Source organism: Poecilia mexicana, unplaced genomic scaffold (genome assembly GCF_051168715.1).
Source record: "Poecilia mexicana isolate PSO_F unplaced genomic scaffold, ASM5116871v1 scaffold_22, whole genome shotgun sequence".
Lineage (NCBI taxonomy): Eukaryota > Metazoa > Chordata > Actinopteri > Cyprinodontiformes > Poeciliidae > Poecilia > Poecilia mexicana.
Genome location: NW_028263391.1, coordinates 12423338 through 12492812, shown reverse-complemented (window position 1 = coordinate 12492812; position 69475 = coordinate 12423338). Strand labels below are relative to the sequence as shown.

General features: G+C 39.3%; 6 protein-coding genes across 7 annotated transcripts; 2 read left to right on the top strand and 4 right to left on the bottom strand.

Annotated features, from left to right (window-relative positions):
• Positions 1–22836: 22836 nt before the first annotated feature.
• On the bottom strand, positions 22837–27528 carry pcare1 (photoreceptor cilium actin regulator 1). The gene is made up of 2 exons (XM_088002700.1): positions 24007–27528; positions 22837–23182 (listed from the first exon to the last, which is right to left on the bottom strand). Exons 1-2 carry the CDS (start codon positions 27303–27305, stop codon positions 23059–23061), a joined length of 3423 nt encoding a protein of 1140 aa, XP_087858826.1. The 5' UTR covers positions 27306–27528; the 3' UTR covers positions 22837–23058.
• A 2259-nt stretch (positions 27529–29787) lies between these two features.
• Positions 29788–31363, bottom strand: LOC106927852 (photoreceptor cilium actin regulator 1). Its single transcript, XM_015003690.2, has 4 exons — positions 31231–31363; positions 31094–31143; positions 29940–30773; positions 29788–29865 (listed from the first exon to the last, which is right to left on the bottom strand). Exons 1-3 carry the CDS (start codon positions 31251–31253, stop codon positions 29959–29961), a joined length of 888 nt encoding a protein of 295 aa, XP_014859176.2. The 5' UTR covers positions 31254–31363; the 3' UTR covers positions 29788–29865; positions 29940–29958.
• A 1077-nt stretch (positions 31364–32440) lies between these two features.
• Positions 32441–36720, top strand: spdya (speedy/RINGO cell cycle regulator family member A). Of its 2 annotated transcripts, XM_015003694.2 has the most exons (7): positions 32441–32576; positions 33814–34063; positions 34225–34283; positions 34368–34453; positions 34540–34711; positions 35418–35748; positions 36260–36720. In XM_015003694.2, the coding sequence occupies exons 2-7, from the start codon at positions 33853–33855 to the stop codon at positions 36319–36321; spliced, it is 921 nt and encodes a 306-aa protein (XP_014859180.2). In that variant the 5' UTR covers positions 32441–32576; positions 33814–33852; the 3' UTR covers positions 36322–36720. The 2 variants fall into 2 exon arrangements, with proteins under 2 accessions (XP_014859180.2, XP_087858746.1); XM_088002620.1 differs by lacking the exon at positions 32441–32576 and having other exon boundaries at positions 33229–34063.
• Positions 36721–37314: 594 nt separating this feature from the next.
• trmt61b (tRNA methyltransferase 61B) lies at positions 37315–42672 on the bottom strand. Its single transcript, XM_015003693.2, has 7 exons — positions 41369–42672; positions 41176–41278; positions 39156–39346; positions 38987–39078; positions 37873–38069; positions 37716–37790; positions 37315–37641 (listed from the first exon to the last, which is right to left on the bottom strand). Exons 1-7 carry the CDS (start codon positions 42098–42100, stop codon positions 37607–37609), a joined length of 1425 nt encoding a protein of 474 aa, XP_014859179.2. The 5' UTR covers positions 42101–42672; the 3' UTR covers positions 37315–37606.
• Positions 42673–43797: 1125 nt separating this feature from the next.
• wdr43 (WD repeat domain 43) lies at positions 43798–56988 on the top strand. The gene is made up of 18 exons (XM_015003692.2): positions 43798–44042; positions 45497–45631; positions 45910–46031; positions 47617–47737; positions 47855–47973; positions 49255–49357; positions 49445–49509; positions 49836–49995; positions 50517–50603; positions 50716–50841; positions 50922–51071; positions 51184–51270; positions 51358–51389; positions 51485–51548; positions 51636–51749; positions 52673–52742; positions 56083–56141; positions 56241–56988. The coding sequence occupies exons 1-18, from the start codon at positions 43836–43838 to the stop codon at positions 56370–56372; spliced, it is 1953 nt and encodes a 650-aa protein (XP_014859178.2). The 5' UTR covers positions 43798–43835; the 3' UTR covers positions 56373–56988.
• Positions 56989–62346: 5358 nt separating this feature from the next.
• LOC106927849 (excitatory amino acid transporter 3-like) lies at positions 62347–68836 on the bottom strand. The gene is made up of 13 exons (XM_088002755.1): positions 68731–68836; positions 68497–68637; positions 67550–67642; positions 66919–67015; positions 66789–66831; positions 66647–66709; positions 66371–66549; positions 66163–66270; positions 64894–65016; positions 64575–64766; positions 64330–64464; positions 63927–64040; positions 62347–63097 (listed from the first exon to the last, which is right to left on the bottom strand). Exons 1-13 carry the CDS (start codon positions 68834–68836, stop codon positions 63019–63021), a joined length of 1473 nt encoding a protein of 490 aa, XP_087858881.1. The 3' UTR covers positions 62347–63018.
• Positions 68837–69475: the final 639 nt, after the last annotated feature.

The following is a 69475-nucleotide window of genomic DNA, read 5'->3' as shown; positions in this document are numbered from 1 at the left end:
ATGATGCATGGTAAATTTGTTTAAACAAGTTAAAAAAAAAAACTTTTATCCTCATAGCTTTCTCCCAGTGTTGCCAAACTGGACTTTCTTTGTGTTGTTTTCAAGCAAAGTGTCCCATTTTTCCAGCAAAGTGTCAAGTCTACTCAGCACTGCAGCTGCTCATGAGAAATTTGTTGCATAGAAAATCTTGCCCCAAGTCATGCATCTTTGTGCAGTCTAGTCACCCATTAGCCCGCTAAAAAAAAAAAGAAAAGAAAAAGGGGGGAACAGCAGATGTTCTTCTTCAGTGGAACCTCTGGGTCATTAAGCTGCTGTTGTTGATGGGGTGGAAGAGTCCACTTGAGCTTCTTCCTCAGTCTGATTGGCCAAATCTGTCTTGCATGGAATAATTGTAATTACCAACCTTTTCATTATTTCCAGACTCAAACCGGAACCTGAAAAAGTAAGAACAATCTTAATGGCTTTCGAACTTTTATTGAGCTGCTCCTCTTTAATCTGGTCTCCAAAAGCTGTTTTTCAGCCTAATTGAGGATTTATTTGCAGTAAAGGACATATGTAGAAAAAATAGCACGAACATATGCTCTTCTTGGCAATACCATAGACTGCATCCAACAATTTACTGCATAAAATAGCTGAAACTTATTTGCAAAGATATTTGCATAAACTATTTTATGCAGAACTAATGTTTTGTTAATTAACTATATGTTATGCTATTAATGTTAACTTCTTCTTTGCCTTCAAAATATTATTTAAGCTGTGTTTTAGAGAAACTGTGGACATGTGATGTGCTGTCACCTCTGTGCTGAATATGAACGACTTTTAACAATAAGATAAAATATTTAACAAAATTCCCAGTGGAGGACAGCTTAAAAAGTTTCACAACATTTGTTTGAACACCAAATAACATAAAAAAGTAAATGTAGAGGAAATGCTGAGTTTTATACATTAGTTGTAGTCAGCACACGCATACAGCCATTTGAAACAAATTCCTCATTGGCCTAAAGTTCATATTTTGTGGGGGTTTTTTTTAAATAGTCATATGAAGAAATTTGAGTACCTGGATAAAAATGCAATAATGCATCGACTGGGAGAGTTTGCAAACTTAACACAGGAAGCTATCCCACAGCCTTGTGGGGATTTCTACTAAAAACCTTCTTGCATGTGGCAATCATATTTATCACTACACTGGGAATCAGATAACAGGTTTACAGGTTTGTTTTTTTTTTTTTTGTTTTTGTTTTTTTGCACTGTCTGATATGAACATATTGAATTTTTGTGAGATGACAGACAACAGAAATGCTTTCAGGGCATCCTATGCTTCTGCTTTAATGTTTTATTAGGCCATCTAATGGAAGCAGTGATGGTTGTGGAGACTGTTATTTTTCTAGTGTTAATGTGACATTGCCAGAATATATTTTCAAACTTCTTAGTCATGGTCACATTTGTCTTATTTATTTATTTATTTATTTATTTATTTATTTATTTATTTATTTATTTATTTATTTATGCTAAATTAGATTGTGCTTCCTCTTGATTTCTTATCAAAGACCAGATGCTGCTTTAGATGCTGTTTCACTTGTTTGCGGAGCAGCAGAGGTCAATGCTAATGCATCCATTGTTGAGTAAGATAACAGGTTACGGGGCTGCAGGTATTTATTTAGAAAGAAAAAAAATGCTGTTGCTGAGGAATGATAAGAGAAACGGCATAATTTAAAAAATTACAGTGACTGAATGATGAGGAGGATTTTCAAATAAAAGATCTGCCTCCCAATACCCATGGATGATGTGAAATGATGTCTACATGACAGAATCTTGGAATAGTGAAAACAGTCAAATGCTTCAAAAGCAAGGAGAAAAGCACAACACCATTAAACAAACAAAAAAGTGAGAACTACTCATTTGCTGTCCTATTATTTCCAAAATGCAAATGAAACACAGATGAAAATTTGTGACGTTCTTTGAAGAGGTACTATGACAAACTAGCATAAGGTGATAATATTTCCGGACCAGAACAATTAGCCATGAGTTCTGTTTTCTGCTCAGTTCACCAAACTGATCTTTCTGTAGGTTTGGGGCCTGGAGACAGAAAATATACATTGATATCCGTTGATGTCTTGTCGAGTGATTTTTGTGGATTGTAGGTTATTCGGCTCATTATCCATCATCTTATTGAGAGGCTTAGTGATAATCCATTCTTTTAAGTTTCTCATAGAATAGAAATTTAAAAATTCAAACTATCAATACTTTCACAGTTTTGTAAAATGTTGCGTGGTCTAAAAAAAAGTCAGCTCAGGAGTGAGTGATTGTTGATTTTGTATCATACAGACCATGTTCTGACAGACCACACACAAAGGTTTAAAAGAAAACATTTTTCTACCTGATGAACTTTCCAACACCAGCCGTGTTTGCCTCATTGTCTCGCCGTTTACACCCTGCTTGGCTTATCTGATGTAGTCCTCGGCCTCCTGATGGGTTCTTTCCCTTAAATCCAATTCATTTTCCAAGAACAGAAAGCGAGGAGCAACCCATTGCTTCAAATGTGTGTTTCCACGTACCTCAGCTGTGTTTCCTTCATAACAAACTCTGTAGCAAAAGTGCTTATTTCATCTTTTTTTTTTCATTTTACAATCTGTGGCCACACATCCATCTGTTCCTTTTTGAATAGAAAGTAGCCTTTGTCCTGCATACATCTGTTGTACATTAGATAGTGAGGATTCAGATTCCATAAGGGGGAAGAAGAAGAAGAAGAAGGCAGCTATCAAGCTGACTGGGTTTATTTTTGGCAGGCCAAAGAAAACAGAGGTAGAGCAAACTTCTTTCCACTTTCAATGTATTAGCCACCCTGGAAGCAGCTTCTCTTCTATTTTCTTCCAACATCTTGATGCAGTCGTCCCCCAGTCCGAGGTTTTCAGTGTAGTTTTATGAGAAAGGTTGGTGTTCCTCAAAGTTACATGTCGTGGTTTGGTTGAAGTGCATTTCTTCTTCTGTCCTCTCCATGGACTCTCCTCAAGTCTCTGTCTGGGTTTGCAACTCATCAGCCTAACCAATCCATTGTGCTCCTTTCAAATGGTGCATTTGCTGCTTCAGGACATTTCAGAAACACCACCCAAATCATGATCTGGTGATTACTTGCTCAACTGTAACCTTGCTTATTAAACAACTGAAAATGCAGTTAATGATTTTTATTTATTTATTTTATCATTTTTGAGTTTTAGCTGCTCAAAAATGTAAAATTTTATCTTTAATTTTGATGTTGCACCTATTAGTCAGTTAATTTTATTGTCAGGAATTATGTTATTCAGTATGAGCAACACATTTTTGTTTTCAAAATATATCTGGAGTGATGTGTTTGAGGTCTCAGTTTGGACCAAGTCTTGGATCAAGAGCTTGAACAGCAAAATCCTTTGGAGTTTGAAATTTTTCCCAACAGGTATAGTTTAATTAGTTTCTTCTTCCCTGGTTTCATGTATTCCTAGGGTTGGTTTATGAAAATATAGATAGATGCAGCTTTATTTCATGTTCATGTTATTTTCAAAACCAAATTACATTTAGAGAGAAGATTAGAACTCCAAAGTTTAATATCAAGAACTGTTCATTTTGTTTCACCGTCCTGCACAGAGTCTTATTTTATTTTTTTACCATTTTGTACATGTTTTCTCTTAAATTAAATCAGCTTAAATTTTAAAAGTAAAATAAACCAGAAAATAAAAGTTGTTTAATTTTACACGTTCTCTTTTTACCATACTTTGTCAGTTTCTTTCTCTATGGTCTCTGTGGATTTACTCAGATTTTTCAGTCAATGACAGAAGGTGGGGTAAAAAAAAATGAAATAAATAAAATCAGCCTGTTCCCACTTGAGCTAACAGATGTCTGTCTGGCACCTGCGCCTGCATCGGTTTCTGCAGCCTCCAGTGACTCCCAACCACCTGCAACAGACACGCCACAAAACAGTTCACCAACCCTCCGGTATTTTATTTTCCTCTTGTCACCTGGCTAACACAGATTTGTGGAGATTTGTCCATGCTCGAGTTTGCACAAGAGAGTGGAGGGGGAATGAGCTGGAACAAACGAGGGGAATGGGAACAGGAGAGTTAATTTTGGCTTTCCTCGAGAGCATCCCCGTTCGTTTACTTCACGCAGCATGTGCCAGCTGTGGAAACGTAGCAGAGGAAAGTGAGGAATGGGCTCACGGTTTCTTTGGATAGCGAAACCCGGGGCAGAGGAGGTTTTATTCAGTCTTAGTTTGTGTTTGGACGGGGAAGCGTCGGAGCTGTTCAGGGGCGAGGAAGGCAGCATGGGAGCACAGCTGTGTTGTGTTGAGACCATCTGTGTGTTTACATGTGGTGTGTGGTTGGTGGAAATGCACACAGGGGTGTCAGAAATCCCCCATAAACACTCCGACACACACACACTTCCACCGACACCGGCTCCCAACAAGGCCGAGGGCAACATCACGATGTACACTTCCTGCTCTTTAACCCAGCAGGTTGGAAAGAAGGTCAAACACCTTGTCATCCCCTCACTCATCATCTCATATCACCCACGAGCCCCCGCCTCCTCAACTGTCTCTCTGCTAAGTAGTTGACATTGGTCCATTTGCTGTAGCTCATGACTCACTGGTTTCTGTAAACCGAAAACATTTCCTCCAGCTGTCCTGCCACCTGAGGGGTTTTGCCGCATCCTGTTTCAGTCTGCCGCGGATGCTCAGCATTGACAAGAAGCATTTAAGATAAGATTGGGTACATGATTATTAGCCCTTCAGAGAGAAAAGACAATCTAATCAATGTGCTGATACAGTTTTTGAAGCCATCAGAGAACCTCTGCTGTTATTTGCTCCTTGTACAAAACTGAATAAGCAGATGCTATGTCACAGATAATTTATGTTCAAAACTTCAAATCCTATAGAGTTGTTTTGGGGGGTTTTCTATGTGTAGTGTTTAAAAAATGGCACAGAACCCTTTTTACACTGTCTCACATCAAATCAGACTGAAATGTTCTCGTTTTAGGTCAGTTAGGCTCACCAAACATATTTCTTTTTTGTTAAATGCATAAAAAAAATGAGACAAATAAATTGCTATCACATACACTAAGATAACACTAAGATGTATTTTAAGACAACAACTTTAAGACTTCTTTAAAATACAAAATAAATCAGTCAAGATGTCAGGAAAAGAATTGTGGACCTCTACATGTCTCGTTCACCCATAGGTATAATTTTCAGATGCTTGAAGGTCCCATCTGATGAAACGATATGCAACTAATAACACCATGGAAATTTCTAGTCAACATGCTGTTCATTTGCCAGCTAATAACCTGCTGTTTATTAGCTAGGACAACAAAGTCAGTATTTTGGAGCAGCCATCAAACTGTCACGTAAAATTTGCGATCAGACCTGAAAAGGTGGCTAAGAAACCCTGATATGGTTACATCACTTATGTTAGGAAGTTACAAAAAATGTTGAGAAAATGTATATAAAAGTTGTGAATTTCAATCCATCCATTGTATGTAACCACCTGTTATTTCAGGACCTTTACTGCTGATGACCAGCAATCGCTGCATACAAGATTTTTGATTTCAAGGGGAAAGTCAGTTGAATTTTAATAACTATGATAAAAATGTTAAATAGTTGGAGTTCAGATTCATGCAAAACAAGGCAAATAGCACCTTATTTATCAAACACATAGCATTAAGTTGAATTAACTTTTTAACTGTTAAAATCAAAGTTCTCTTGTTATTCTCTTGTGGCAAATTCAACCAAATCAGTCATTTCTTCTAAATATTTACCCAGATCAGTGACATATTTAATGATTATGTATTTATTTTTAAACATTTTTTTTATTATAGCACGCACTCTAAAATTCACAACATCCAAAGAAAACGGAGGGAGAAAATTGTTCCAGCAAATTGCTTAGATTGCTTGTGCAAATGAAGCAATTCCCTGAACAATTACAAGGCAACCCACTAAAGAGATGCGATTTTTCATTTCAAGGGGGAAAGCCATCTGAAGCAAATAATGACTACATTACATCGTTTCTGAGCAAATCTAATTTATGTTATGTCTGAGTGAAAACAAAGCTATTACAAATCACCCAACAAAAAAATAAAAAAGAAAAAAAGAAAAAAATCTAGTGAGTGTTCTCAGCACTGAAGGGGGAACTGATGGAGCAGGTCGGAGTGTGAAAGTGTGTTTTCTGCTGTGACAGTTTAAATTAGTGCTGCAACTTTTTTGGTCGTCTTTACAGCTGTTAACCTGCAAAGGTCTCTGCTCACGGTCAGCCTTTCTGCCTCCGGACCGTCATTAATAACCCCTTTTCACTGTCTGCTTTCATGTCATCACCGCGGTGCATAACATTTGGTCTCTGTCTTTGCACCTCTCATCCCTCGGTTCATCAATGCCTTTCCATCTGTCGCCACACCTGCCCAGAGAGTCTGGAGCGCACAGCTGAGGACGTCTTGAAGAAAGTGACACTCTCTGGTATACCCGCCGCCGCTTTGTATTTATGAATAGGTCTTTTATTCGGAAAGAAACAAGAAAAATGTGGCATCAACGCCTTTTTTTAAAAATTATGTCCAGCAGTTTCTGGAATGGCTGACAAGGCTCCATCTCAGGGTGCCGAGGTGAAAAGGGGCGGCTCACTCAGATTGATCTATGGTTTTCACTACCAACATGTTTGGCATGTCTATTCAGTAAAAGAGGAGCAGAAAAAATGGCTTTACCCAAGATTAGTAATGGATTTATGTTTCTGAATCAGTGATGACTTTGGTGTGCAACTGAGTGGCATATACTTTATAATGAAGATTTGTATTTTTGAGCATAGAGATGTGATAAACGACTATATAGTGAGACAAGCGTGAAAGCTCGAGACAGATGGAGAGGAGGCTGTGTGTAAATTTTTGAGTGTTAACTATGGGGGAATAAGGCTATGTGTCTTTTTTATGTAACATATAAAAATATGTGGCTTTAACTAGCTTAAGGTCCATATGTGGATCTTAATTAAAACCCCGAAGTGTAAGTTAGTCCTGAGAACCAGCTGTGCAAAAAACAAAACAAAACAAAACAAATTATTATAATGAAATTGCATCCCAACTTCTCTTAAATCCAATACACTGACAATTTTCATTTGCATATTGTTATATTTTTTTATAGCCAAAAAAATTATGTGTTCACAAATCCCAAAAGTAATGAGCACCAAAGAACTGAGAGCAGCAAAACATTGCTATCGGATTTCACCAAATGTATTGCCTTTTTTTATTATTTTTTTGAGGATCAAATCTCTCTTAGTGGCAAAGCTTTAATTTCTGGTGTAGAAATTAAAGAGAATGGTGCAAGAACTGACGTCCTTTTCCTGGAATAGCTCTCAATCAGCCTTCAGCTCAGACTCAGCATCCGGTCTTTAAGTCAGGACTCAAGCTACTGGCAAACAGAAGTGAGATGAGTCTATAAGCTTGTCTCTCTCTAAAAATATTCCAAAAATAATGAAGCACCTGTAGGTGTTGGGAGATGTGCCTGTCCTTTTTATTTCTTCCCCTTAGATATTACAAAGTCAGACTCTTCTGAAAGTTTCTGGTGAACGTCGGTTTTTATTCGAATTCTTCAGCCTGGGGGTTTGACTTTAGCTGTAGTTAGCTGCTGCCACGACTTGTCTAATAGTGTACAATGGGTATCCGAGAAAGGCTGCCAAGATTTTTAAGGATTTTACAGGGCTGAAAGAATTTTTTTTTTCCCAAAGTTTTTACTGAAAGCTTTTTTTATATCTTTTTTATGGTGTGACATATAGCAAGTGTTTAAGACCAAAAGTTACTAATCACTTGTGCAAATTATTTACAACTAAATATTCCTTTTTATACCAACTAAAAATAGTTGGTATGACTCTCATTCAATAGTCATAGCAAACCTTAGTTTTACTGCTCTTGATGCTGCTGGACAATTAGAAACTCTATTGACTTCTCTTGACATTCTTTTTTTATTATTATTTATGCTTTTATTCAGTGTGTACGTTCAAAGGAGAAATGAAACATGACAGAGAAACAACATGGGCTGAAGCAGGTGGCAAGGTGGGAGCAGACAAGCCACCATCAAGTGAAAAAGTTTATGCTATTCTCCAATAACTTTTCAGCACTCTGCCATTTAATTGTTTTGGTGAACTGAAACATAATTACAAAGAGTAACACCAAAAAAAAAAACAACAAAAAAAAAGCTTCATTTTTATACAGTGCATGTAAGTAACTAGTCCCAGATGTATTTATTCAACTGCTTGTGATTAATTTAGCCAGGAATAGAGGAGTAGAGATGGCCTTCAATTGAACTCAGTAGTAAATGTATGTTGTCTTTGCACATTAATCAACCTTTCTGACACCTTCAAGTAAAGTAATCTACACTTGTGACCTCCTATGTCAGATGGACCAAAAGAGAAATCAAGTGGCCGGCTATGATTCATTTTCTTCAGAACATTTCATTTGATTAATTGGAATGGAGCTGGAGGCTTAATGTGACTCTGTACTTCGTAGAAAGAATCAGAGCTGATACCTGATAATTTAGCACAGCCAATTACTCATCTCACTACTCTGACTAATCCTTTGACACTGCGCTGGTGTTAATCCCAAATGTGTCTGATAATCCTTCCAGTTTGTAAATTGCAAATCCTGACGGGGTTTGGTTTTAATACGACTCGAGTTTCGTTTAGTGACCATTTGTCGGAAGGTGCTCCGGTAATTTATTGCAACAATTTTCACTTAAATCAACGCTCATGCAATGTCCTCTATAAAACACTTAAGTGTTTTTTTAATACACAGTCATATATCTGATGATTTGGGTTACTCTCAAACTCTCACCAGACATTACTGTCGCTGCATTTAGGAAACAATTAATTAAACCTGGTACTTGAAAATGAAAAAAGATGATTTACAGACGAAGAACTAGAGGTTCAAGGTGTTAAGAGATATTTAAACTGACTGGAGGGAGAGATTGTAAGCAGTGGTTTTGTGAAGTTTTTACAGAAGAACTGTAGAGTTTACATCCACTTATTAGGGATATGAGTGAAATAATTTTTTAATCTTCCCTTTATAAAAAAAATCTATAATTTTAAGACTGCAAGAATTTTTAGAAACACAAATTTGGTTTAATGTGGATTTTGTGAAATCTGCACAAGGTTGACATTTTAAACAAAGGCTGAAATTCCACCAGATTCACTTAAATCTCATAAGAAGTCAACAGGTCACTTTTGAAATCCAGACTGTGTTTCACAAAAGATGGTTTCTCAAAGAAAGGCATTTTTTTCTTTTGTTTAGATATCTTAAAAGGTTTTAGCAGAAATCACATATAACACAGTCTAAATGCATGAAAGTTTCAAACTAACTAGAGAAAACTAGTTGTTTGGCTATTGGTGGTATAAATCACAAAAAACTAAATTTAGATCGTGTTTATATTTATTTATTTTGAACATACTAGCAGTATAAAATAACAGACATGAACAAGGAATGCAAATGACATATTTTTGGAATCCTATTAATCTTAATATGCTCGAAAAGAAGTTCATAAGTTTCATAAGTAAGAAACTTATGAACTCCTACCTCACAAACTCTTACCATGTTTTCAGATGGACCCTCATTATTAATAATAAAAAAGTATAAAAACATAGGTTCATCAATTTTTCATTTTGCATGTTTTTTTGTTTTTTTTTGTCATGGACTCACCAAACACACATATGTCTACATCAATATATCCATACCCACACACACTCATATGCATTGGCCTCAGTTTACACATTAGCACTATCTCTCACCCATCTTATGAAAATGGCTTGTTGTATTAAATTTTGACTTTGTTTTAACTTCTCATTTAACTTGTTCCATAATTTTACACCATGAATTGAAATACAAAAGCTCTTTCTTGTTGTGCTTTTTAAAAGAGTGTTGATCGACAGATCCAGTACTTGAACGTGGCTGTGCCCAGCAACGGTTGTGCTGAAGAGGAATTTTCAACTTGTGTATCACTTTTTTCTCACCCTGTAAGATATATGCAGCTTTGCAGAAAACAATGTGCAACTGTGTTGTAAGAAAAATATAGCAATTTCCTTATCAAGCTGTGCAGAAAAATAAACTCCATTTTGTTTCTCTGATTTCCTGCTGCTTCTTATGCAGGAACTCATATTCCTGTGTCAAAAATGTAAATTGATTATTTTCCGCAATACTTTCTTTGTCATTTCCACTTTTCAGCAATTATGCCACCACATCCAGGAAGGATGAAAAGAGGGATCTTTATGATGCGAAATAAATTGCATTCTAAGTGGATCTATCAAATATTAAAGACATGCAAAGTTTGTTTTGAATCGGATATCTTTTTTTCAGACCAGCACAAAACTTTTCTCAATTTACTTTGCTTTGACTTTTGAATGGGGCCCTACATGAATATTGAATTTAGCTCAAATTCAATATTGAAGTTGGGAAAAATATTTGCACCACTTTTCAGGCCGGCTAGTTTAACTGTCTTAGATCAGATGAGAAGTTGAGAAAGCCAGAAAAGCAGAATATCTGCTGCTTCACACTGACACAAGACTTGCTTGAGGCACTTTCAGGGCAAATGCCTCCAACAGGTTCCCCAAAGGTAAGAGGGACCGAGAAGTTCAAATTTACAAAATGCTGAAGTGCTCTCAATCCTCGCTGCAGATAGTACCGAGATGATGTAATGACCAAGCTGCAGCAAAAGCAAAAATCAGATCAGATTTAAGCTTTGAAGGGTATGAGTCATGTTGTGATGTTTGTAGGACGGCGCAAACACAGAGACTGACGGACAGAGATATATTACTCATGATAAAACAGGAGAAACTTACAGATATCATGGGGCAGAACATGATATCTGTAAGCATACTGAGGATGATAGCTGAGGGAATGAGACTAATTAACACCCAGAGAGCAGAACCAAAACACACCGCTTACAAGATCAAAACCAACGTAGGGGATTAACCCCCAGGATTTCCTTCTATGAAGATGCACAAAGATTCACAAAGGTAAACTAATGAGAATTAATTCTAGAGATCAGTTACCATAAAAGGGATGATTAGAAGAGTCACACCTGGCTGACACAGAGATATTACAGACAGATACAATCATGGACAATTTTTGTCACGCAGCATTCGCCCTTAATATGACCCCAATAAAACAGCAGGGTCATGCACATTTAGGAGTGGTCAAACATTTGCAAAAATGTAACACGAGAAGCAGTAAATGACAAATATCTCCTCTTGTTTCTCAGAAGGAAATTAGAATTATTATGGTTGATATATGAACTGACACCTGAGCAGGTTGAAGTTTGTAACAGTGTTAAAGTCCATGATGTGAAGGTCAAACAGAGTTCCAGAGGTTCAGACCAGGAGTTTCCAAAGTTGAAGCTGGGATGAATGAGAAGACCAAAGGTAGTGTGGCACATATATGGAGGCTATTTGGGTTTTGTTCTTGACCGATTTCATTCAGTTTATGAAGAGGAATGTGATGAAGATGAGACAAACCGAGACTTTCAGATGCAACCAGTTGAAGTTGGTCTGCTTCTGCCAACTTCTGTTGCTTTCCAATCTGAGAAGGATGAATCAATGGTAAAGCCAACAATAAAAGTGAGGTGGGAAAGGATTGTCTTTCGAACTTCAATTGGCTCTGACAGATGCTCACTGCTTGTAAATCATAGATTCTGCTTGTAACTTATGTGACAGGCTTGGCAGTGCATGCAGCTTTTTCTTCCTGCTGGTGTTGACTGGTGTGATGACAGAGTGACATGGGTTGTTCACCATGTGAGGGCATGGTGGAGATAACCGGTAGGCATGGTAGTGATGAGGATGTCTTCCTTGCTGTCATTCTTGCTGGTAGTGATAGGATGATGCAGCAACCCTTTGGGATAGATTGTTGGGACTTGAAAGTCACCTTTCAGTTCCAACATTGTCACAAAACAAGTATTAAATGGCTTTTAATGCTACTTCACAGTGAGAACTCCCTCAGTTCAGTCTGATTGTGCAGCGGTGACATCTATTGTATTGGCTTTCATGCATTTTCTAGGAAGCTTTACATCTGCATGTTCTTTTTCTTGCTATTGTTGGTTGTCTTTAAGCCCAACCTGCCAGTAGGACTAGAGATGGAAATTAGTCACTCAGCTATAATCTCATTGATTTACATGCTTATGTTTGTCAGACTTTTTTTAAGATAAGCTGAACTCAACCTTTTATTTGGAAAAAAAAAGTGCCCAGAACGAGCTTTGAACCATGTAGGAATCCATATCCGTATGAAGGTCAGCACTGTGGAGCTTTCCTGTAGTTATATTTAGCTTTTATTTAAACCCAAACACTTCTGCCTTGGACCTCTGTCACTGTGACAGGAGCTCCAAGACTTTTATAATGCTGCTGCACAGTTGTCACCACTTGTCAATCTGCTAAGGAGAATTTTTGTGCTCCTGTCCTCCTTGCTGTTCATTAGTCTGCTGCTGGCCATGCAGTGTGGGCAGGTACTTTGGATGACAGCTTTGACAGCTGTGGCAGTGCAGAGGGGGGGAAAGTGGCTGGAGCTCAGTATCTGCATCCTCATCATGCACTTTACTTGGCATAAAAGTGACCAAAGTTTCTAGTCCTAATGATAGATTGCTTCCTCAGATACACTTGGGATTCCCACCTCGGTCCCTGTGGAAAATACACCCAGAAATCATTTCATGTAACACACATTTTTTTTAATTTAGTCTTATGTCTTTTCACATATGGCTGCAGAGATGAGCCCGAGGCAACTAACTCCGAGGTACAGTATATCGGGCTGGCTTTTTAGTAAGATTTAACGTTTCATTTAAAAACTGAAGTGTTTCAGAACCTTACCACTTATTGTTGGGTATTTTACTTTTAACAACAGGTAAATATCTGCAGAAAACCACGAGAATCGACACAAAGGATCATAAAGTGTTGACCTTTTGGAACACAACACATCATTTCAAAAACTAAATAAATGCTAACGTTTAACACGGCTCCAGAGGATTTTAATTTATTTTGTTGTTGTTGTCTGATGTCTTCATGTTTCCTCTTTCTGAGGAAGCTGTTGTCCGTCTCACATGGTGAGGTCACACGGGGAGACATTTTGGCAGCATCGGCCACAACAGCTTGCCAGTGCTTCTCTCTCGGCCATTGCTGCTCAATGCCAAACCGAGGGATGAAGCATGTTATCTGTAACTAATGCAGTCCATCTCTGCTCTGAGATTATCTGACATCTCATACCAAACTCTCCATCGCGCTCTGTCCCACAGTCAGGGAGGAATGAACGACGAGCGCCGTGCCAGGGCGGCCAGAAAACCCCTTTGATATTTTAATCAGCATGTTGGGTCATTGCTTTGCAAAACATTAAAATTCGTCCAACGGACAAAGAGGTGCTACAGCCAGCAGATTTACCTTTGTGTATAAGCTTCAATTTGATCACGAGCACCACATGGTTTTGAAGCATGAATTTACAAAGTTGAATGAATCTGAAGTGGACTTCTTTTTACGATAATAAAAGTGCAGGTAGGTTTATGAAGCATGGATTTCTACTACAGGAAACTTAATCCAAGACTGATTCTGAAGTATTTCTAATTAGTCTGTTGAAATTTATTTATAGTGTTTGAGGGGTTTTTTTTTTTTTTTTTTTCTTATTTTCTTACACGTTCAATATTTGTAAATCCAGTATTCTGCTAAGCTAATTATAGGAAATGCCACTACCTTGGCAGCTCTCAAAGACACACACCATTGGCATAATTATTAGGCATGGAATCAAGATGACATTATCATTTTCAAAGCATATTTTACCATTTCTACCTTTTACAACCTGGTAAATAGACTGGCATCTTTTAGAGTGCATGGAGAACTCCTCAGGACTTTTGTTGACTTTTGTGAAATCAGACATTTTCTATGGTGTTTTTTGTTTTTGTTTTTGTTTTGTTTTTTGAAGGAGGAGATAATTCAGACATGTGGTTTTCTACTTCCATGCTCAATATTAATGGAGTTGATTAAAAAGACAAAATGGATGAGCTCAAAAGAGATGCCTTTTGTGGCAAAACAGCTGGAATATGGTTTTAATTGTTAAATGTTGCTATGTTTAAATTATAAATTGTAACCCAATAGGGGTTTATAGTTTATAGTGGCAAACTACATATAAGGTTAGATTAATCATACTATGGGTTCACCCACTGCATGATAGCAGCTCTATGCGGTATATCATAGAAAACAAACATATTTGAGCCACACAGCAAGAAAAAAAAAAAACCCTTGCAGATTCTTGTGTGTCGATTTATTTAACAAATCCTCCGAGCTCAAGCTTAGAGAAAAACAGAGCTTTCAAACAGTTATTCAGCACAGAGTGCTGCCCTGGGGATAGTTAATGTCATATTTCTTTTATTCCTGCAGAAAAGCTGCTGGGGAAGAAACAACAATCTGTTTTAAATTAACATTTTCCTCAATAGTTTGGTCCTGATTTCTTTGCAACTTGTGAAAATGAAGACATTGTTTAACATGCACCATTTCTAAGCAACCTTTTACATTGTCAACTATAAAGACAATGGTGCTATAGTGGTTGTGTTTATCATTTACTGTCACTTACGCTGTTTAGAGACATGTGAGAAATGTTCAGATCCCTTTTGGTTAATGCAGATTTTCTGCCACTTTCGAAAACTCTGTGTGCTACCTTTTAATTATATACAAAGTGACACTGCAAGGTTTCAAGCGCGCCTGTTGTTGAAATCCTAATGAGTCGACTCATGCAGACAGACAAACTGTGTACCAGCTTTAGCTGCAAGCTTTAAATGATTGTACTGCAGATATTGCAATAAAACATAAATATAAACAGACTCCTGGGTCCATACCTGTTTTAACAAGTAACAAACTGTGGATGCATCATTATTTTTTAACAGGCTGCATATTTACTGTTTCTCTATGGCAAAGTTTCTTTGTTTGTTGTTGTTGTTTTTTTGGTTTTTTTAATTTGGGGCAGAGGGTGTTAATTCGATTGCCTAAGATACACTGTTGTGTCATTAAGTTTATTTTTAAATCTACACTCTTATTAATGTTTTTAATTTTAAAAAAAAGTTCTAATGCATGAGAGGAGATGAGGTGGAGGTGAAATGGCGATATGTATATACATATATGTTGTTTTTTGTTTTTTTAACAATGTCTCTATGTTAGTGTGAACGAGCCCCAAACAGGATTTAGATTATACCCCAGTACAGTGCGCTCGTTTTGGCAGACAAAGCCTTGAATCGTCACTCCTTGACAAGGAAACCAAAATATTAATTTACTTACCCACCTAACCTAGGGGATCCATTGTGCTAAATTCATAAAAAAAAATTTTTAAAAATCCCAATTAAATGTATTTCTAACTCCTTTGCTACCCTATCATTATTCCCAGTTTTTGTAAGTAATAAACTAAACCTTGGCCATGTCCTTCATCAATAGAGAATCTCACCTCACCCTAAAATGAATAAAGCTTTGAAGCACAGACATTTCTTGACACAGAGAAGACAGAAGTTTTACACAGGATTCCGATCTTTACAGAACAAGAGGAACAGGGATGAGCTGGATTTTAATCTTGGCTCCTTTAATAGGCTGGGGGCACCAAATGTTTAAAAGACGTCTTTAAAGAGCTTTGTCCGGGGCGCAGAATAGGTAGGTAGTTGCTCGTAGTGGCACGTACTAATTTGCTGGGGGGCTCTAAAGATGGTATCGTGGGAGATTTCCTCAACCTGAGTAATTATAAGTGGATTGCAGGAAACGGGAAGTGCATGCTAAACAGCTTCCAAACCATGTTTCACAACAAATTAAACCGTTGTTCTCGTGAACTGATTAGTTTCCTTCAAGAAAATAAATCATGTGACGATACGCATAAAAATGTGCTCATGTTCAATATTTTTTTAATAAATATCAGTGCTGTTCATTATTATGACTAAATCCAAATGGATATATTTGTTGTTCATTTTTCTTCTCACTCAATAATATTTGATGTGTAATTCAATAAATACCACACACTGGTCCACGGGGAGAAGCTTAGCAAGCAAACAAGCGTATCACAGAAATGCCTCGTATTTTTACAAGCCCATCTTGATGTTTGCTTTCATGCTGCCTTTCCTCCTCCCTCTCTTCTTTATAGATCCCCACAGATCTGCAGTCTCCACAAAATGAGGTGGGCTTTCCCTTCTGTTTCCCACCTGCACGTATAGATCCAAGGCATGGCCGTGATTCCGAGCATGCACCATGCCCGGTGGGAAATGGCGACGTTGCCAAAATGATGGATGGAAAAATAAAGGAAGATGAAAAACAATTCCATAGAGAGTGGTTAAGGTGCCGTGTGGAAGTGCCGGAGTTACAAGGAACGGTGCAGGAAGTCAATTTTAATTAAAAGTTTCTGTCAAGTCAGGGGACTTGATTGTAACGTGGAGAGGGCAGATCAGTGGCCATCAAAGAATAGCGAAATATTCAGGTACATAAAACAATAGGGCGCATGTGACAATTTTCTCTCATAGACTGATTTGGAATTTGGATAATAATTGTCTTTAAACTGATTATCAAAATCCAACATTACCTCATGCTAACTTGATTATAAAGCAAACATCATATACTGTTTTACTATACTATTTTTTGTACATTTATCAAAGTTTCTCAATGCAGATAATTACTTTTAGATCAATTTTTTTATTGTTTTTAGTCGTGCCTCTCAAACAGGAAGTAAGAACCATATATGGAAGAAGCTGTGCTAACAATCTACAAATGAAGTTAAGATGGTACCTTAGATTTGGGAGCTGGGCCACGCCTCAGCCACACCTCTGATTACCCAGCAGTCCACTTACACCCAATTCACCCATCCTTCACTGTCATTTCCTTCCAACCCCACCCTCACTTACTCTTTCACTTCAATCTCTGTCACCCCTTCACCCTCATTCCTTTAAACTTGCCAGCTTCAGTCTTCATCTTTTTCCATTCCTCTTCATTCCAGGTTTTGTCTGGGAGTCCTAAGTTGACTCAGGAACAGTCCACTTCCTGAAGACTGCATCCCCATGCCGAGTCTCCTCCTCCCAAGCCTTCATCAGCATTACTTATCCGTTGATCAAACTGTCCTGTGCATCTGCTTTAACTGGATTGGAAGGCAGTACTGAAACACTAATTTCCTTTGGCATTGTCTTCCTATGCTTTTAAAACAGGCAACTAGACAGTAGTGTGAATAGCATTATGAAGTCCAAAAATAGCTGAATAACGCAATAATCTTGTTTTAAATGTGTTTTAAGTTGATTAAAAATGTGAATATTCCTTGTCTTCCGAGAGTTCTTGAGAAAATCTTTGCAAGTCTTCAGGCGCGTGTTATAAAAATGTAGAGCATTGGAGTTCCCTGTGGGTTTTCAACATGCACAACACTTCATTAGGGAGGTTATGGTCATTATTTATGTCAGGAGCTGCATGTTGGACCCAATTTTGTATCATGTTTTAATGTGGCAGCAGAGGATTCTTGAAGAAGGGCAGTGGGGCTAGACTGGTAAGAATTTTAAGTAAAACAGCAACCCCATTATAGCAGTGGCATTACATTAGCAAGATGTAATCATTAGGTACATTTCTGCATCTTGACATGGTCTGATAAGTTTTTGCCATGGTGTGGCAGAGGAAACTTTGCGGCTCAATGGTAAAATTAGTCCGCAGAAGAGACGTGTGATGTGGCAAATAGAAAAACCAGAGATTTAAGGACCACAAAAATCAAAGAAGCAACCTGATTGCCCGAAACATTGAACGAGGATTTCTAAATTGGGCCATGTAATGTGAAGACACCCCAAGAACTGTCAGGCAACCTGATCTGCAATAGATTTCCTGTAAATTTTTTGTACTACTGCCAAACACGAGGCCATCTTGTTCTTTGTGGCACATTTCAAACAGTTAATTAGCTCCTCAGCAAGAGCTTTCGTGTATATCCAAGCGTAAACTTTGGTGCACATAGCTGATGCTGTGTAATGTGTCAAGTCCTCACATTTAAATCCATCACTGTCATGAGAAAACCTGTCCAGAGGCTAGAAAGCGGCTTTGAGCAGCAGGTACAGGAAATTTCAGTCAAAGAATTTGATTCCTATTTACCTAAAGACAGTCTGCTGTGAAATTTAGGCTTATCTTCCCCCAACCCTCACTGACTGATCGTTTCTGTTGGAAAAGTCCTCTACCAGCACTGGTGTTATGCCACCAGATAAGGTCCTCCATCAGTCACATCAACCCCCGAGACATTGTGACATTTGCTGGGATGAACAGTGTCGCAGCTGCTTACCTGACCTTTCACAAAGGCTCCTTCAACACTGCGTCAGATTGAATGCAGAGTTACCCTAGACTGCATTTCTGCCTTGACCGCAATTTAAAGCTCAATCCAGACTCCCCGAATGAAGGGTGTGATGATGCTGTAGGTCTAAAAAAGAAAAGAAATGTGTCTCAGAAGGCACTATGCACACACCTGTCACCCCAAAGAGGATTGACTGAAAGTGTTACAAAGGATTGGACATTTTGTATTACCTCTGGAGCATGTTAATCTTTATATCATGTCAGATTGAAATTTTCTCGTTAAAGAAGAAGAAGGAGAAAATGATCGAATATGGACTCCGGGAGATAATCACAAACCTTTAAAACGTGTAATGACCCCAAGGTAAGAATGCCTTTGCCAACACTGCCACCCAGTGCGCAGAAGAGTAGGTGCACTTACTCTTTCTGCCATCCAACTTCTCAGTGGCAGACCTAAAGACTAAAAATATTGCTTCTTCCCCAACAATTACCTATGTGAGTATAATGGCAGACATGTAAAGGTAGAAGAAACAATCTGTGTTTACATTAAATGTATGGAATCAATCCATCTTTACGTGCCCCACTACTTTCCATTCCACAGTTGACAAACCTTGAATGCTGATGTCATTATTAGGATGCAGTGCACACCAACACCATGCAGGGACCCCAGCCTTCAAGCAGCTAGAAAACTCCACACTTACACACTCACACTCTGAGCTAATTGCTTGGTCTGCATTTCAGACGACACACCATTCGTTTTGAAGGATCCGTCTTCTTGTCGTTCTTAAAGATACATTGTTCATATGTTGCTTCTTTGTTCTCCCCCCCTCTGAATACCAATGGCCATGACCTCCTTGTCCTTTCAAGTTTTTCCTTTTTATATTCACTGATGCTCGTTATCGCGCAAGCCAGCTGATTGAAACCGTTGCCGTTAATCATCAGATTTCATCCAATCATCACTTTGACGCTCAAGTAATCTGAAAATTCAGGCTGTCATGTCATTGCACATCTCTGATTGTGCTATCTATATGCAAATGATGTGTGAAATGGGATGGCGACTCAGTGCTACATCAGGCTTTTGTTGGAGAATCTGTGCGTAAAAAAACAAATCCATGTAACAAGGCTTCTTATGTAAAAATGCATTTTGATATATATTTTTTTATTTCCAGCCTCCTTAAACAAATAACTAAGACATGAGGTGTCATGTGAACAACGTGGCTTTAAACAAAGGAGAAATTACTTTCAGATTTCCAAGGCTAAGGCAAACAAAACAAAATGAGTAAATGTAATGTCTGTTTCAAGTCACTTAATTCCTTTTAATTTATTTAAATACTACAATGTCACAACAAATCGTCTTCTTAGGAAGTAGTATTAAAACAGCTCCAGTTCTAATCTAATGTCATTAAATCAGATTTTGAGACTGTCAGATGGTTTTATGTCAGCCAAGATAATACAATTCCTTATCAGTCCATTTAAATTAAATTAAATTATATTAAAATTAGTAACAAACAATGTAAATAAATCAATAAAAAGTGAATAGTTTTATTTAGATGGTTCAGTCTCCATTTTTGAGACAGTGAGAGGCGTCAGTAGAAAGGAACAACTTATTAGAAGGAAGAAACTTCCAGTTGCATTAGACTTAAGATGAGTCTCCATCTGTCTCTCAACCCGCTATCTGAGCCGACTGTGCATGCAGAATAATAATCCTCTTATTCAAGTGGATATTTTCGGTCATAGTAGAGTTGCTAACAGCTACAACAGATTTCAGAGATTTGAAAATAACATCATTGGAGTATCGACCACAGACTACAGACTTTATTTCATCCTTATTCTCAAGTACTTCCATTCATCCATCCAAGCATCCACATTTTTAATGGTATGGTTGCGGGATATACTATTAAAGTATGATCACTGTAGAACCAACTGACAGATCTATAGTAAGGTTGTGTAAGCTTTAAAAAAACTCTAAGAATGACTCAGAGAATTTGATTAAGTAAAAAAAAATGTTATTTTGACTTTAAAATATGTAGGCAACTTGTGTCAGATATCTCAGACTTTTGCCTCTTAAGCTCTAAAGCCCTTGAAATTTATGAACAAAAATGAATAAAACTCTATGTTCTGCCATAAATCAACAAATTCAACAGTCAGGACTTTGTAAAAGTATTGAGTTTGCTCATTGTACAACTCCAAGGAGTCAGAGAATATGCTGCAAATGTATATGTTTTAACTTTTATTAAGCTTAAGTTTTAAAAGAAAAAAAAACAGTTTAATACCCTATAAAGCTGTGCTGTAAAAGAAAAACCTGCCCGTAGTGGATGTCAGGCAGAATGCCAAAAATCCCATCAGACTCTGGTGATGCTCATGCTTCCTCTTTTTAGTTGTGTTTTCTAAATCTCTACATCTGTGTTAGTCCCGTCCGGCCGGAGCTCACCTTTAGGTTACGCCTATTTGACACAAATAGCTATCAGATAGCAATATCAGGAAACAACCATGTCCAGACCAACATTGGGAACTCGGTGGGTATGATAAGAGGCATCTGTGGCAGCCAGCAGGTCATGTTTTTCCCTCTTCCCCACTGAACCGGAGCATTCAGCTCCTCTGAGCCAGCGGAGGAGTCCAGTTGTGTAAAGATGGAACTCTGTGGGTTTATTGAGTTTACGTTGGTCTTAGATGTTGTGTGATGAACAGAGTTTGAGACTAGGTCTGCAAGATGGGAGAAGCTTTTTGAAAGAGTTAGTTCAGCTCACTTTTACAACAATAGCTATTTCTTAGGGACTCTCTATTGACTGTGCATGCTGGTTTTACACAGCTCTACTGTATTGTACATAAATTTAAAGTCAATCAAAGTTTATTGACATTTCGCATCCAGAAATAGATTTTTTTTCCATGCATTTCTTTCTAGTAGTTGAAGTGATAAACGATTTTAATGTAACCTTTAAAATACATTTTCTGCATCAGTTTTCTTCTGAGTGGACCCATGTGGTTGAGTCCAGTGAGAGTGGCTCAGTACTATGTTACAAGAGAAATGTATTATTTTTCCAAATTAACATTCTTGTTCATCTGCAGTTTCATAAAGAGTATCTCTTTGGTTGAAATTCCACTAAAATGCATTGAGAATGGAATAAAAAGATAACTAATTACGGTTGTAGCAATACACACAGTCTATGATATTGTGCTTTGCTGGTAAAAAAAAAAAAAAATTCAAATTAGACAAAAAAGAGTGGCAAAATGAATACCCTGGTACTCATCTACAGGCCTGTTTGATCTGTTAAAACGTGGCTCAGCTGTGGCAAACTGAGAAACGCTCTTTCAGCGTGAACCCAACCTGCAATTATGTTAGCATAATATTGCTACCGCCACTGAATATTATGCCAAGAATGGAATTTCTTCTGCCATTTTTTGCATCCCTGAGATGCTTTCAACATATACTCAGCCTTGGGTTTATTTCTCCCTGAAAAGCACAATAAAAGATGTCCTCTGATTGTTCAGTTTATTGTGGAAACTGTTTCCATTTCAAGGTACAGAGAACATGATCAATATGATATCCACGAGGGGACAGAACTGGAGTTCTCCAATTATATGGTTTTCACAGCAAGTTTCTTCCGCTTCCCTTTGGGAAAACAATCACACTTTGCACTTGGCAGAAATTAAATCACACGTCTATTTTGTGCCACTTTAGGAAGACAGAGGATATCCTCAGGGAAAGATTGCACTTTTATATTTGAATGTGTTTTCTGCAGGACAAAAAGGTTATCTTCAAACGCCCTCAAATGCAAATGTCCATCTATGTGAAATTGATCAGGATCTAACTACTGTAACTACTCTAGAAAAATAAGTCTGAAAGGCTGGAAAATTCAACTGTTTAAAAGGTCAGTCCTCAATGTACAAATAGCCATTATTTAAGACACACAGATATTACTTGTTTATCTGCATTTTACCCGCTGAAGTCTTTCCTTGCAACTCCACCTGATAGGAAAATGGCTTCAGTGCAGAACAGAATACGTGATAGGAGCAATTTGAAAGTTGGCAAACTACTAGGAGAGACCTGCTGCTGGACAGCAGTTAAGTATAGCTTTATTGGATTAAGCACTATTGGTCATGGAAACAACGGCGCATGTAATGGCTTTGTTTTTTTTTGTTTTTTTTATTAATAATAATTATAAAGACATAGTAAAAATGACAGACTGAAAAAATTATGAATGCTTTTTAAAGAAAATTAAATAAATTTTGCATCACTTTACAGAAAATTACAGCATGGACAACAAAAAAAACTAAAAACAAATCACAAAAACAAAATATCAAAAAGTAACGACTATGATTTTTTTAAGTTGTCCCTCTTCATAAAAAATGATGTACTTCAATTTAATTGATGATGTAAATGTTTAGCAATTAGTTTTCTACCACCAGTTTTGACCACACTTGTCTCAAATTGAATGAGCAGAATTTGTTTTCTTTAATTTGTTAAATGTTATCTATAAAAAAACTGTTCATAATCCTGATCAGACTTGTCCAGCAGATGCTTTATCATAATCTTCCATAACTAACAAACGAGTCATAAATTTTGTAAACATAAAAACCAAAAACAGCACAAAGCAGTTAACAGTAACACACCTTAATGAGAAATAAGCCAAGTACAGAGTATCTGGAGGTGTGTTACATGCCATAGTGGATGGAATTAGCTCCTCTTCTCTTCCAAGTGAAATAAACAAGACAATTTTAAATCCACGGTAATGCTTGCTAATCTATAATCCCACAGCCTTGGTGTTGGCTCTGTTTAGCTCCTGTGTAAGGCCTGTCCGACAACACACAGATCCGGGTGTGATGAAGAGCGTGGTGTTGTCCTGAGGTCTGACTGGCTACCCCATAATTCACGGTGCCTGGCTGGATTGTCATCTAGCCTGTTAAAATGAAAGTAAAATTTACTTTAGGGGTAAGCGTAGCATGCCTGGAGGGCTCAAGAGGGCTGTTAACAGAAATCATCCTTTAAATTAAACAAATGCTGTCAGGTCACATTGTGCAGAAGGAAAACAACCCTTATCTAATCAGAAACTGTTTCTGAGCCTGGTGGTCTTGCTCTGGATCCTCCTCTGCCTACTTCCAACGGACAACATGTTGTGTTCACCAACATAAAACTTGGTGAAGGATCAATTTCCATTTGGATCATAAGGATAATTTTGTACCATTTCTGCCAGTGAGTTGATTAAAAATAACAGAGAATTGGACTTCATCTCTAATAAAGTAATTCAAAAAGGTTACTCAAAAGTCAAAGTGATTTTTAGGTCTTGTGTTTGGTCTTTGATGTCCAATAGGCTTCAAATACTGTTGATGTGCTCCACAGGCTTTGAGACCTAACACATTCATTTGTTCTGCAATTATCCCTTTTCCTTTTGTTTCTTCAAGTCTCAACATCCAGTCCATGAGGGCCAGTGTCCGACAACGGTTAGCCATCTCTTTGCTTCATCACACCTGGCTTCAGTAACTCATTAGCCGAGCTCTGTAGAGCTTGACTGCATAATAATGAGACAGTCTTGCCATTGAATTAAGGTGTGTAGGGGAAGACTTAAAGTGTGTAGGGGAAAAGACACATCTAAAAGTTGCAGGAGTCTGGCCCTCTAGCACTGTAGTTTGAGACCACTGTTTTAATTCAAAGGCAACATTTTGAAAGACCTTCGGAAAGCATGACTATTTTGTTGAAGGATTTAGAAAAATAAATAAATCTTACCCCTTTGTACATATTGCTGGCTCACTTCCACAAGTTTCAGCCACTGAGGTCCCTTGGAATCGGGAAGTCATGCTTAGACTTGGCCTTCTGTCTGACTGGCTACGTCGAACAAAGGGTCGTGGTCCTTGTACAGACACAGGGAACCTTCCGCGACTCCCCCAACAACTGGAAAGAACTGAAACTCTGTTCGAAGTCCATGCTTGAGGTGGTTGGACAACTGAACAAGGCTGGGCCTCAAACATGGATGGAGAGACTGGGCAGAAGACCGAACGAGCATTACTGAACATCTGTGCACTTGATTCTTCAGTGCTGTTCTTCCTTGACCATTTCTGTACCTTTGGTGAGGCTGGTGGAGATGGTGCTTTGAAAGGGTAGGAAGTGCTAGAGTTCTGGTTTGCAACAGGTGGGCTGGGAAATCTCCGTTGAAGTGCTGGTGGTGTAGGAGGTGTCTTGTTAACAGGGGAGCTATTTGTTGAGGGTATTGTAACTTCCTTTTTTGAACCAAGGGGGCTGGGAAGTCTTCTATGCAAACTACTTGGGGTAGAGGGAGTGGAAGGTAACATCCGGCCTTTAGAGACAGGCGGCGTGCCAACTGGTTGGCTACTGGCAGTTGAAGAAGGAGGCACGATAGTTGCACTGGTATTAGATTGAGGCACTGAAATTTTGCCATTATGCTGTACATTAGGTGATTCTCCTTGGGGTTCTGAGGTTGCTTCCCTACTAATCGAGGAGCTCTCCGAGTTCGAGTCGGAAGATCGTCGTGTGTGTAAGGTCTTTCTAGTTTGATGGTTTGAAGATTCTGTCTCCATTCCAACGTGCTGACTGACTTTTGAAAAAGCAGGTGTACCTTGAAAAACAATCTTCGTTGACTGTGGTATGCCTCCTTTGCTTGGTAACACTGTGACAGTCTGAACTGAAGCTCTAAGTCGTTGGGATACAGCAGGCCTTTTTAGCACAGGTGACTTTCCCACTTTTGTAGACCCATCTCCTGCTGCAGTCGATCCACTTGGAGCACTTTCAAAAGAAGTGTCCATTAGTACTTCCAGAGGAGGTGGAGGAAGATTGTCGAGATCAAAATAATCATTTTTTTCAGATGTTGTGGTCTCAGGTCTACAGCTGGTCACTCCCGTACTAAGAACTGCTTCCACATTTCCTAAACCAGGTAGGATGGGAACACCACACTTCTGTACCCCTTTCAAAGGCCCAAGAACTGTAGGAGTTTCTCTTACCTCTATACCCTGGCTGAAGGTGTCAATCAGCTTTTTGACTGAATTCCTGCCCCTGTGAAAGCCAGATGACAGTTGTGGTGATAAAGGAGGGCTAGGTGGAGGAGTGGCTTTTATATGACACTTGGATTCTGTTTTTTCTTCCTTTTTATCTTCGTCAACATCAGAGATGATTTCTTTTTTGTTGCTGTACTTTAAGAGACGTGTTTTGTCTTTAGGTGATTGGCTATTATTGTTTTTACCTTGTGGAGGCTGTTTTCGATTTATTGCTGGAGACTGAGCTGGTGAATTTCCTTGAGTTTGTTTAAATGTAACTGACTTTGAGTTTCCTCCCACTTTGGTTTTACTCATCCTTTGTAATCTCTGGTTTAAAGCATTCTGAGTCCTTTCTAATTCAAACAGAGTTGGATCTTCACCTTTACTCCGCAATGATTCTGCTGACCTGGAACGTTGACCCCTGGCAACTGGGTTCTTTTTTATTTCTGTTCTCCGAACAGCTGTTGCTGTTTGAGGCCTCCTTGGAGATTGCACCTCCTCATCTGTCCAATCTTGTCTGGTGGTCTTTGGAGTGCCTGCTACTTTTGCTTTGGCACCAGTGTTCTGCTTTTGTACAAACTGTATTCTATCACTTACAGCATTTTTCATTTTGAGAGTCATTTCTACATTTTGAGGATTTTCTATGCGTTTTCTCGGTATGCGGAGTGGAGGCGTTGCTGAACTCATGGGTGAAGAATTAGATCGTCTCGGGAATGACACTTTTCCTTCCTTAACACCTCTATCTCCTTCCTCTTCATCATTGTTGTCATCTTCACCATCATCTAAGGAGGCCGAGCCTAACAGTGAATCTCTTTGGTCATTAGGCACCATGGTACAGGTAGAATCAAGTGAATTGAGTGAAGTGAGAGAAAAACTTGGACTCATTTGAGTCCCATATTTTTCTATCGATGCTCCAGTGATGTTTGTAGCGGTGTACTCCGTAGGACTGGGTGGAGTTCTGTTTGTCCCACTGGACCCACAACTCTCTCGTCTATGATGCTTTTCACATCCATTAATGGATTCATTCTCAGCCCCGATACCACTGTCCTCACTAAACAGAGCTGAATCCTCTCCTCCAGGCTTGCGCAGGGAGGCCATTTCTATTTGGGTTAGGAGTCGCATCATCCTGGCCTCCAAAGTGCGTTTGATTTTCAGTTTCTCTTCTAAAAGTTCTGACACTGAGGCAAAGTAATCCACTGCTTCTTCCAAAGCAGAGTCTCCAATCCCACAAACAGTCCGGCTCACATTCCTCATCCTCTGAGTGGTGTACTGAAGAAGCTGCTGCAACAAATCTGGTGGCGAGTCTGAGCTAGTCGGACCAGACGTCCGCTGCGAAGAAGATGAGAGATTTTTCTTTTGGCTTGGCCAAGCTAGATGTTCTCCATTTGCTTTCAAAACCTGTTCCCCCTCCTCTGTCATTTCTTCCAGTCCCTGAATTATTTCCTCATAGCGCAAAGCCATGAAGGCTATCATTGTCTGCACAGCAATATGAGTTTGGGTGGCTTCTTCCATGAGCTCAAGTACAGAATCATATTTGTTTATACTGGGATTCAAAAAGGCATATGCAGCTTGATGAGCCTTTACCAAAGGTTCTGGAAAGTCTACTTTTTGATCTGTAGATATCTTTTCCTGGTCTTTCCTTCTGGGACCTTTAGTACCTTTGGCTGATTTCTTTGGTTTCTTGTTAGACTTTTTATCAGCCAACTCCTCCTTGTCAATGTTTTTATCCTTTCTTAGCGGCAGTGTGACTTTTTCTGTTGCTGTACTCTCACCTCTATCAATGTTCTTTACCTCCGTGTTCACTTCTTCAGTGGCATATCTCTTTTTTTGTGGTGTAATTTGTGCTTCTTTCTGAAGTACCTGGACATGTGGAGATTCCTTGTTCCCCTTTGCTTCTCCTTTTGCTGTTCCTGTTGCATTGTTCTTCCGTCCATCTTCATCTATCTTGTTTTCTTGAGGCACTGCAGGTAACATTCTCTCCCTCCTCATGGCACCCAAACTGCCCAAATTGGTACCTTTAGAGGGTGAGCAGCCCATTTTTTGTCTTGAAAATACAAGGTGACTTCTATGTTTTCCCACAGAGCAATTGCAAGAGAAATGAAAATCCAACCAAGATTCTTATCCACCAGCTGTATCAGTCATTTTCAGATGGCCGAGGCTGTACAGAATAACACAATCCCTTTCAACAAGGCGTTTGTTGAAACAAAAAGCAGATGAATCCATTTCAAAAATTTCTTCTACCCGTTACAAATACAGAAAATAAATCCACAGACTTGTGGTCATATTAAAATTTGTCTGTAGCCTGCTGTGAAATGCGTCCCTCTGAACCTTCTGGAGGACAAGCAGCTGAAAGGATTAGTAGGGCTTTCAGTGAACTCCTCTGCATTAACATATGGCACGTTAAACCAAATAAAACTCACCTACTTGTAAGAACATAAGCTCATTTGTGTAATAGGGGCTGGCCCATGATGGCTTTTTATAGCCTGCAAAACAATATTGTAGTTTTTGCTCCTCACTGAAAAGGAAAAGCGATTCATTTTCAGCAGGCATTCAAAAACATCTTTAGTTGTATTCTCAGTTATACATTTACATGTAAAGCTTCAATTTTACTAGAATTTTTTTTTTTTATGGAGCATTCAGCTTGGAGAGTGAAGAATTTATACAAGGCATATATATGCCTTGTATAAATTCTCATTTTGTCTTTCCAGTGATTCTTGAGAATAGGGACAAAACAGGTCCTATGGATAAAGCATGAAATTTGAATAAAATATACACAAAATATATTTTTTTCAAATATCTAACTAAACTAACCTGGGTCATGTGAGCACAACAATGTATATTTTTCTTTTTTTTGCTGAATATTTTTTTATTTTAAACATTGTAGTCGGTGGATGATGCCTGTAAAAGCCCTTGTCCAGGAGCAGAACTCAACACATTCTTATAGTTTAAAACAATTAAAGAAATACTAAAATTATATATTATGACAATTAAATATAAGTAGTCATATAAATAATTATAGAAGTATCGATAAATTGAATTAAAAATAATTTTTAGATATTTTCCAACTCCGTTGAAATTTGTCCTTAGTTTTTGTCAACACCGTCAGAAATGAAAAGAATGTAAAAAAAATCAGGCATTATTGGGGGGCACCAGAACTTCTGAGGACCCCATGACGTTGTCTTTTCTCTTCCTTTGCTAGGAGGGCTAGTTAGCTCCGGTTAGCTTAAGTTATTCTTTAGTTTTTTCTTCTGTTTTATTCCTAAGCTGCTCGTCACAACCATGATGTGTCAACTCCATAACTGACAATTTACAAAACTTTGATGAAATTTTGCGAAATAAAAGCTTAATTTTGGTATAATGTAAAGATTTCATGGACCTGACGAGCTACAATATGGCCTGCTTCAGAATAACATCATATAAATTGAGGTAGTTTGGCATTTCGTCAACTCCGTCAGATGTCAACTCCGTCAGAGTTTTTCTGACTCATTGAAATTGTTCTCAAATCTCACTTAATTGTGCAACTAATTCATTTTAATGTATTTTACATGAATTGCATTACTTCACATGTACCAAGTTTTTCATTTTACTCACTAGTTTGTCACCACCTTCAGTTCTGTGTCAACTCCGTCATGCACTGTCAACTCCATCAGATGGACTTTTTCTTGTTTTAAATATTTATTTTATTTCTTGAGAAGCATTTGTCTGTAAATTGAGTAAAAATATCACTAATGGGGTATTTTAAAAATCATTTTAGATTTATTTTTGTCAGATGGTGATGACAAAGTTCTAGGTCAGGTCGATTAAAAATGTAATTTTTTAAAAAAAAATTGCAACTGGGAGCCTGTACCTTAGCATCTTCATATTTTCTAAACATTATTTGTCATATTTGCATACATAAGGTTGAGAAATAATTTTTAAAAAATATGGGAAAATTAAAACCCATTTTGTCCCTATTCTCAAGAATCACTGTTTCACATTTCCCCAACCCACAAATTATACAGCATTTTAAGTAGTTTTCATTGTGGGCTCCTTCCTCTTTTACAACCATACAAAAATCATATTAGTCCAGTCAAGTGCTGACTAAGGCAAAGAAAAGTGTAATTGACTCAGACCTAAAAACAGTTAAAGTAATCTCTGTAAAATTTCAATAGAAATCTTTATTTTAACCCATTGAATGGCTTAGCAAGCATTCCAGATCACTACAGCCCAGTCAGAACCAAACATGAAGCACCATTCAGTGCACCAATCTCAGTTCAGAAAATGAACCCATCAGGTCTTCAAAAAATAAAAAAATTCAAACACCCACTACCTATTGGTTCAGCAGTAGCCCTTCAAGGGTCAGTTTGACAAATCCTGTACTCTGGTCTTTCCTGAGAGCCAGTGAAGTGTCTGAAGCAGTCTGTTCCATCATAGATTAAAGAGTCAACACAAACCAGCTGAGTCAGTTTCATCATGAAGTCCCTTTTTTGTCTTACAGATGCTACAATATGTTAAATGATAAAGATAGGAGTCGAGCCAGTTTTAAGTTTCCCAGCAGTTTTATTCAGCTCTTTGTCCACATCTAAAGAGTTCCAGATAGCCAGATGAAAAGTCCACCCTGAAAGACAAGACGGGATAATGGGTACAGATGGCAACTTGTGTTCCAGCAGTAAACACTCAATCTTTCCTTACCAAAAAGACAATCTGCCTTCTAAAAGTCAGTTTCTGGAACATCTTGTTGCTGCATTGTGTCAGTTTCAGGCTCTGAAAAATAGTCATTGCTGGAGTACTGATTGTCAGAAAGGAGGTCTCTTGCTCTGTGATGGCCTCTGTTTGACTGCATGAGGCGAGATGGCGGGTACACAGAAGGCTTCATGCCCACTGGCACCTCACTAGTCATCCAGGCCTGTGCAAGGGGCATTTCACGAACTTTCATTAAATTATTTCCAATGAGAAACAGTTCAGGATCCAATATTGAAGGCTGCCACGGCAAGTAGCCATAAGCAGGTGGAGGGCCCATCCCATAGGGAGCAGACACAGACAGCCGGCGGTCATATGCTTGGAGAGGTGAACCACTCATGCCATAAGCATAACTGTAATGAGGGGATCCAGCAGTACCATAACTGTAGCCATAAGGAAGAGATGCTGCATGGATGCCACCATAATTATAATAAGGAAATCCCCTAAAGCTAGCACCATAAGTATATGGATGAGTTTCAGGGCTGGGATATACAGCTTCATGGAATGGTCCAAACCAGGGATTGGACAATGGATACAAGCCTCCAGGACTTGAGACAGTCAGTGGTTGCATTGAGAAGGCAGGTGACTCCTCTGCACGCGATGGAGGGCCAACATAAAAGGCTCTTGGTGGTAAAGTATCTGGGGCACTAGTACTGCTGGAGTCAGTGGTCTCAACAGGAGCTTCAATACTGGAGTTTGACTCAGTTCCAACAGATGAGGATGCAAACTTAGAGTCTGGAATTGCTGAAGATTCAGAACTCAAGGAAGTTGCTTTATTGCCATGATCTGGTGAGAGAGAGAAAGTTACACAAAAGTGGTCAGTTGTGTCAAGTCTCACACATTGCGTGCAGTTATTAGGCACCATGTTGTCTGTATGGAGCCAATAAAGGTTCAATTTAGATTGTTCTTGTCACCAGCACTGTGAAGAGTCAGTTCATATTTCTCAAAACATCTTTTACATAACTAGCAGTTTTTATTTTTGTCTTTACACCTTGCCTATTGCAACTAAAACCCAAAAGAACACTGGCAGTTTGAATTGAAAAAAATTAAGTTTGATGCCAAGTCCAATAGTGTCCATACTTTCAAGGTTTAAGATTTTGACTCACCAGTAGGAAAACAATTTCCAAGGCAAAAAAGCAGGCTGATCCATGACACCCTGCAAAACCGTCACATTAGAACCAACACTGAGACTCATTTTACTTTAATAAGTTTGTCATCACACCAATCCACTTTAGTAACAAACCTTAAATGGCCTCCCAGGAACATAGTTGCCCCCTAAAGAATAGTTCAGCTACAGAGAGTGACCCTCAGAGAAAAGAGAACGCTCTTAAACAGAAGGCTTTGCAGTCATTGTGCTTATTGGAGACACCTGTAGCACACTGAGCAGGTGCAGTGGTTCTTTTATTGGCCTAAGGGAATTTATGCAAGTGAAAGACAATCAGGTTTTCATTTAGTAAATGACAATGTTTGTGGTATTTACTAATGAATGAATAAAATGTCTTCTATGTAGTCAGCAAAAATCTACTCATAGTAGAAGTCAAAAAGGATATTTCAACATATGAATATGAATATACTAAGGATACACATAAGACACATTTGAACAACAGCACTGTTGATTATGGTATAAATTAAAATTAGTTAATGTATGTTTTCTGGTTGTCAAAAAAATAGATAAAACAACTTTTAGCTTGATTTTATTTAAAGACTGAGTCACTGAGGCATGTAGTTAATACGGGGCATATTTAAGACTAATTTTGAACTTTGGCACCAGATTATCTTAAAAACTGGACATGACATACTCCTGTGACATTTGGAAACAAAAGGCTACATTTAAATAATAACAAAAAAAATGGTAGATAAATAAAATAAAGCAGCCATTTCTGTGCAAAATATACATTAGTGGGTTGTTCATAATTCTTCCAGCTTCATGCAACAAAGACAGAATTAGTAAGAATTTAGGGTAAAAAAAAATAGAGAGATAAGTGCTGTCTATACTTGTATGCTATTTTTTTCATCTAAATATGTATACATTAGCTAAAGATGGATCTGAAATGTTTATTATGGTGTGCAAATTAAGATCAAAGTCAAGAAATAATTATTGAAAAGGTTTGTGATCAACTGTTTGACAAGCTTAAGGTTTGATTTGAGATTCTTCTCAATATTTTGTTAGGTTATCTTCTACATTGCTCATTGAAAGATGTGTTCTTTCCTCCCTACTTTTCCAACATGGTTTTAAAATGTCTTGAGATGTATTATTTTGTTTATGAGCCTACACCAAGTCAGCGCCATAGGTAGAAAATATAGGAATATAGCTTTATTAGTTGTGCTTCTTTAATTTCTACTCATACTGCTGATGTTGGTATTGTTCGAACGACTTGATTTTTAATATTGCGCAGCTTTTTGAATGATGAAATGGATATCAAATAGGCCATGATTGACCCTTATCTTGCCTTACCAATATGGCGGGCGCGTCGACGTACGAGCGTACTGAAGTTCAACGCCACGTCAAAGAAGAAGAAGAAGAAACACTGCGAGTGGTCAGCGCGTCTCGCGCTAGGGAGGAATGCTTGCTGCGGATCCTCGAGCTCTGTGAGTTGCTATCTACTCGGGTTAATGTCTGTCCTTTTGTCTTATCTTTTATGGAGCTCACCAACCAATAATAGCTTTAACTTTTATTTAACGCTGATACTTTTAGTTTTTACCGATGAGAAAAGATTTTCTGTAGAAAAACCGAAAATGTGTGATTTCGGTGGGCTTTTAAGCTAGCTACGCCATTCTTAACCTAGCAGAAAAGCTGTAGACTTGACGACTAATTTTGTAAAATGTCAATTTAGATCAAAAGTTTAAGTAACATCCTAGTCACAAAAATAAAAATAGTGACCTAGATTTATAATGGAGGGTAACAGTAATGTTCAGATTAATTACCGCAGACACCTGCAAGTATGTGGGTAAGCCTTTTCCACTCCAAGTAAAAACTGATTAAAATGTATATTAAATTTACATAAAAATCCAATTTCCTTGCATATCACTTAATTGTTACGGACAGCTGGAAACATATTTTTGTCAAAAAAGTGTACTAAACTAATGCAATACGCTAACATTACTAGAGGTTTTTCAGTATATCGAAAACAGTTCCGAATCAGTCATTTTTTTTGAATCCAATTGTACTTTCAGTTTTCTGTTATTTGAAGTCTTGCTCCAGTAAGCCTCTGTAGGAATAAGTTCTCTTTTTGGAAGACTCTGCTTTCTCTAATTTTGTCTTTATTTACATAAGCGAGACTGAAAATTGTACATTTTAAGTTGCTTTCCCTCAGCTTTAACTTTGACACTGAAGATAGTTTTTGACAGATTCAGGCTTGATTTTTGTTGTTGTATCCAGCCGGCCTATTGGATACGTTCAATTATAAAATTCGTCTATTTCACCTGCATTTTTTTTTTTTTAAATAATGGATTAGTTTTAGTTTTACTGCATTAGTTTTATTTTAACTGATTAAATTAAACTCTGTTTGAAAAAGTAGGACATTTTGTATTTTCATACATAATTTATTATGCAAATTTTATTTTTACATTAATATATATCAAATTATAGGATTCTCTCCATTAAATTATGTCTTTAATATTACGAAAAAGGTCTGTGCATTTAATGAACTGGAAAAGATTAGCTTTTAGTCAACATGAGATGTTTTCAGTATTTTTTTTTTTTTTATGTCGGGTTGAAATGTTTCTTAGTGTTTATATTTCTTTAGTTATATTTGTCACAATGAACTTTCTAAAGAAGTGGACTAACTTAAAGATCTTTGACTTTTCCTCTCTCTCCACTCACCAGACAGCAGTAGCCTCCTGAACATATGACACAAGCTTTGGCATGATGAAAACTCCTCCCTCTGCATCCCTGCGGGTCAAGCGCAAGAATGTCCGTCAGATGAGAAAGCATTTCTGCCTAAGCAGAGCGAATGGTCAGGACTCTGAAAGTTCCCTGTGGAAGATCCAGTCCGGTCAACGTGACCCGTGTTTTACCAAAATGCCTGCAACGGTCATCCAGCGGCAGGAAATGGCTTCATACTTGCGTCTTTTTGGTAAATCGGCATGTGGACGTGTGCATGAATGACTGGATGTAGTATGAAGTGTGTTGGGGTCCTCTGGGCCTGATGAAACGCTATACAAATACATTTACCATTTAAATTAAAAACATCTGGTGAGAGAAGCTTAAGGACTAACATAATAGTTTCGGTTTCAGATGATGGCCTGATCCAAGACTTTCTCCGGATGGACTGTTGTTATAAAATGACTGACAAGGTAAAACCCTTTATACTTTATAACGAACCTTCATTTTGCTTAATTACTGTGGTGCCTACTTCAAGTTTTGCCCTATTTTGTCAGTACCTTTTAGCCATGACCTTTGTGTACTTCAAACGGGCCCACTTCTCTATTGCTGAATACACCAGAAAGAATTTTTTCATGGCTCTGTAAGTCCACAGAACTCAGAAGAAGCTTTACATTTTTGGTTGGAAGCACAACATTCCTGACATCAGCATTTGTTCTGTGTCTGTAGCTATCTTGCCAACACCATGGAAGAGGACGAGGAGGAAAGCAAGTATGAAATTTTTCCGTGGGCTCTGGGAAAGAACTGGAGGAGACAGTTTCCACGTTTCCTTAAGCAGCGAGATGAGTTATGGGCTCGCATCTGTTACCGAGCTGCCGTCAGTAAGAGCTGCTGTGAGGAGGTGCGAGCATTTGTCTTCGAAATGAGGCTGATAAACTCAGCGCCATCCAGAAATTTCTGTCCTCTCAGCATGGGCATTATGATTAATTTTGGGGCTTTTATCCATACATTTGAAGTGTTTTCTTTTTATGGTTGAAGGGTGTTATAACAAACAATTTGATGGGGGTACTGTGCACCTCGGTTGGTGGAGGAGGCGCCCCACATGCAGAAGTCATAGTCCTTGACGCGGTTTCCCTGGATTCGATTCCTGGTCTCGGGCCATTTGCTGCATGTCTTCCTCTTTTCTCTCCAGCTTCTTTCCTGTCAAATGACTCTTCAGTAAAAGCCATTAGTGCCAAAAATAGTCTTTTAAAGAAACACTTTGACAGGCGAACTTCAGTGAGTACTGTAGTTGATTTTCTCAAATCCAAAAAGGGTGAAAGTTATAGATACAGCTCTGACACACACACACACACACACACACACACACAGATGTACTTTGAATGAGAAGAAAAGTTAGGCAACCTCCTTATAGCCAGTGTTGAAGCTTGTTGTATAATCACTCCACCCTAAAAACAGAATGGGTTAAATTGAGTATTGAAAGCCCTAAAATAATGACATTCATACTGATCAGTGTATGTGCATTTCTGACTCGTACCCTGGCTTCTTTCAACTTTAACAAGCTTGGATTAGTTTGTTGACTTCTGTCTCCCTGCCTCTGTCCCCAGGTAATGGCCATTGTGCCTTCTCACTTTGTGTGGCAGCGGCAGCGTTCTGATCACCACAGTGGCGCCCTGAGACAGTACAATTCACAAGGCCCTACTCGTTTTCCGCGCGGCCCGTCCGCCTCCCCCGTTTCCTGTGCCCTCTGCAATTGCGGCAGCAGGTTGCATCGCATCTCCTCCAGCCACCCATCTGCACAGACCACAAGCTACCTGAACCCGTTCGCTCCTGCCTTTACATTCGAGCTGACGCCACCCAAAGCCTCCAGCAGGACGGCAGAGGAGGATAAAGACGAGGCACCGAAATTGTGCTGCTTCTGTCCTGAAGAGCTTCCAAGTAAGGGCTAGAGGTTATTCAAAAGCCAGAATGCTGAGCGCTTTGCTATAGATGAAACAAGGTGATGAATTTCTTTGTTTTGCTTTTAGGCTTTTTACTGATTGTCTATTGTCATCCTGAGCACTGATTCTCCAGATTTTATAGAGCTTTTCTTTATACTATTGGATATCCACTAGCTTTCAGCAAAAAAAAAAAAAAAAAAAAAAACTTTGTATAACATAGCATAATGGGCGATGTGTATTTAAATAATTTAAGCAAATGCATATGATTTTTTTTACAACTCTCTTCATAAGACAGTTTAAAAAGTGATGTATTTGGGAAACCAGAAACAATCCAGGAAAGAAACCAGAGATGCATCATCCTTGAACACATTAAGTGAAATCATTTTTAAATTAGGCAGAAATAAAGTAGACCCTTGTTTCCCGCCTTTTTGAAACGATTACTTGCCAACTAATATAAGGAATAAATTGACATCTCCTAATCTAACTTGTTTGTCCTTTCTCTTTGATAGGGGAGACCTCTTCCTGCGACTCCTCCTGTGACCCCTTCATAGACTGGATCAGCGAGATGTAAAACCCAAAGCTAAACTCGGCTGTTCCACCTTCGTTCCTCTTTGTACCAACTGAACCGTTCTGTGCAATAATCCTTTATCTAAAACTTTGAAGGTCAGAGTCTTCCAGTTAGTGGTAACCTGAAACGAGCAGAATAAACTACACTTATTCAATGCACATAAATATGAAATAAGTTGTACACAAGCTAAGATTGTTCCAGCTACAGATTTCTCTACATATTTATTTACAGTATTTATTTAACTTATTTGTAAATGAGAGATATTTTATTTTTTTGCAATATTTCAACCCTGGTACACATGTTGGATTGAGATGGGGAATCTTGTGGGTATCTTTTTTTTCCCCAGTTGTGACTTTTTGATGAGCAAATGCCTGCGAGTTTAATACAAAGGCTGAACTTAAATTTGTCTCATTGTTGTCTTTTACTAGGATCAGGTGCCGATATAACGGCTGTTTTTATAATTAGCTAAAACATCTTTGTTACTGGGATACCGACACACAGACCAGAAAATGTTGGAATCTGAGTTTAGTATGTTGACGATCTGGATAGGATTGGAAAAAGAACATCGATTCAGGTCTTGTTCATGAGTGTATTATCAACATGATTTATAACAGAAATTCTAAAAGTATTTCTATCACCTGTGAGTTTTCATGCTGGCTTTTGAACCAAATATGCACATAGAAGTTGCATCTATCCTCAATCAGTCCTTCCATCCATCTCATTCTGGCCGTATACCAATACGCCCATTCAACCATGCATCTGTCAATATATCGATTGATCAATTTGTTCTGCCATTTTCTCCCATCAGTCATCCATCAGTTTCACCATTCACCCAGTTGTCCACTCTTGCATTTGTTTGTACATCCATCATTTTGTGGATCCTCCATCTGTTTTTCCATCCATTTGTTTGGCTCTCCATCCAAGCCGTCCATCATTTATGCTCCCAGCTGTCCAACCATTGTTACAATCCAACTGTACATTTACAAAAGTCATCCATTTACTGATTCATCAGTTTATTAATTTAAACCACCCTTCCACAAGTCCATTCATCCACCTGTACATTATTTCTTACAATCAGTACATTTTTCAGGTTTCATGTTTGGACTTATCTTGGCATTTTTTACTTAAGCTAATAAAAACTTTTCTATCCCTGTTTTACCATATAAATGTATACATTTTTAGATTAAAAAAAAAAAGATCCATATTTCCATCAGTTTCTTTCACTTTTCAGGTTCTGTGAGGTAACATTCAGCTCTTAAATTATGTTTTGTGTCATCAGTGACCGTGGCTACCTCACAAACTTCCTCAGCTTCACCAGGAATGCTGAAAAATGAAAGGACATGATCAGAATGTACTACAAACATGAAACAAAACCAGAGATTTGACCTCATTCTCACCTGTGTGACTCATCTGTTCTGGATGGGGTCTGGCTATGTAGGGAACATTACCAAATCCTGGCTCAAAAGGGGCTTCTGAAAAGACAACCAACATTTACAGGGAGAAAAATTCAACCAATAGGATTCCAAGAAATCAGTCGTTTTCATTTGCATTTACCTCCATCGGCCGATGATTCTTCTTCGCTGCTCGTATCTTCACCGAGGTTCGGAGCTTTCCTGGTGCAGTATTGTCCGTCTTTCTGCAGGGCAGGGGCCACCAACCATTGCCTGACGGGAACCTCAATGATGCGTTCACACAAAACAGGAAGTGCAGAACACCGGAGACCCTCCAGCAGATCAATAACCTGCGTTATACTGTGAAAAGAAAACAGTGAAACACAGAATTCAGTTCCTGCTCATACATACAACAATTTAAAACTTAAAATATTTAAGCAGAACACCTCTGAAGGTTGTTGCCCGTTTGGTCATAAGTATTAATTTTTACATAGATCTGTCAAACTAAAACCAATACTTGAAAACTGCCTTTATTTAAAATGAAAAGAAACCTATTTAGGAAGTTCAAAATTCAGAAACTTGTAGAACAATCAGCATTTAAGTCCACTCTTCTTTCACCTCATTAAGGCTTGCAGGCAGGTTGCTACACAGCTATCCCAAGGTCACACTACAGCATGTCAATCATGTTGAGGTTTGGATTTTTACTGCACCGTTGTGACATGATTGTCCCGCTGATCCAGTCAGGACCAAGTTTCAGCTGTCAGATGGACTCGCATCTCACTCTAGTAGTAAGAGGAGTTCATGGTTGATTGAACCCTAAATAACTGCAAGGTGTTCATGGCCCATGGCTGAAAAACAAGCCTAAATTGTCATTCCTCCACCATTGCCCTGCATTTGGTTTATTTCTTAAAAGGTGCCGTCTATATGTATCTCTATATTAGTCTTGTCTATTAAAAGGCCATTATTTAAGAAGTCCTTCAGTTTATTCATACAGAATTAAGAGCATGGACTGTGCTGCAGTGTTTGTAAAGAAAAAAAGACTGCTTCAACCCTTAGAAGCAAGCCATGCTTGTTATGCCTGAATTGACCTGTCTCGAAAGCTACCATGCTATTTAAGGCATGCAGCTTGAGATTCAGTACATTTTTTTGTTAGTGACAGCCTTTTCATTTCTGATATCGCCACTTACTGGACTTGCGTTGATACTTCAAGGTTTTCAGAAACACAAGAAAATGTTTAATTTCATAAAAGCTTTATGTGTTTTGAAGTGGCTGCTCACTTTGCGAGGTAGATGGCGCACACAGCTCCAGGATGCAAGTGTGGCAGCACGGTAGGTAAAACCAGGTGAGGGTCTATCAGGTCGAGCGCAACCTGCAACAGAAAGCAACTCTGACGAATGAGCAGATCTATTCATGTCAAACGTGTTAAGAAAACATCATGACACTGACCGAGTGAAATCCTCGACCAGCGAGGAGTGACGAGGCTGTGCTGAGGTCAGCATTCAGGAACTCCACGTTGTTAGGCCACTCCTGTCCTCGTCGCAGAGCCCAGGATGTCCTCCAACGCTCGTAGTTCTTCACGGTTCTTCTGTGGTGATCCGTCCTCACCTCTATGCTCAGCACGCTCCCTCTGGAACCAACTGGAGGAAATATCTGGACCCTATTGTTTCTGAATGTTGAATGAGGTCTCATTTTCATCATAATCTTGATTCACATTATTCATCTATAACATAAATTAATAGAAACTAGTCTTAAACCTTAATGTATTACTTGATATCTTCCTTTCTAAGAGACTAGACTTGGATACCTTTTGATATGAGCTTAAATATGCAAGTGAGATGCTCCTAACTGGATCTGTCAGATTTAGTACAGCCCTGCATGGTTATTCATATTCATGCACTTAATTGTTGATCTGCAATGTGTTCAGTTCACACCCTGTCAACTACTCCACATGCTGTTGCTTCACAATCACAAATATTAGTGTATTTTATTAGGATTTAAAATGATCAACCGACTTAAAGCAGTGCATTAATGTGAAATTGAGGAAGAGGATAAATGGCAACAAATCAAGACCATTTGCATTCAGCCCCCTGAACCAATTTTTTAATGTTTCACATTTGACTGAAGTTACAGTTGTCTGCTTTGCATGTACAGAGGCTGAAGTCATGCCCATTCTTCTTCGCAATGTAGCTAGAGCTATAGGAAAGAGTCCTTCTCTGGACATCAATCTTCATGTCTTCATTGTGCAGCGGGGAGGTGAACCTCCACAGCAGGGGTCCCCAAACTTTTTCCTGCGAGGGCCACATAGCTGTTCCTTTCTGTGGTCGGGGGCCGGTCTTAGTTTTTGCAGAAAAAAAACCTTAGAAAATTCTTGTCGACCGGGGGTGGGGGTGGGGGGGTGTTCTGCATTTGAAACTGTCGAGCGGGGGGGGGTGTGATGACACATTCGCGCTTTTAGATAGATTTTTACCCAGAATGCAAATGGAAAAAACCGTGAGTGAAACGGTGACTGGGACTGACGAGTATATATTCCATTGAGGGAAAGTTAGTTTCACATCTGCTCAAAAGCCCCCTGGTGGCTGAAGAAAAATCCACATATAAACCAGAAAATACAATATATGGAAAAAAAAAAAAACTGAATGCTCTCTGGTATGAGCAGGCGGGCCAGATCCGGCATTGTTCAGGGGGCCGGACCAAATGACGTGGCGGGCCGGATTCGGCCCGCGGGCCGTAGCTTGGGGACCCCTGCTCCACAGCTACAGCTTTTCTTCATTAATCGCCTTGTGGTTAGCTTCATTCATCTTGGTATCCTCCAGGTGAGCTTCTATTTGATCGCACAGCATAATGCTGGCCCCACCATGTTTATATGCGAGTATAGAGTTTTGTGTGACCAAGAGGGTCTATTTTGGTCATATCTGATCATCGCACAATCTTCTAAATTTTTGCTTTGCCACATGCACTGAATGGTATGTGGCAAAATCAAAGACTTTATTTTAACAATGGTTTTCTTTTTGCCACTCCTCCAAAAAGGTCAAATTTGAGCAACAGCCAATTGTCATTCTGTAGCTTTTGCCTGAGACTGGTATCTTCCAGTTGGATGTTGGTCTGCCCAGTAATGATACGTTTGCAGTTGTGTTATACTCTATGATGGACGTAACAAACTTCTATGAAATGTTGTTTTGTGACCTTACTCTGTTTTAACTCCTCCACAGCTTAGCCATCTGTTGTGTCTCTTGGTCTTTGTGATGCTGTTTGCTGTTCTCTCGCAAAACTCTGAGGCCTCAAGAGAATAACAGCGCAATAGAGATAATTCCACTTCACAGTTATCTAGTAGTTTGTTTTGGTCTCTCACATAAAAACCCAATAAAATACAGTTTGAGGTTGTAATGCGACAAAATGTGGAAAAACGTAAAGGTCACTAAAACTTTTGTGGTTGGGATGCAAGACAGGAAAAGTGAGTCAGACAGACCTGCTCTGGACAGAAACAGGGACATTGCTCCAGACCCCGAGCCTGACTCAAGCACACAGTCTCCCTCTGTAACATCCATCATCATCAGCATGTTGGCTGCATCCTGAACACACAAGGAGACAGAGATGGAGGTTGTTAATCTGACGGTGTTAAAATCCTCTGCATTTAACATCTTCACTGATACAAGACCTACCTTAGGATAGGCGATTGCAGGACCCCTCTTCATATACAGCACATAGTCCTCCAGACTGGCACGACGGAAAAAGATGGGAGCACCCCTGCCTGTCTTCAAGAATTTGCCTGCCTGCTGCCCTACGAGATCATCATGCTTGATGGTTCCCCAGCTGCTCTGCAGGATGGCCCCTTTCTGAAGCTGGAACATCTTCCTGAACTCCACCCGTTTTTTCCTTCTGTGCTCAGCAATAAGTAGCTCCCCAAAGGCGAGCAGGCTCTCCCCAAGGAGACTGGGGTACACGTGCCCCTCTGCATGGTGAAATGCTGCAGCTTTCGGGTCCTCTCCTCGCTCAGGGCCACTGTGGGTCTCCAGATCGCCTTCATCAGTGACTCTCTCTGGATCACACCTCTGTGGATCCTCTTCATGCTGTTCTTGCTCCCTCAGATGCATCACCTCTGGGCTCAAAACATCCTGGGGCAGCAGACTGCTTATCCTCTCCAAAGGGGACAGGGGCCGCTTCCTCCTGAGCAGGAGATCCTGTTTTTGTGTCTGCTTGGGAGTTAGTTTTAAGGAGTCTTTGCTCTGTCCATCATTCTCATTAAATCTCACAGAAGCAGTGAGAAAAGTTCTGTTGCAAGGAATCACGAGTTTCTCAAACACATCTCTGTTCCTGCTGTGAGTCTGAATTGATTTGCAAGCTGTCACCAGTCTGTGCAAATACATACATCTGTGGGCTGCATGCACAGCCATCACTGTCAACTCTATCACAGAAACTAAAAGGAGAGAATCCCGTCTGTAGCCAGATAGAGACGTACACAGACATGCAGAATTACAAAAAAAAAACTAAAAGCAAAAATACATTAAAAGGTGCGTTATTAAAGTCAACTTACACTAACATAACTAACAGTTAGCGCCTGTTTGCACGAGGAAGGAGGTCATTGCTTCTAAAAACACGTGTGAAAGCGTCATAAACAAGCGCCTGCAGCAGTACTTCAATCCCGCCTGCAGGTGGCGGTATTTATTGGGAGACTTTTTTTTTTTTTTTTTACATTTTATCTTTATACATTTAAAATATTGTTCTAGTTGACGTTATTCCAACGATAAATAAATAATTATTAAACAAAATAATTATATCAAAAATAGTTATTTAATTTCAGACGTCAATGTCACCGCCATATTTTGGCATTTTGAATTGATAAGTTATGTTCCAAGTGTTTTCTACAAAACTGTTGGACTCTGTCTGTTGTGATAGGATGACATCAGCAGCGCAAATCTCTTATTTTAAGTTAGGCAGTAAATAAAGAAAGTAATAGAGCATGTGTGCCAAAACCTACTCCTGTAACGATTTATTTTAGGTGCAGTTACAACTTTTGTAAGTATGCAAAAACTTATACCCTGTTATAACACATACACACTAAGTATTCTGATTAGGAAAAGTGTTTGTTCAACCAGAATTTATTTTGTAATTGTGCCATTTTTTTCGTGTTAATTTTCATTTTATTCTTTAAAATACCAGAATTTGCGCTTAAATTAATATTTTTTTTTTCTGTATGATGACATTACTTTTGAATATTAGATTAATTAGTGCCAGAGAACCCTTTAAAAAATATTATTTTACTTCTTGGACAGCTGAGCTAAAATATGTTAAAGTAATTCTTATTCGTTTACAATTGTGAGTACACTCGGTCCACCCACCGCTATCAATTCCTGACAGAGCAATTCCTGACAGAGCTGCAATTTAGTCAATTTCTTTGATACTGAGATCAGGGCTTTACTGTAAAACACTGACTGTGTTGCTTAGCCATTTTGAAAATAGTTGGCAAATGATTGGAGTCATTGTCTGTTTGGAAGTCTTCTTTCTGATATCCTGAGATTTTAATGTCAGTTTCCCTATTTTTACCACTAAATACAGCAACAGTCATTTGGCAAAAATGTTTCAGTTTTAGTTTGACCAGACAAGCCAGGACATGTCCTCAAAAATGCAAATCTTTTCTCAGTTCAGATGTTAGATGCTCTTCAATATCTTTAGACACCTCCAAGCTCAACTCTTTGTTACTGACTCTTCATTACTGCAAAGACATTGATGTAAATGATACAACTTATGGGAATTTAAGGTTAATTTAGAGTCTGCCCTTGTTGAAAGCTGTTTATTTATTATACTTGTAGTGGGGCGTTTTTATTTGTTTTTATGTGAGCAAAATGTGAAAATGTCCAACGTAATTCTGTTGTGTATTGTTTCTTTAAAGTAGCGTTGAACGATAATAAAATAAATTTTAAATATTCAGTCTCGAATGCCACTAACAATATGGCGGACGTGTTCACGTCTCATTTCCTATGTGGGTTGAACTCTGTGGGTTGAACGCTGTTTGTTGTCGAGCAGCAGCCAATGAGAAGTAGGAACCCGTGATGCGTTAGTGCGCATGTCCTGTGACTGTCACACGTGGTTTGTGTAAGCACGTAGCAGACCCAAATTAGCGCTGCAGAAATGGCGGCGGACGGTCTTAGCATCTCGCTGAACCTCCCGTGCGTTTTTTCACCCAAATCGCGACAGTACTTAGCCGTGTGTGCCCAGGATGGCAGACTTCGGGTCTGGAACACGGACAGTAAAACCCTTCACCAAGAATATGTGCCTTCAGCCCATTTAAGCGCCACCTGTACGTGCGTAGCTTGGGGACCATGCCGGACAGTGAAGGTAGGAGAGCTCGCTGTTAGCTGCTGCAGCTAGGCAGGCCTAAGATACTTAAATTGGTGTTTTACTTCACCCCAGACCATGAAGTAAGTGACTTGTTGTTTAGATAAAGCGAATACAAAGATGGAGAGTTGACATCGGTGTTACTCCAGACAGTTTATATGTCATAGCTGGAGCAAGGGTGCTTCCAACTCGACTAGCTGCGCAAACGCACATGTTACTCCACATGGTAGTCACAAAAAACATGGACATCGTCTTGTGGTACAATTTTACAGTTTAACCTGCTTCTAAAAGATATGAGGCTATAACAGGCTTCTTTTTATTATTCAATACTTAGTTTTCATGTTGTTAATGATATAAAATCGTTATTAGAGTCAGCATGAGGTGTTTATGAAGTGCGTCGAGCGCTTTCAAATGGCATACAGTAAAGTTTTGAAGCTTAATAATGTCAACTAGTTGACATTAAGTTTATCTGTCGCAAATAATGCCTTGGATAAGATGAGATGGAAGTAGAGGATCAGGAAAGTTTAAGGAAGACTTTCCAAAACCTCTTATGATGCGTGTAAATTTAGGATGCTTAAATCGATCCTAAATCATAAATGATAGAAGATAGATATATTGATTGTGTAAATGATTGTAGAAATTTGTCGGTATCTATCTGCATTTTGTGCCCACTTGTTGCCTTATCCAGTAGAGAAACCACCATAAGCCTGGTTTTAATAATTGCCAATTTATTCCTGTATGGTTGATGATGAATTATTGAGAAAAATATTTAAATCTCACAGAAGAACTTGGATTTTATATTACACCCTGTTTTGATTCTTTGCGGTTCTGATCTCAGTTGATGCCAGTTAACTCTGATGAAGTAACAGACTTTTGACCCTGGGGTAAATCACACACACACACACAAAAAAAAATAAAAAATCAGAGGAGCTGCCTAGAATTAAATCGGATCAATCAGAGTAACATTACATGTTCTTACAATAGATTGAAGTAAATTACTTCTAATCCTCATTGTGGGTAAAAATAGATACAGGGTTGCTGTAAAATATCTCTTATCAAATAAAATGATGAAGATGTGAAATTGGCAGTAGCCAAAGACTTTTTCTGGATATAATGTGGCTTGAGTTATGCAATAAGCAAAAAGAGATTGTTGAAACTTCCTAGTTTTGAATGAAAATCATCCAGAACTTTAAGTAGATTATATATGTTTTACTGAAATGTGTGTGTGAAGTACTAGATTGACCAAAGTGATAACATGAATACAAAGAAAATTTGCTCCAGTATGCCGACTGACTTCTTCTTGGTCAGGTGTGTTTTGTAATGTAAAATATAAGTGAACATTTGGTTTTTTTTTTTTTTCTCTTTGTTGGTGCAAACATAAATGACTTGATAATTCAAATACAAGTCACTGTGATTTGGAGACAATCTATTTATTGTTGCACATCTGCTTCTAGGAGGGGCCTCAGAGGAAGAGGAGGAAATCAGAGGCAGCCCAGGTGGAGGAGAAGGCTGACCTGTTGGCTATGGGCACAGCAGCTGGAACTGTCCTCATCTACAGTACAGCGAAGGGATCCCTGCACTGCACTCTGGTAAACACAGGAATTATTCTGTACTACAATGTTGGCCGAAACTGTAATCCGAAGCGTTGACACGTCTGACGTTGCAGAATTCTCCACTGACAGCTCACATGTTTACTGTAGAAAACAGCAATGTTTAAAACGACACATGCAGGAGAAATTTTTCCAGACGAGGTGATTGTGAGCTCAGCTTCTGTTTCTGTGCAGACTGTGTGAATTGTCTGCAGTGGTTTGAGCATCCTCTAAAAATATTTTTCTGACTTTAAACCCTTCATGCTTTTCCCTGGTAGGACGGAGGTCACAGCGGAGGAGTGAACTGTGTCCACTGGCATCCGGAAGACAGCTTGTTATACAGCGGCTCAGACGACACAAACATCGTGGAGTGGGACCTGCAGACCGGGAAGACACGGAGGTCAGTGGCTGCTTCTCCTTTCGAGATGCAGTGCCTTCAGAGTGGAGACGGTGGGAGAGGAGAGCTGACTCAGCAGAAGAGATTTAGTTGGAGAATATTCTGTTGATATGTTATTATATGTAATGTGTTACAAAATAAGCTTTGTTAAGGAATTGCTCCACTCATGGTAGCAGCAGCATGTTGAAGTAGCTCTGTTATGTTAGTTCTATCTGTAGACTGTTTTTTTTTAAGTCATTGCATGTTTGGGTAATTGTTCGCTCTGATTTTGGATCCCGTGCAGCTGGACGGATTTTTGCTCGTACATTGTTACTTTCAGACATGAAAAGTAACGACGACTGTGGAAACTGTGTGGTGTTTTTGCAACTGGGAGCATCTGATTAGCATCTCAGAAGCTCAAATAATGGCTGACCTACAGCCCCAAATCCAACTGGAGTTGAAAAGGAGGCTTCATAGATGCAGAGCAAAGAGAGGAGGAGGAAATTCAGACCGTCTCTTCCATCGATCATAATGACCAAAGATCACATCCCTGAATAAACCGCGTCACTCTGCTTGGCTTTCTAACCACACAGCCAGACAGAAATTTAAAGAGAAGAAGCAAAAGCAAATGATTATCTGTGCTTGCAACAACTCATGGTGACATCCTGAACATGTTAATGTGGAATATTATATCGACTGCCTGGAAATTGAGCTGTTACCATGTCATAACAGGCATGAGACTGTCGTATACCAACTGTCTTCAGTCAGAGGCCTCCCTGATTTTTTTGTAACACTGACTGCTACTGGATATTCTTCCTGCCCACAACATCAACATCCACAGTGACTGTCTTAAGACGCTTGGATGATACAAGTTATAATGATATTTGATTTAAATTTGGGATAAAGTATTTCTTAATTGAATTGTTATTGAGTACTATTTGTTTTTTTTCTGTATGCTACCTCAGCTCAAAATCTGTCCCTTCCAGCATTTGGACTCTGTTCAATGTAACATAGGAAAAAAAGAACGATTTTTTCCTGAAGCACGTTGGTGGATAAATCATTATGAAAGTATAATTTAACTGCAGGAACCAGGATAGGAATCGTTCACCGCTCCCTCCATTTCCTCTGCATCTACCAAGTTAAACCCACGTAACTATAAAGGTCATTTGTGGAGAAAAAGAGTGTGTAAAGTTTTGGGATTTAAAGCTACTTATTTTGTGAGGCACAAATAAAATCACCCACCCAGAAAAGTACCAAAAGTAGGCAGCCGCTCACGATTAATGTTTCCCGTCTCATGCTTTACTTGTACGGGCAAAATCCTTACAGTTGCACTTCTCCATGATGGAGTAAGTTTTAAGTTGCTACTGCAACAGAATAGCTAGAAGGACACTGGTTGTTCTCTTTAGAGTTATTTTCTGCTTCTAATTTGAGCAAAGAAAATGTAATGAGTGCAGATGTCTTCTGATTTTTTTTCTCCTTTTTTGAGGTAAAAATCAAGTGGAAAGTCAAAACTGCGTCTTAAACGCTTGGATCAAAACTCACTCCCTGTGATAACTCCACCTCATTAATAAATCTCCTCCCTGTTTTTTCCCCTCCCCCATCCAAACAGTAAGTGGAAAGCAGACCGAGCAGCAGTGACCAGTTTATGCGTGAGCCCCGATGGGAAACTTCTGCTCTCGGCCGGGCACGTGATCAAAATGTGGGATTTAGAGACAAAGGAGGTCTACAGGGTGAGTCTTCTCATTCTAAAGGTTTTATTTTATCTGTAAAGTCTGTGCCGGAGCCCAGTGAGTATAACACGGTCCTGTCTTTTTGATGAGTTCTGCGGTGGGTTCTTCTCTTGGCAGAAATTCACAGGCCACTCCACGGCTGTGACGACCTTGCGATTTGCCACCACGCGGCCTCCCGACAGCAACGGCCTTTACTTCCTGTCAGGAGCAGCACACGATCGACTGCTCAGTGTTTGGTGAGTTAATGAGAACCTTGAATGCTTGAATTTGGGTTATGTTGGTAGATGTTCAGTAAATTTCAGGCTCTAGCCTGGCCCGCTGGGAAATTTGCCGTGAGTTAGACTGTGCTAAATCTGCCACAGTGTAGTCCATGATGTTGGGAAGTATTTTGCTTTTCGCCATAAGGCGACGTCAGAATAACAAACCGAGTTTCAAACATTATGTTTAGGAATCCATACCTAGCTACATTAAACCCTCATCCATACCATCTTACCGAACTTCATCACAGTTTGCTCACTGGATGTGGCAATCTAGCCACACCACGGCTATCTCACAATAACTTTAAAATGTTAAGGAGAAACTAGATCAATCTCACAAGGCAATTGGTTGCTGAGTCTGACAAAATATAGACTCTGAGCACAGAGCAGTGATAGTGGGAAACAATTGTTCCTCTTTAAAAAAAAAAGACTGCTTGGAGGGGTAACAGGTTGTGTATTTGTATCAAACGGTGAAAGTCGCATGTGACCTCTCTGAACCAGAAGAGGATGCCGACAAGCTTTCACGTAGCTTATCTGTAACTGTCGCTACGCCTAATGAGTGGATGAAGCTAACATCTGAAGCTCTCCACACCAAAGCAATGCAATATTGATGTTGCGAACCCTTACACAGTCTTATAAATTAACAAAATAGTGAGAAATGTCTGTGCTGATTTGTGCAGGTATGATTTTCAAGGTATTAAATGCTTTAGGTGTCATGCTTGAGCTCAACCACTTGCCTTCATATTATCTGATTCAGAAGAAATACGTGGATTTTGTTCTGTTGGTGCTGTGACCTTTACTCTGTCTTTCATTTATGGTATAGTAAATTTGTCAGCACACAAGTTCTGCCCTGCTTGCTGTACATGACCCATTTTATCTTGTCTTTAGAAGTTTGCTTTATGTTTTAAAGAAGCAGATAGAAACTCAACGATCCCATTCGTTTCCATGTTCAGTTTTAATGTGGATGTATGGAATCGTGACCCTAAAAACTGATGTGTGTTCCTTTAGACTCCTGTTTTTAACCAGTAACAGCAGAGATCACATCAGCGAGCATAAAGTGGAACATCTGGGTACAAAGCCCAGTTCCTGTGAAATGTGACCCAGCCTGGGAATCTTTTAAAAGTGAAAGCGTGAAACATTCATCGAAAGGCTTTTGTCACCTCGTGTTTAATAGGATCAATCTGGATCTCACAGGCCGGCATGTTTTGACAAACAGCTGAATTGATAAATTGCTTCTGGCCGTGTGTGTCTGATGTCCAGGCAAGTACGAGAAGACGGCAAGGACAAAAACTCTGTGGTTTCTTTCACTTTGACGGATGAACCCCAACACGTCGACCTCATCACATCCAGCAGCAAGGAAGAGGTCGGAGCCTGGCGTAATGCGTCTGCAAGGAACATATCGTTGTGTTTTCTGTTCACTCCTGACTTGCATGTTTTTTGTTTCCTGCAGGCTGTGAGGCTGGCAGTAGTGTGTAAGGACGGACAGCTGCATCTGTTTGAACACTTTTTAAATGGGTAAGCCCCGTTTCATCCTTTCAATGGTGGGAAAACCTGAAACTGGTCAGAAGAAACATCTTGGTTCATATTAAATCTTATATGCAAAAAAACTGGAATAATTTAAAGAGGCACATGTGAAAAGTGACTTAAAACTCAGTACATTTTTATCTGCTCAGGGATCATTATAAAACAAGCCTGCTTAACCCTACTTAATGTTACGCAGCTACATTGTTTAAGCTGACATTAAAAAACGTAAAGATGATTTCAAAGTGTTGGATTTATTCTCATTTAACCCCTGGGTTGTAGGAAATACTGCTCGATCTAACTTTCAAATGTCCACACAGGCCTTGTAAGAAGCCGCTGTCACCGTCGTGTTCGGTGCAGATGTCCGACACCAAGGATTCCCCTATGCCAATCCCGCTGCTGGCCGCTGCCCTCGGAGCCAATCCGCGGTCGGTGCTGCTCGCATACGGCAACCATCTGCAGCCTGTGATGGAGAACGCGGTAAGCGGGTGTTTTTATCCGTCACAATTAAATGAAGTTTTTAATTGATTTTGGTAATGTGGCTGCAGTTAATTTGTGAACTGTGGTTCAAATCCAGATGGCAATAAACCTTTGCCCCTGGAAGATGTAAATAAATGCTGGCTATTAGACGTTTTTTTTTTTTTTTAATAAAACATTTTTTGTAAATTTGTTTATTTTGTTGTTTTGTGCATTTTACTTGTATTCCTTCTGGGCACATTGTTCAGAGAATAAAACATTTGAATGAAATTCAAAAACCATCTACCCATTTTTTTCCACTTATCCAGAGTCTTGTCATCTTTTTTTTTGTTGAAGTTCACAGACCAAACCTTTGCAAAGAAATGTTGTGATGACCAGGATTCACTCACATGAAACTAAAACTGTTCCATCTGTTTTGTAACTCCACTTTTTGTCTTTTTAGTTGCAGATCTTCATTTTGACGCTATTATTTCACAGAAAAAAAGTGGAAAATCTTCTTAATGCATGTGTTTCCACCTGCACAGGAGATCAACACGGCAGAGAGACATGTCTGTCTGACTCGAGACATTAAGACCAACCTGTCCCTTTCTATGGAGACCACCGTCTCTAAGGTAACCAGGCCTTATTTTTCTTCTCCTGTTTTCGACTTGAGGTAGAGAAAACTTTTCAGCAGGTTATTGTTTCCAGATTCATAATCTGCTCAACTAAATCCAACTTGTCCAGGTGAAAACTCCAATCGTCAACGCCAAGAGCAAAGTTTTGATTCCGGGCCTGCCCGGTCACAAAGCTCCTGTAGTCACGGCTCCACAGGGAACGGAAAAGAGGAAAAAAGACGCAGGCAACAAAGAGGTAGGATCGTCACCACAGAGCACGTTAACGAGGAGACGTCTCTGCTTGGATTTACTGCATCCATGCACGCTTGTTTGCAGATGTCCATAGCGGAGCAGCTCGGTGAAATAAACCTCGACGCATCTTCCAGCCAGAAAGGAGCTCCTAAAGCGGCGGCCTCGCTGCAGACGGACAACTATGCGGTCCTGCTGATGCAGGGCTTGGAGAGCAAGGACGCCAACATCCTAAATGTACGTTCCCAAACATTTTCAACATGCTCATTAGCAATTAAACATCAATCATAGAGTACGAGGCTCAGTTAAGTAAAACAATACTTCTTTTTTTTTTTTTCTTCTCTTGCAGAAAGTTTTGCAGACCCGTAAAGAGGTGGAAATAAAAAAGACAGTCGCCCGATTACCGCTGCCTGCTGTCATACCATTGGTTGAAGAGGTGAGAGCCGCTAAGCTTCATTTGAACTCTAGAGACACAAACCCGCATCCCAGTAGCAGCAGTTACTCAATCCTCTGTCTTTCACAGCTAACGACAAGGCTCCAGGGAAACCCTTTAGTGTAAGTTCAAGACATTTTCTCTGCAGCCTTTTCCCCATTCATGACAAAGTCAAGGTCCTGTTATTTGACATAAAGCCTGCTGTTCCTTCCTGCAGGGCGTGTATGATGGTACGGTGGCTCAAGGCGGTCCTGATGCACCACACATCATACCTGGCGTCCGTAAGTCCATCTTATCATCCTCCTCCTCTTCTTGACGTCTAAAGCCAGCAGCCGTTAACACGTCGCTTTTTCTGCCCTCTGACGCAGCTGCCGGACCTGGTTACCCAGCTGGGCGTCCTGTATCACATGATCGAGAGCAGAGTGAAGATGTTCCACAAACTGACAAAACTGCACGGGAAGCTGCATCTCCTAACAACCCAGGTAAGGGGAATCTTTATTCCCTCTAAAGTACTTTGTTTTTACATCTGAATCCTCGAAGAAAAGCATTTGGTTGCTTTCAGGGATACTTGAAACATACAGAAAATGTACAATCAGCCAATCTGTGAGCTTTTCAAAGAAACTGTCTTTTTTTTTATATTTTTGTTTTTTTTTATTATTATTATTTATTAACCAAACTGTGTAGAAACGTACAGCAACTACAGCAGAACATTTGTGTTTAGTTCTATGATTTAGTAATATTCCTAGATTTAAAAAAAAAAATAATTTATGTTTCTGATGGTTACATCACTGAGTGACATTAATTAGCTCTGCTAATCATGAATTATTCTTTCCCTTGCCATTTGGTTGATTGAGGTCAAGAAGTCGAGAATCCAGGTCCTCCTCAATTTGCCCTTTTGACTCCAATACCCAGAAGAGAGCTTTTGATTTTGATTCATAAAAGAAATTGTTGAATTTTGCCTGTCCTTCACTTGTACCAAACATGTCAAAACCAATATTTTAAATCAATGAATTTCTCAGTTTTTCTTTAATGGATGTTTTTTTTAAAATGTCTCCTCCAAGGTCTAAATTGCAGCTCCATCCGTGCATCAAGCTGTTTTTTTTCTGTGACGAATAGACAGTAAAAAATTAGAGCGGATAAACCAATTAACTTATCAATTTATACTTCTGTTTTTATATTTTGATAGTTATTTGTTTGCAATTAATAAAATGGGCTTAAATGTGAGTTTGATGGACTTACACTCATATGTAGTTCGTCCCATATTTTTCCTAACAGGAATCAGAAAATATAATCATGGTGTTTGTTGTGCATCGGAATGACTTTGCAAACTGAGACCGTCTGTTTCCTGCCCCTGTCAGTTTCTGAAATTGCTTCTCAGTAATGTCTTCTCTCACTTGTCCACTAGGTGGCAGCAAACGACAGCAGAAACCCTGTGTCAGATGTCGACCATACAGCTAAACTGGTGTATGAGGAAGGTTAGTGTGGAATCCACGTGTTTCTTAGCTGTCTTCCTTTCGTGCCTTTCTTTCTGAACAGTTCTCGCTCATCAACGCCTCCTTTCTGTAACTCGGAGGACTCAAATGGAAACTTTACATCAGGTGTAGTTCATCTGTTTTATTTATTTTGCTGACCTTTCATCATCCCATAGTTGACTCAAAGGCCCTTAGACTCGTCCGTCGTTCAGCCGCCGTCGGCACGCAAACGCAATTCTTGTTGCCTGGCAACCCAGCCGTCCATGTTGAGCAGATCGTCTCCTTTTGAGTGGAGCAACAAGTCTGCGCTCTGTTGGCTCTCCTTTCTCATTACCGTACCGTAGGAAGTGCTTTATTGAGCCACGTGGCAGGAGAAAACGAGCTTTGCTGAAATAATTAACCTGAGCCTAGAGTTCCCCTCACACCGCCGGGATTTTAACAAAAAACTGCTAATGAAAGGAGCTGATGAGCAGGAAGAGGAAGTTTCTTTCCCCTGTGTACCAGTGCTGTATGACTGCTGCTGCTGCTGCACTGGGTTTCTTATGAGTTCAGCATCGGCGCCTGACAGGAAGCTTCGAGCCTTCCTGAGTGCTGAATCACTCGGTGAACTCAGCCACTGTGGTTAAAATCCCCTCTAACTGAATTAATGATAAAAAAAAATCTGATTATCATGTAGATACAATTGCTACATTTAAAAAATAACCTCATTGTGAGATTAAATATCCAACTATTTGTGAAGTTCAAAAAAATTAATTCATTCATTCACCTAACTGTAGTTGGGTTCTTCATTTTACTGTAATTGTGTAATGTAACGGCTGTTAATAAAAAAAGGTCCCAAAACAATTTCCTCAAATATTACATTTGAAGCCAAAAATCTGATTCCTGAAGGGTTATAATGCTGTTTTAGTTTGATTATTTTTCCATATCAAAGTTCCAAAGGAAATAGACTCAAACAGCCTTGATTCACTTGTGGTGTTGCTCATGAATTTAAACCGATCTGTTTGAAGTCTAAAGATTATAATCCCATAAATAGAGACAACTTTCTGTACTGTGTACTATCTATCTAGTAACATTGTTTCCTTTCTGCAAGCTAAAAATCTGTGTAAAGGTTCTGGTGGATCAGTGGCTTCAGCCTGATACACATCAGTCTGTATCAGATTAGATTTATCACAAATTTGACTCTTTAATAAGTCAGATTATTAAGTTATTATTATAAGTCAGATCTCAGTCTGACTTTAAATACTTTCCCACATTTCCTTAAGTTTGTACAAACTTTAGTCAGAGCCATTTATTGATTCCTCTAATTAAAGCTGCTTCATGATAACCCCATGGTTCAATTTAAGGACGGCTTTCAGAGTCATGAAAGAGAGATAAAAAGAGCAACGTCTGGGATTTAAGTGTTTTCCTGCCTTGGATAATTATAGAAAATAAAACTAGAACAGGGGAATCTTTAGATTATATTCTCTATCCTGTTGTCTGCATTGTAAATGTCTGAAGGTTTTAAAACAGACTTTATAGAGTCTGTACACTGACTTTATAGAGATCCTTATAGGTGCCTTATTATCAACTCTTTCCTTATCGGGATATAAATTCATCCAGAACTGTTTCTGTGCTGAGTTACTACACAAGTAACAGGAAGGATTTTACTTTTGCTTTTTACCCCAAGCTGATTTTTTTTTCTTTGTGTGTTGCTCTCATCCATCAGCTTGTGTCTCTTCAACTTCTTTCAGTCGGCTCATGTCAGTAGTCTGCTCAGCTGTCAGTCCATTTGTGAAGCTCTGTCCTTCCAGCCAGCAGTCCTCTCGTTTGGTCGTTTATCAAAGAGTCTGTCCATGTGTTTGTTCACCCAACAGTCTGCTGGTCCGTTGATTCAGTTCTCCAGTAGAGTAGGCATCCAACTGGCCCTCAGTCCTTTGGGTCATCCCATTGGCCACTAATCTGGGGTGCATTAGTCAGTTCTGCTGTGCTTTGGGTCAGCTGTCCTTCCAATTCCTAATTCATCTGTCTACTCTGTCATCCATCGGTCCAACAGTCCTCCCTCTCTCCTGAAGGTTTTGTTTTCATTGATTCAGCTATCTGTCCTTTTCAGTCTTTTACTCATGTGTTGTTGTTTTTTTTTTTTGTTTTTTTTTGATGCCCTGATGTGACATCTGTCTGTCCGTTCAGCCAGAAAATTAAATATGGTCACTTGTTGTAGGTTTTGTATTTATTTAAAGGCTGAGGGCACTTATTTACATCAGCTGTAAATTTGCAGGAAGTCTGTATTGGTTTAAACCAGGGGTCTTTAGAGCCCTTTTCCTGCAACTTTTGGATTGCATCACTGCTTCAACACACCTGAATCAAAAGTCTGAATTACCTCCTTGGCATGTCAAAATATTTTTGCAAAGACCCGGTCACTAACTATTTATTCGATTCAGGTGTATTAGAGAATGGATGCATTCAAAAGTTGTAGCCCAGCAGGGTTTCTCTCAGAAAACCTGCTAGTCCCGATGGCAGCGGTGCTAAGGCAGTCCACAGTGTGTCTGTCTTTAAAATATTTAAAAAGTTACAAAAATTTTGAGGCGCACAAGCTCAGTTTATACAAACGTAGTTTAATCGACCTTTACTGTCCCTGTTACCGGTGCATAAAAAACCCTACTTAAAATAAACAAAACTTAGCCTGGCGGTGGGCAACTAAAGCCTGGTGGCCCGCCAGACTTGTAATATGCTGAACCCTGTTTAAACCAGACTGGTGTTTTAAACAAAAGGGCCAAAAATAATTCTGATATTTCAGTCTGGAAAAGTGTTTAAGTTTAAGAGTCTATTTATTTTTGTAATTCAGTTACTTCAAAACAAAAAGCTAGAGTACATATTCTTGTATTTTATTTATTTATTTATTTTTTTTTTTTTTGGGGGGGTGGGGGGGTTATTAGTCACATAATTCAGACAGTTTGTTCTTGATTTTTGTGTCACCTTTCTTTCTCCAGAGCAGCCATATCTTTATGGGCTGATACTGTTCTGTATTCTCACTACTATGCAGTAGCAGAGTCATAACGGAGTGCATTTAAATCCCATGTAGTCATAGTTTCCCGTTTCTTCAGTAATGATAATGGCCACCTCCTTCTTACAGTCTTGTGCCTGTATTTGTTGGGACCTAAAGCTGCAGAATATTCAGCAGCATCTGTGCGTTGGCATCAAACAACAGCGTACTATCATTACAAAATGGCCCATCCGCATTGAAATGCAAATCTAAAAGCTAACACTTTGAGCCTTTTTTTTTTTTCCCTGAGGGACGGCTGGTTTCCAGACATTGAGGATGAAAGCCCTACAGCTCATTCACTTTCCCTTGTTTGCCCTTTTGCAGAGTCAGCTGACGAAGAGGAGGCCTCTGGTGACGAAGCTCTTCCCAGTGAAGACTCTGATGTAAGTTAAACTGACCCATCATAACACCATTTTTTTTTTTCTTTAATAGATTTTCAGATCATCCTTGAAATTGTTTTTTTTTTTTTTTTTCTGTCTCAGCACTGGGAAGAAGAGGAAGCGATGCAGGAAGACGAAGGTGACGAAGAAGATGAGGATCCAGACAGCAGAACGGAGCCCAAAGCCAACGGAGACGAAGACATGGAGCACGAAAACGAGAGTGAAGAAGAATGAATACAAAACAATTTCAACGATCCATAAGGACATGAAAGAGTTTATATATGAACTGGCATTTTATTTTCAAACTTTTTGATTTTATTATCAGAAAAAAAAAAAAAAAAATAAGGGACACATTTCAGATAGGCCTTCCCCGCCTTCCCACGTCAGCTCGGCCGCCAACATCTCCGGCTTGTGGTTCTCACCGACTGAGCAGCGTTCAGTGAAACCACAACTGATGCAAATCCTCAACGGTTCTTCGCCAGCCTGCATCCCAGCTCCACACCCGCCATCGTAGAAAAGCTCGGCTGCCGCTCAGTTCGTCTTCTGCATTCCTAAATGTGTCCTTAATAAGTAAAGTATTAGAACATTGTTTGTTCATAGTAATATTGGTCTCTCTGACTGGTTTAATTTAACTCTCTGGAGCAAAACACATGCAAGCTGAGCAGCCGGAGTGGAGCTGGGATGGCGACTGGCCCCCGCCTGGTTGTCAAGGACACAGGAGGTGGGACTGCAGGGTGAGACCGTTCAGTCCCACACAGTGTAAATCTATATGTACAGTGAAGTGTTTGTACGAGCTCTTCCCTCTACACAAATCTTTGGAATTAAATGATCTTCTGTAAAGTCTCCTGAATGACATCTCTTTACTGTTTTTTTTTTTTTTTAAAGCGGTTTGTCTCCACTGCCTTCATCTTCAACCCCCCCACCGGTGCAAAGCAGAGGACCAGCTTACTGAAACAAATCAGAACATTTGTGCCGAGTCGGGTGGAAAAATGAGTTTTGACTTTACCATCTGAGGTTGTGCGTGTGTTTCGGAGGTGTTGCAGAGAGGCTGGTGAAACGGCTCGAGGTCAGAGTTCAGCAGATGATGATCCAGAAGTGGATGGTGTGTGTGTGACGCAGTCAAGCAAAAGGACCAGGAATGTCTGATAAAATAAAACATCCTTCCTGGGATGTTCTGGATTTTATCGCCTTAACAATTCTTGGACTGTCTCCAGCAATAGTGTGATAGAAACATACGGCCCCGTTTTGCAAATGTCCAGTGTTTATAAAGAGGCTTTTTTTTCTGTTTATTGTACATTTAGTGACCAGGTTTTGATTCATGACCTTTCACGCCACACTGAATTGAGAAATTAGATTTTTAAGTCAACATACTGAAATGTTCTTGCTTTGTTTTGTAGCAGCAATAACTCCCAGTCATCAGTCTCTATTACGATCAGTCTTGTTTGAATTTGAAGCTCTCTTTCATTAAAAACATGGCTTCAATTCGTAAAAATGTTGCTGCCTACCTGTTTCTGCTTGGCATTCTTCCAGTTCCACCAACACGCAATTTGAGATCTGGACTTCAATGAGACCTTTGCAGAACCTTTCTTCTTTTTCAGCCATGTTGTTGTAGATCTGTTGCTTTGATTTGAATCGTTGTAGCGATTGGTGAGTCTTGCACATTTATCCAACAAATGTCTGAGGACAAAACAAAATGGCTGGGTTTATTCTGCAATTAAATCACACACAGGTGACCTGCTAGCTAGGAGACTTCTGGAGGCAATCAGCTACATGATTTTATTTAGGGACATTGGAGTAAAGGGGGCAGAGATGTTTTTTTTTGTTTTTTTACATTTTTATTTGTAGAAACTACTTTTTATAGTTTCTTACCATAAACCCCCATTAAAATACAAGTTTATGGTTTTAATGTGATAAAATACAATATTGACAATATCCTCCATTATCTTCATGCTTTCACCATCTATCTGGGTTTCTTTATTTGAACTTTAGATACATTAAAAATAACCCAGAGAGGAATTTTAACGGAAGTAAAATTCAATGGAAAAAGTACACAGTAAAGATTAAAAAGGTCCAGATTTTAAAATGTCATCAAGAAAATAAACATTTCACCAAGTTATATTTGCCAATTGCTCATCTCTTCTACAATTCTATAGTCCATTTTAAGTTCCTTTGATTTTTTTGGTTTATTTAAAGGTCGTTCCTTTCGTCTTTCGTATTCGAGAGGCTGCGCTTAAGTAGAACTTATTTTTTTCCCGTTTCATCATTATTTGCATTCTCAAGCACATTAAAGCCAGCCAGAGTCCACCCACAAACCCCTCACTGACCCCACTTAGGCCGTCCAAGGGCAGTCGCTTCACCACAGCACACGCGACAGCCGGATTAATTTGGCGTCGCGTTCACAGGCCAGTAGCTGCGGCTCCTTTGTCCTTTGGCCTCAGGGTCCCTTTAAGATAAGCAGAATCCGTCCGGTCTGTTCATTAAAGCTCCCCACAGAGTTGTCTTCTGGCCGTGCAATTGACACCACTTCGTAAGAGAGTGGATAATCCGGAGAGGAGGTGTTGGCTCATTAGCGGAGCGTTTGAGTTAAGTTCAGCTGAGGGCAGCGAGGAGAAAACAGTCTGTCCTTTCCCCAATGATTAGTGATGGCTGGCTAGTCGGAGCCTCCGGTGCCGGTGGTTAACCATTCATGGACTAAAATGTCATTGTTCCACTGAAGCTTTAATTGTATGAATGAACACTAGGCTCTCTGCAACACTGAATAATGCATTTATGGGTGTGCTTTAAAAATGAATGGGATGCATAATTCACAAGCTACATTAGTTCAAACTTTTTAACAGTGCAGAAACACTTTGAGGCACAATTGTTCCAGTGGTTCAGGCTGCAGGGAAGGCGCAGAAACAAACATCCCGACGGCGACACCGGGAAGACTCAGGCTTTTTAAATGTTGAGGGAGGAAGCATCCGGCTGTAGCGTAATGATGGATAGCGAGTTGTTGATATGTAAAACTTAGTTCCATCTAAAACTGTCGTCTTCAAACAAAAACATCACCTATAACACTGAGATAGCATGAACATTTCAAAGGAAGCAGTCATTTCAGGAAGGAACTGAAAGCAAAATGAGTGCATGAATTAATGAGGTTTTTTAATATCACTGCTGCATAATTAAAGCATAAGTAGATCCTATCAATGTGCGTCTCTTCATTAAACGAGACGTGGGTCTTTAAGGCAGAAAGTTTCAGCCCAGGTTCTCATGTGCAGAGCTTCCTCTGAAGAAAATGCTTTGAAAATGCCTTCAATTCGTTCCCATACTCAGGCCGCTGAAGGCAGTGATTTTAACAGTCAGATGGTTTTTAATGTCTCAAAATGATACGGAGTTGATAGATCACTTTTACCGCTCAGGATCACCAATGTATGTAATAATAATGTGTAGTAAATGTGCCCACCGTGGTAATGTGGTTGACGCTGGTGGTTTCACATTTTCTCGTGGCTGCTTGTAAAAAGCCACAGCAGCCAGATAAACAGCTTTTCTTTGTGGTCTAACAGAAACATTTTGTGAAACAATGCTAATGAACAAGTAGGTACAAAAGAAAAACTGTCTTCATAACCCATGTTATATTTTTGTCTATATGAAGTGTACTTTTAAAAATCCTTTGGATTTGATTCCCAAAACATGCGTTTCCTACTCATTCCTGAGGGCCTGAAGGAAACCACAAATTGTGGTTCATGACCCACAGCAGGGACGCGACCCCTGCTTTAGGATCCACAAGTCTAAACAACAGACGAGGATCTGGAATTAAAATCTTGGTTTTGTTTGTATTTCATCTAACACGGACGCAGTTTTCCTTCCCTTATCTACTGAACTGTTGTTCTGCCACTTTGCTGTAGGAGGATTTACGTAATCTTTTTTTTTTTCTTTTTCTTTTTTGCTCAGAATATTTTAGCAGGAGTTTATCGTTCTCAACTCTCAAGACGGCTGAGGTGCAACAGCTGTATGTCCAGAAGGTTTGGAATTTTAGAAAAGCTAAAACAAGATGCTCAGCTCTTACATTTAACAAACTTTTAAGTATTTCATTAGGATCTTATTTGATAAAAAGTGCATAACTGACATTTTTGTTGTTTGTTTTTTTTTAACAAATAAAAACCTGAAAGATTGATATTCTCAACTGGATTTAGGCGTGGACTTTGACTGGGCCATTCTAAAATATGAAGGTGTTTTAATCTGAAACATTCCGCTGCAGCTCTGACGTGAACATTATGTTTATGGTGAGGTGCAGTGGTCTGATTTTACCAAAGCATCTTTTAACAATGAAAGAGTTGAAAAGGCCGAGACTGACTCTCTCTCACCTGATAAGCGAATCTCTGCAGCTCCTCCAGAGTTGCTATGGATTTTATGGTCGCTTCCGTAATCTGTCGATTTTGACAGACCGCCATGTCTTGTCTGCTGAATTTTCAAACCGATTGACACGTAGACGTAAACCTAATGCAACAGGACATCCTGTTAAACATTCACTGTAAAATCCCCCAAAAAATCAGACGACCTTCACCTCCAGTGTTTATAGTTGACAAATTGTAGACATTAGAGGTATTCTTGCGTCACCATAAGCAACGAGTCCCAGGACTCTTATGCTGAAGCCCCACAGCACCTCTACAGGACACACCCTAGATGTCGTCTCTCCAGAGGCCCCCGGTGAATTTCTATAAGCCCTTCGGAGCCACGTCCGGTTTCAACGGAGCAGGCCACAGGAGACAGTGGGAGCAAGCTAATAGGAGAACATCAGTCCAGGAATAATAAACAGCCTCTTGAGAGCACTGACAAGTGGATGAAGCCAACTCGTGTCATTCCTCGTGCCCACAGAGAGTTATGCGAGAAAGAGCCGCCCACCTGAGAAATGTTTCTCATCAGACGCCTGAGGGCATTTTGACAGGAGCGTCTTACATATTTCATTACAAGTCTGACCAGTCAGAGCCAAATTCAGGAGCCCTAAACAGAAAGGTTGACAGTGTTTACTTTCTGTCTGACATGTGGACATCTCCTTGTTGTTTACACCACAGGCAGAGAAGGGGATACAATCTTTACTCAGTGTTTTTTTTTTTTTTTTTTTTTTTGTTGCCATTTTTAATGGTTCGACGTTATTTCTGTTTTGCTTTCCGTCTCAAAATGTTCGTTTCAACCTACGACGTCTCGAGGGCGCAGAAATTACACTCCTACTCCAGCTGTCGCTACACTCTGGTTCAAACTGTCATTTATAGAAATATTATCCGATTTTAGAATAACAGGTCTAGAAACGGCATTCACTGCTTTCCTGGGCCATGGTTTTCAGGCTTGTTGATGCTTTTTCATTTGGACTTTGGCTGCTTTCACACATTTTAGCGGCCCTTTTCTAGAGTTTGTTTTCTTTGTTTGTTTTGATTTATTCTGACCTGTGAATCATTGGGGTGTAAAAAAAAAATGGAGACAGGCCCTGGTTGCTTTCTTGAAGGATGTTCCTGAATCTGTCCCACTGTTATTTTGTTGACCACCTTGTCTCTCAGTCTGACAGTTTTCTTCTTGACATCAGAGTGCATCAGACCAGAGAGCTTGCAATTCGGGTCGTTGATCATGAAAGACCAAGACAAACATCATTTCGAAGAGCTCGGAACATTCTTCGATTCAGTTTTTATAGCTTCATACAGATTAAAAGAAGATGGTGACTTTCTCTTTACAAGCAAATGACAATCACTGACCTACAGCTGTGCATTTTTATTTCATAAACTGTGTGTGTGTGTGTGTGTGTGTGTGTGTGTGTGTGTGTATTAGCCATTATACTTTTTTTTTTATCTTCACTGATATAAAACTCTAACATTCAGGCCAAACTAATAGGACTTAGCTGCGGCAGAGTTTTCCCAGACCTGATCTGTGAAAGTGACATGAAGGCATGGAGGTCTGTGAGTCCTCCCCCCAATTCTGCAATGTCCATCATTTGATGGATTGCTATGCTACTTCTGATCCTGTAGGTGGAGCTGTTTGCCTGCAACAGATAAGTTTAAATCAGGGAGGCTGAAATTGCAGCCTGGGGCCATTTTCAACTCTGGGAATTTTTATTTATTTTTTGGCCCCAAACTACAGTTTAAGACAGCTACAAATTAAGCCCACCAGCTCAGATGGTTGACACAGGCTGACATTAAAAAAAAAAAGAAAGAAAGAAAGAAATGCAAAAATAATTGAAGTCTTCTACAATGAATTTGTTGTTTTATTAAGCATGTTTTTTGGTTTTCATTTTATTTGATAGTAAATTTGACCACAAATAACCGGTGACTTTTCGTCAAAAGGGGACTTTGGTGCAAACAACACAGCGAGCATTTATAAAACAGCCTCCCATGTCCCGTTAAAAGAGTTACTGGGCTAGAAAGAGAGAAAGGAATTGAAATCTTTTTTGTTTGTTTGTTTGTTTTTTTTTGATAAGGCAAATATACAAGGCCAAAACAAATATTCCAGTTGTACAATGATTTACAGATTCCTTTTCTACAAAAAATCATCCTAAAATATTATGTGCTTAATGTATTCATTAATAACTGAGGTTTTTTTATTTTTTTATTTATTTATTTTTTTAGTAAAAAGTATGTGACAATTATTGCCCATTTAGTGAGTGGACAAATGAATGAGACATTTAGACTTTTCACCAGATACACACCCATCATGCATCTTACACTAATCTTACATGACCTTAGTTCCATAACATCTGATTGTCTATGTGTTTACGGATAAATTGCTCCACGGAGAGATAAATACTGTTGCAGTGTTTAATGGTGAATGGAGAAAATGAAAATCTTAAGGAAAAAAAAAAAAAGAACCAAGCCAGTAATCGAAGTGAGCTCAAAAATCCAGTTAGACTGATTGGCGTTTACGAGGCAGATGTGTAGGCGTTCCAGTGAGTTTGCACTTCTTCGTACTCTTCCACAGCAGCTTGCCAGTCTTGAGCCCTAAACAAACACAGCGCACGAGAAAGAAGGAGAAAACACTTTGTAATTCCAAACATGTTTCCTTATGCAACTGCATTAAAACCAAATCACTGGTGAACTTTGTGAGTCTGGAGTGTACGGTGTGTCTGTTCGTTTAACCCGCACCGAACTGATGCAACTTAAATACGGTGGTATGAGTCAAAAATTGGTAGAGTTCTTTCCTAAAAATTGGTTATGGTGTTTCTGCTTTTTTGCCACACTTGAATCATTACGAAGGCTGATTATTTTATTTTGCTACAGGGAAAAAAAAAAAAAATCTGCTATGTAAGAGGGTTTTCGAGCGTAACCCGCCTTTTTAAGGTCATTCCAGCACATTTCAATAGGAATTTGATCTGGTCACTCTTTATGAGCTATTTAGTGGAATTGCTGGTGTGCCTTGATTGATCGGCCTGATGCATAACTACAGTTCAGCCTACGGTCATGAGCTGGTGGCTGGATGTTCTCCATCAGGATTTTTATCCATGAGACAGTGTTCATGGTAATTCATCCAGATATGCTGAGATAACAAAGCAGACATTTGAGCTATGTGCTTCATGTTTTCTGACAAGCTGAATGCAAGTGGTTTCTTGGTCTGGCGGTAGCAAGCCTTTCTGGGTGTGAGTAGTGAAATTGAACCCTCTTTTCAAATAAAATCTGGTTTAAAATCAGATTTGATTAAAGATCTAACTCAGGTCACCTTCATCTGACGGTAAAAATATTGCTTTGCAATCTGAAAAAAAAAAGTGACTAAAAAAGCAAAAATCTGAGGGAGCAAATACTTCTTCGCTGCACTGTGTGTGAGAACAATTACCTTGCTCTTCTCTGGTGAAGGCTCGCAGCTATCAGTTCGTCTGTGGACAGCTCTTGGACAAGAGCGATGCCCATGCAGTCTCCCAAGACGTTGACAAGAGTGGCGGGGTGATCTCTGAAGGAATGACAGTCAAACGGGACAGCAAGAATCAAGGTTAAATGACACTTGAGTGGTTTTACATTAACTCATTCTGATTCGTGGCACTGTGTAAAACGTTTCAATCTTTAAAATGAATTAACAAATTCCACAACGGCTGAACTTTGAAGGCGGTCTTTGTCAATAATCTTTTTTTTTTTTTGAGGAGGGAAATGATATCAGTTTAAAGCGAGGAATAAAATGCTAATATTCCTGCCAGAACTCTTCCCTGTAAAAAAAAAAAAAAAAACGTTGTGCCGGAACTTACAGGATCCACTCGACCGCCACCAGGATCCAGGCGCCACTCAGAGGCAGCTCTGTAGCGTTCAGGACAAAGAGTGACATTAAGGCTCCGCACGCCGGGATCCCTTTGCTTATGAAGCTGAACGCTGCCGCCGCGACCCTGCACAGGGTGACAGATTTTTACACTTACACCATTCATTCAATCTACAGCCACTTAAAAAGCAAAAAAAAAAAAAAAAAAGGGATGAGTAAATCAAGGCAGCAACTGACCCGATACTGAACAGCAGGTTGAAGTCCAGATAGACGTGGTGCACTTGGGCGATGAAGACGGCAGCCGCGGCCTGATACAGAGCCGTCCCGTTCATGTTTATGTTGGTCCCGATGGGCAGCATGAAACGGGTGATTTTGTTGTGAATGTTGTTGTTCTTGCAGCAGTGTAAAGTGACCGGCATTGTGGCAGCACTTATCCGCACATGAAAGGAAATAAGAACAGAGGTTTGCGAATGTGACCGCGTTCAGCTCGACAGAGGGGGTTATGACGGCAAACGGCCGCGATAAAGGCCGAAGAAGGCAGCGGACGAGGGGTCACCTGGAGGAGAGGAGCAACGCAGTCCGCAGCGCAGGTAGGACCCCACGGATGACAGTGAAGGGGTTACTTTGCGCAAGCACAAGATAGATCAGAGGCAGGATGATGGCTCCGTGCAAGAAGAGCCTGAAGCCAGTTGTAAAAAAAAAAAAAAAAAAAAAAAAAAAAGTCAGTCAAACAAAAGTGGTACATAAAATACAACGTATTGCAACATATCCACTTTTTTTTTTTTTTTTTTTTTACCAGCACAACAACCACAAACTTCACATGAATGGAAATGGCAAACGACAGAACTGGAAGTGTCTGAAAAAGGAAGCGAGGAGAAGCCCCGCTGCTCTCGACAATTAGAATATATCGAGGTTCTTGACGGAAGTATTTCCCGTAAGGTGGTCATCGGTCCATAGAGAGACAACCTCCATGTGATCAAGTTAGGCACAACCTCTCCACATGGAGTTTCCGCCCTAACACGTCATGTTATTCCCTCATCAAAAAACATACCTAGACTGTTACCTTGATTCTTTCATGCATGTTTGAGAAATCCTTTAATCTGCCATGGCAACCATTCAGTTGCACAAAACACCTGGTTGGACCCAGCACCACCTTCAAGGTGCAGCTCCTCCCTCACAGAGCAGCCCTGCCCCTCCGCTGCTCCCCCCACTCAGCTCCTCAGCAATTAGCAAACACCTGGTGGAACCGCTCACCTGAGGAGCGACGTTGTGATGACTTCTTGAAGGCAGAATTTGAGAAAGAGCAGGAGTTTTCAAAGAGACAGAGGCCCAAATTTAAGGAGTTAAACCAGGAAGTAAAATTTCTTTTAAGTTGTGATTAATATAAATTGCATTTTATGACCACTGAAGGTAATATAGTTACTTGGCTATGCTATAAAGTGGCACAGTGTGCCTGGAAAATATATAATACTGCCCCTTTAAATGTGATTTGTTCATTTTTTTTTCTCTTCCTCCTGTTTCTTCCATATGCATTTACAACCAGGCTATATTCACGAGTATAAATTCCATGTACTTATGAAGCTAAATTTTGTCCTTGACTATTTTTATATAATCTCAAGAAAAAAAAAAACAATTGTGTCGCTTGTTTATAGCACTCTGTTAATTGCTCATGTGACATTGTTTTGGTCTTTAAAGAACTGGGCCAGCTGCGTCTGTGTTTACAGTTGTGAACAAGCGACTTCCCACACTCAAACTTTTTTATGAATTAGAAACCTCTTTGTCAGTATGGATGAAAATTAAACTGAAAAACTAACAAGGAACTTACCCAAAAAGAACCAAGCCAGTGAATTTAATCAGATCAAGGGCTATTATCCAGTCATTAGTGCGGGAAACCTGAAATATTGACATGAACAGGACTCCCACTGGCAGGTAACTGTAGCAGGAAAAAATACAATTCAAATGCTACCATGAGAAAACAAAAGACAGATGTTGAACAATTTTAAGCACTCACCGATTACAGAGTTCAACCCTACCTGCGAATCAAATTGAAGAAATCGTCAGTTATCTGACTGATGGTGCAAATCAGACGCACTATGACCCGCGACTCTTCCATCTCGTTGAATGCCAGTCCAGACATAAAAGAAATGAACAAGAGGCCGAGAACGTCCACTCCGTAATCGTAGCGACCTTCAAGCTCCATGCCAGTCTTGTTCTGAAGATTCGGAAGGAGCCATGTCAAAGCTGAGGTTGACCTTCGTCGGTCGTCACAGCTGATATATGCTGAAATCACTCTAGACCAGAGTGGTTACCTCGATGATGCCGGCGTTTGTGGCGACTCCAGGAATGGAAAATTCCCTCTTCTCCAGACGGTACTAAAAAGAAGGGGTGGAAATTCATGTAAAACACAACATTGAATCAAAACTATGAAACTAAGTCTGAAACAAGCCGTACGTGTTTGACAAAGGACCGCATCATGCTGTCTGGAAAGATGTTCCTGCAGAGACAGAGGAAAAATTGAACTGACAAGAAAAAGAGCCTTGCAGGGACCTACAGAACCATCAGCTTGCAAATGTCCTCCCACCTGTACAAAACCAGGAAGGTCTCGATCGAGAAGAACTTCTTGTCGTCCATATCTTGGACTTTGAATCCTGTCTGCACCGCCCACATCAGAGTCAGTCCTGCAACATACACGCATGATAACGCATAACGCTGTTTCTTTGTTGAACAAGCACACTGCCTTGCAAAAGTCTTCATACAAGCTGAACATTTTCATAATTTGTCACATTACAAACATGTTTTATTAAAATGTAATATCTTATTACACACCGTTATTAGGACAGGTTGTGCTAATGACATTTTTTCTTGTGACGGAGATTTGTAACGGTCCTCTACCAAGAGCCTCTTAGCTACGTCTCTGGTTAGTAATCTAATTGTCTGAGCCTGAATTTATTTGAAGGTATCAGGGCAAACACTCTTGAATATGAATTCAAGCCACACTTATTTAGAGATTTGTTTTACATGAAACGGCTTAAAACAAAAATGACAAAGTGAAAAGCTGCAAGAGGTGTGATTGCTCCTGCAAGGCTCCAGAATCAAACATTTAATCAAAAATAAAAATAAATAAATAAACCTCAATAAGCTTGATTTCAGTAGTGGTAAATAATTCGGTTTTGCATCTTTTTTTCTTTTTTTTTAAAGAAAATTTCTCTCACCGATGATCACAGCGATCAGAGTTGTTGATAAGAAATAAAGTCCTGTATACACGGCAATTGTCTTGGAGGGTGAGGTCTTGAAAGTGCGAATTCCTGTAAGAAACAGACAGAACTGAACACCGTTGCTCTGTTGCTCCAGATCTATTTAAAGTTAACTTGAAAACAGACATCCGTTTCATCAACTTGACAGTAGAGCTCTACGTTTCATGAAGAAAAATAGTCATCTTTAGCCCTATCTTTTTTTTTTTTACTTGATACTCCTTTTACTTAGTTTTATTATCTGTTAGTAGATCCATGCAACATTCAGACACCAACATGTAATTGAATAAAAGTGGATCTAAATCTGCCAAAGGCATGAATAATTTTGGGATAAATATAGTAGTTTCTTTACTGTTAACATTTAGATTTGCATTCTGCTTCATGTTACCCATTTTTACAAAACTTTTTTTTTTTTTGGTCTTTTTTGTAGTTTTCACAGAGTTCACAAGTGAGAATTTCCTAGCGCTATGTTATATTCTTACTGGTACATTTGACAATAAGCTTAATTTAATTTTTGAAAAGAAAAACAACAACAACAACAAAAAAAAACCATTTCAACTATAAATTACAGCTGGTAATGAAGTCCACTTTAACAAATAGTTCAAATTGAAACTGGATAAATGCTCTCAGTGTACACCCTAGTTGTTTATTTGATTCACATGGAGACTATGTTGTTTAATTTATTAATTAACGCCGTGTCTCACATTGAAGTCATAAAACAAATCATACAAGTTTTTTTTTTTAGATTAGTTACAAAACAAGCTAAAACAATTCGGTCTTTACAGGAGAAGAAAACGATTAGATTGAATGAAGGTAATTGACAAGAAGAGGCACAATTAAAATCACAAAAACATTTTCTGTATTTAAAGGAACACGTGGCAACACTGAACATAAAGAGTCTCGCTCACCCAACACCACACTGCTTGCAATTAGGGGGATGGACACCCCCTTAATCATGTGAGACAGTACATCTATTGGAAACGTCAAGTACAGCTCTTCCGCCTGGAGGAGTTTATCAAAGGTCTTCACGATCACGCCAATGACGATCCCTTAAAACAAGCAACATGTAGAGGTGAAGGTGTCTAGTCAATAATAACCTTCTTTTTCTGTTGATTCTGAAGCTGTGTGTAAAATAAACTTACCCAGAGCAACAGCCCCCAAACAGGTGAACACCAACAGGTTACTGGATATGTAGCACACAATTCCTTCCCATATCCCAAAGGATTTGGCTGAGGATTGCTCTCCCATGGTCTTACCTTGTCAGAAACAAGAAAACGAGACCTTACGAGATTTCAATATTCAAAGAAAAGTACTGAGGCAAACTTAAGAGAGTGCTGTTTAGTGTTGACATTCAAACGAATGCACATTTTGCTGGCTAAAAATACATAAATTAAATGTCAACAGAAAGATTTACTATGAGAACAGTTAGCCGGCTGTTTAAATAACGGTCACCTAGCAACGCTATTATCTCTAATCTGTAACTGAACAGCAACAACACTTTTATAAAAGAAATGATCAGGTCTTATGTAAATCAGCACTTGTCAGGACAACGTACAGCACTACAGCGCGTGAGAGACCATTTGGAATTAGCGTTAATTAGCAAAAATATCCATACATTACCAATATTTGAAGATCATCTGGGGGGTTAGAGTGGGTTTATTTGTCATCCAAACTGAGGAATTTGAATTAAAACTAAACATTTTAATTCAGGATAACAGCCAACAGTTGACTGAAAGTTCTTAAGGGGTGTGGCCACACTGAGCTGTTGTCTTGCATGTTAATACACAATTTGATCACTATGTTGTTTTATGCAGTCACAGCACATTATCAGTTCAGCTTTACTGCTATTTTAAGTTGATTTCCCCCCCCAAACACATTAGAGAAAAT

Bases quoted from the DNA above. Each gene is read 5' to 3' on its own strand.
- pcare1 (XM_088002700.1), bottom strand. From the start codon at position 27,305: ATGGGCTGCTCACCCTCTAAAGGTACCAATTTGGGCAGTTTGGGTGCC. The intron at 23,183-24,006 runs GTAAGATTTATT...TCATTTTAACAG, and splicing joins CCAGCAATATGTACAAAGGG to GCTAGATGACAATCCAGCCA.
- LOC106927852 (XM_015003690.2), bottom strand. From the start codon at position 31,253: ATGTTCCTGGGAGGCCATTTAAG. The intron at 31,144-31,230 runs GTTTGTTACTAA...ACGGTTTTGCAG, and splicing joins TTCCTGGGAGGCCATTTAAG to GGTGTCATGGATCAGCCTGC. The intron at 30,774-31,093 runs GTGAGTCAAAAT...CTCTCTCACCAG, and splicing joins TGGAAATTGTTTTCCTACTG to ATCATGGCAATAAAGCAACT.
- spdya (XM_015003694.2), top strand. From the start codon at position 33,853: ATGATGAAAACTCCTCCCTCTGCATCCCTGCGGGTCAAGCGCAAGAAT. The intron at 34,454-34,539 runs GTAAGTCCACAG...CTGTGTCTGTAG, and splicing joins AAGAATTTTTTCATGGCTCT to CTATCTTGCCAACACCATGG. The intron at 35,749-36,259 runs GTAAGGGCTAGA...TCTCTTTGATAG, and splicing joins CTGTCCTGAAGAGCTTCCAA to GGGAGACCTCTTCCTGCGAC.
- trmt61b (XM_015003693.2), bottom strand. From the start codon at position 42,100: ATGGCTGTGCATGCAGCCCACAGATGTATGTATTTGCACAGACTGGTG. The intron at 38,070-38,986 runs GTGAGCAGCCAC...TTCTTTTCACAG, and splicing joins TGCGCCATCTACCTCGCAAA to TATAACGCAGGTTATTGATC. The intron at 37,791-37,872 runs GTAAATGCAAAT...TTGTCTTTTCAG, and splicing joins AGAATCATCGGCCGATGGAG to AAGCCCCTTTTGAGCCAGGA.
- wdr43 (XM_015003692.2), top strand. From the start codon at position 43,836: ATGGCGGCGGACGGTCTTAGCATCTCGCTGAACCTCCCGTGCGTTTTT. The intron at 51,072-51,183 runs GTACGTTCCCAA...CTTCTCTTGCAG, and splicing joins AGGACGCCAACATCCTAAAT to AAAGTTTTGCAGACCCGTAA. The intron at 52,743-56,082 runs GTTAGTGTGGAA...GCCCTTTTGCAG, and splicing joins TAAACTGGTGTATGAGGAAG to AGTCAGCTGACGAAGAGGAG.
- LOC106927849 (XM_088002755.1), bottom strand. From the start codon at position 68,836: ATGGGAGAGCAATCCTCAGCCAAATCCTTTGGGATATGGGAAGGAATT. The intron at 67,016-67,549 runs GTGAGAGAAATT...TGTATGTTGCAG, and splicing joins TCTGATCGCTGTGATCATCG to GACTGACTCTGATGTGGGCG. The intron at 66,271-66,370 runs GTAGGGTTGAAC...TTCCTGCTACAG, and splicing joins TTCTTCAATTTGATTCGCAG to TTACCTGCCAGTGGGAGTCC.